At 42.7% G+C, this 72,089-nt stretch overlaps 1 protein-coding gene across 1 annotated transcript; it reads right to left on the minus strand.

Moving 5' to 3' along the window:
- Positions 1 to 8,474: 8,474 nt before the first annotated feature.
- Rbm24 (RNA binding motif protein 24) lies at positions 8,475 to 20,806 on the minus strand. Its single transcript, XM_028867689.2, has 4 exons — positions 19,895 to 20,806; positions 18,676 to 18,799; positions 17,064 to 17,118; positions 8,475 to 10,596 (listed from the first exon to the last, which is right to left on the minus strand). The coding sequence occupies exons 1-4, from the start codon at positions 20,060 to 20,062 to the stop codon at positions 10,233 to 10,235; spliced, it is 711 nt and encodes a 236-aa protein (XP_028723522.1). The 5' UTR covers positions 20,063 to 20,806; the 3' UTR covers positions 8,475 to 10,232.
- Between the last annotated feature and the right edge of the window lie 51,283 nt (positions 20,807 to 72,089).

Consider the following 72,089-nt stretch of genomic DNA (forward strand, 5'->3'; position numbering starts at 1 on the left):
CACCCTAAATGTCATTATAGAACCCTCATCTAATGACTGATAGAAGCAGATGCAGAGATCCATGGCCAGGCCCCAGGTGGAGCTCCGGGAGTCCAATCGGTGTGTGAGAGAGGAGGGATTATATGAGCAAAAGATATCAAGACCATGATTGGAAAAAGCACAGGGACAAATAGCCAAACTAGTGGAAACACATGAACTATGAACCAATAGCTAAGGAGCCCCCATGGAACTGGATCAGGCCCTCTGGATAAGTGAGACAGTCGATTAGCTTGAACTGTTTGGGAGGCCCCCCGGCAGTGGGACCGGGACCTGTCCTTAGTACATGAGCTGGCTTTTTGGAGCCTGGGGCCTATGCTGGGACACTTTGCTCAGCCTAGGTGAAGGGAGGAGGGGACTGGACCTGCCTCGACTGAATCTACCAGACTGAGCTGAATCCCTAGGGGAATCCTTGCCCTGGAGGAGGTCGGAATGGGGGGTGGATTGGGGGGAGGGTCGGGGAGGGGCGCAGGAGGAGGGAGGACAGGGGAATCCATGACTGATATATAAAATTAAATTAATTATAAAATTAAAAAAATAAAAATAAAAAAAACAAATATCAGTGAAAATGTTAAAAAAAAAAAGGTATGCATCACCACGTCCTGCTTTCAAATAGAAAATTTTAAGATCAAACATTCAAGCCAAATACAATCCAAAGATGTACTAATTTGATACTTACCTATAAGAAATGGGAATAGGAAAACATTGACCGGCTTTGTTTCCCACAAGTATGCCATTATGTTCCTATAAAAGCAAAAAGCTTTGCACATGTAGTAAAAACATTGACGTTCGTGTCACAGACAGTGTGCAGCTGAGGGATTTCAGCAATGTCTGCTGGCGGTGTGTGCATAGTATGGGCAGGGAGAAGCAGACAAACCTAGACCAGGTGGTACCACGTGGTACAAGGAGGAGCTCGGCCAGAGACACCCCAGGTCCGTTATGCATTTGAGTTTGAATTAAGTTTTCAGAGTTTGGTGTTTAGAAGTCTTTTACTTTGACAACTTTTTGTAAACTTTACATGAAGTAAGCTAGATGTGGCGGCTAAAATTGTACTCCCAGTGCTGAGGAGGTGGACTCAGGAGAATGGCTGCTTCTAGCTAGCCAGCCAGTCCAGTTTACTTGGTGAGTTCCAGGCCAATGAGAGATTCTGCCATTTTTTTATACCAAACACTCTATATTTCTTCTTCTGGAGCTGCCAGGTCATCGTTTCAGAAAGCTCAGTGGCATAAATTTACTCAAAATGAGGGCTCATGATTTTTGTGGCTTCTCCATCTCCAGCACCTAAGTCAAGAAGTCTGAGTTTTCCAGTCTGGATTAATTTTAAGCAGCCTCTGAAACTGATCTGGTGAAAACACAAACGTGGAACCTCTTCCTAGCAACCCGTTGAGAGACGTTCTAGACATAAACAGGCTAAAAACAGAAGATACAAAGAATGATAGAGTCGGATAAATAACCAGCCAGATTTCTCAGTGCTGTTGTTTAGGAAGATCTGTGTTCCTTGACCAAGATAACTCTGAACAAAGACAGACTGAAGTGATTCACATAACTTCTCTCTGTTGCAAACGTACCATGTTTTCCACATAGGGATGAAAGGGCAAAACCAAGGAAAGGATGACCCTGCCTTGGGTGGGCTCCAAGACACTCCTGATATCTTTTAACAATGTCAGGGGCTGATCACAATGATCCAGCAAATTTAAGCAGCTGATGACATCATACTGCTACCCTGTATTCCTCTGTTGGCCCTAAGGCAACACCTGTTGTCCTCTGGCTTCTGCACAGGCATGCACACATGTATGCACACACATTTGTTGCCACACACCATGCCCAAAATAACAAAGAAAAAATAAATAACAAATTTAAAATAGCAGCTTTCCTCTAAAATGTCTTTAATTAAGGCTCAGAAGGAAACTTGTGTCTAGATGCTATGCTGTAACGATGCCATTGGCTGCTTTCAGGTTAAGGATCTTGCCCCTTGAGGAATGACCACTTCTCTTCCCTACACAACATCCCAGGGGCATCCCTCAACTCACATTGTCCAACCCACATAACTCACACGTCATGTCAGCCCCTTCACTGATTTTTAGGAGATGCTTTTAACCCTAGTTACCTCCTCTTTCTTATTTTACTTTATCTTTAAAGACTGGGTCTCAGGTATCCCAGACAGGCCTGGAACTTGCTATTTAATCAAGGATGACCTTGAATTTCAGACCCTACTTCTTCTATGCCAGCTCACTGTCATTCCTGGCTTATTCAGTACTAAGAATTAAACCCAGGGCCTCACACACTCCAGGATAGCTCTCTACCCACCGAGAGTCCCCAATCCCCATTATTTTCTTTTCATCCTTTCCTCTAATTTCAAAGCACAGGTAAATTAGGGCTGGAGCGATGGCTCAGCAGCTTAGAGCACTGGTTACTCTTGTAGAGACCTGGGTTTGATTCCCAGCACCTACGTGGTATATCACTACTATCAGTAACTGTAGCTAGAGTTTTCCTGCCTTGCCCACAGTCAAGACAAATCTCTGTCATCCGCCAGTCCCACAGCCGCTCAGACCCAACCAAGTAAACACAGAGACTTATATTGCTTACAAACTGTATGGCCGTGGCAGGCTTCTTGCTAACTGTTCTTATAGCTTAAATTAATCCATTTCCATAAATCTATACCTTGCCACATGGCTTGTGACTTACCAGTGTCTTCACATGGTGCTTGTCATGGTGGCGGCTGGCAGTGACTCCCTCCACCTTCCTGTTTTTTCTTTTCTCCTCTGTTAGTCCCGCCTATACTTCCTGCTTAGCCACTGGCCAATCAGTGTTTTATTTATTGACCAATCAGAGCAACAGATGTGGCATACAGACCATCCCACAGCAAGTAACTCCTGTTGCAGGGGAATCTGACTACCTCTTCCGACTTCCCTGGGCACCAGGCATGAATGTTGTGCATATACACCCATGCAGGCAAACATTCATATAAATAAAATAAATCTAAAAAATTGAAATCAAAATTCCCATGAACGAATGCCGAAGGAAAGATGTGTACACACCCTAAGATTCTTCAAGCAGCATTCTGTGTCTCTTCTGCCTCACCTGAGACTTCTGCAGGGACAGAAGATGGCAGAGCCAGGGCACTTAAAAAGTGAACAAGTTTATCTCTGATGGGACTGACTGATGGACAGATGAGTACTATATAGTCAGAACTAAGGTACATGATTCCATTTGGCAGACTATGCTTTTGTATTTAAAAATTCCTTTTGGAAGTCAGTTTCAGATATGTGCCATTCTGTGGACACACTATTTGGGTAATTAAATGAAAAGAAATCAGGATTTGTATCCAGTTCATGCTATAGTTTAATTGGAATTATCTCTTCCATCAGTAAATGACATGTATGCTCCAGTCCACCTAAAGCACATTAGTAGCTTAGTGGGATATGTTGGCTATAAAAAGGCAATGACATTTGTCTTCCAGGAGGCAAGTGAGAGGAGAGAGGAGGGGCATCTCTGAGGATGTTTTTGGTCAAGAGGGGTCAAAGTCTGTGCATTGAACATAGTGACTTTATATTAAATCCTACCATTTTTCTTATCTGAAAATACCAAAGTCTGTATATGCATCAAAGACTGCATATGAATGGTCTTCTTTGTTTCTTCTTGTGACTTCAAAGGAACCTTGAATTTGGGGCTGGTGAGACGGCACAGCAGGTATTGACTTAGATATACAGTGTAGACCTAAGTTCAATCCCTGAGCCACATGTAGGGTAGGAGAGAACCGATTCCACAAAGCTGTCCTCTGATCTCCATATATGAAACATGTTACAGGAGCCTACACACACACACACACACACATGCACACGCACACGCACACGCACACGCACACACACACTAATAATAGCTATTATTATAATTTTTAAACATGGAATTTTCAATAGTTCTATGGAAAAACCTCAACGATTATCAAGAAGATGCAAGTCAGAACCACAGTGACATGTCACCTCCTCTCAGTTAAGAATGGCTATCATCAAAAGAGAGAGAGAGAAAAGGAGACTAGGAATATATTTGAATGATACAGTACTTGTCCAGCATGCCTAAGACCCTGTTTTTTTTTTTTTTTTTTCCCTTGAGACAGGGTTTCTCTGGAACTCACTCTGTAGACCAGGCTGGCCTCAAATTCAGAGATCTGCCTGCCTCTGCCTCTGATTAAAGGTTTATGGTGGCACAGGCCTTTAATCCCAGCACTTGGGAGGCAGAGGCATGTGGATCTCTGAAAAAAGGAAACTCTTAAATACTGTGGTTGGTGGGGGTGTGAATTATCATAGTCACTGTGGTCAACTGGTGGAGGTTCCTCACAAAGTTAAAGTGAGAACTACTGAAGGATCAAGCCATTACTTTCTATGTCAAATAAAACTGAGTGTCAGTCTTACGTTTTTTTTTTATTTTTTATTATAACAGCACTGCACAAGACAGCCAGGATGTGACATCCATTCAAGTCAACTCAATCATCATGTACAGACATGTATATGAATGTGATGCCCATATGTGTTTATCTAAATACTGTCAGCCTCACTGATGAGTGAAGCCCAGCCATATGCAACACCCAGAAGGATGTTAAATAAAGTAATGCAGGCATAAAAGAACAAATAAGATGTGGTCTCATCCACACATGGGATTTCAACTGATGTTACAGAAACAGAGTGAAGAATGTTGGCTATAAAAAATTCTGCCTGTTAGCCAGGGGACAGGATGGAGAGAGGCTGGACAATAAATACAAGAATGAATTTTTGTGTTCTATCGCACAGCGGGGTGATTCAAGTTAACAATAATGTCTATTGCAAAATACCCTAAGCTGTTCAACTGATGCATATTCAAAATAGCCCGAGAGATCTTCTCACCACAACAAATGATAATTATTTTGAGATTGTAGATAGGCTCATTACCCTGATTCGATTATGACTATATATACATGTAACAAAACATCGTATTTACCCCCATAAATATGTACAATTATTATGCCAATTAAAAATACCAGAACCTTTCAAGAGCTTGTCATGCAAGTGACTTCAGCAAAAATCACTACTGAACTAAAATCCCACTCAGAACCAAACCCCAAAATGAATCTCTTTTCTACAAAGTGCTTAAGCAAAAACAAAGTTAGAATCTCCATGGAAACAGTCTGGAACTCTTGAAGGAGAAGCGAGGACAAAAGTAAGCATGAAAAAGCATTTATTTATTTATTTCTTGTTCGTCTTCACCTCTGCCCCTTCCGAGCTTCGGGTTGTCATCTTAATGAGTGCTTTTAAGACTCCAAAGGAATTAAGAACCTTTGACAGGAGCGAGGAAGGGACTAAATATAGAGGCTCTGCGAGAGAAACGTATTCTGTAATCTCTGCTTCTGCTCCCCCTTCCCCTAGCTGGTAAACTCTCTCTTTCACTGTTAACTTTTGAGTTGCTGTTATTGTACAATTTGGCTGTTTGATTACTTGGTTATTATTAGACTGGGATGAGATGGCGATCACATCATGAAACACAATTTTTGTCTTCTTGAGAAGGGTCATTTAGTGAGTTGATTGAAGCCAGTTACTGAATTAGTATTTTCGCATCTCCTCATTAGGGGCTGGCGATGTAGCTCAGTTGGTAGGGCACTTGTCTAACATGCACAGAGCCCCGGGTTCCATCTCCAGTCCTGGACGAAACCAGATGTGGTGGTGCACAGCTGAAAGCTCAACACTCAGGAGGTGGAGGCAGGAGGATCAACAATTTGTGATCATTGTTGGCTCCACAGTGAGTTCATAGCCAATCTGAGCTACAGGAGAGCCTGTCTTGAAAACATAACAAACAAAAAATACAGGCCAACAACAACAACAAAAAACCCCAAACTACATTGTCTCAGGCTAATTTTCACTTGCCCCATACTTCAAAATTTCTAAAATGATTTCTTATCACTTATTCCACTACATTAGTCCATTTTCTCTTGCCAGTAACACAATACCACAGATTTAGTATGTTATAAAGAAATGAGGTTTGTTTTGGCTCATAGTTCTGGTCTAACACAGAGAGGGCCCAAATGGCGATGGCGTTGTTGGGGGCATCCTTAAGGCACTGCAGGGCATCATGTGGTCACAGAAAGGAAGTTCACAAAAGACTTTTAAGCAAAATGGCTTTTTCTAGTAGACCCACTTGGAGAGAAGTCATCAGTCTACCAATCCACGGATCCGTGAATGGATAGCTCTGTGAATGCACAGCCTCATTCTCTGGACAATCACATCTGGACTCACCAACTCTCAACATCTCACAAAGAGAATGGAATCTCAACTTAAGTTGTGGAAGAGGCAAGCCATAGCTTTCATCATTTAATCAGCATGGCATGAGAGGTAGGGGGGGACTATGGTGGGTATCATTCACTCACTGCCCAGTGTATCACTCCACCATTAAGCAGAGACACTCATACTGAGTAGAGGACTCATTCCGTACCTTGGATCTCAGACACAGTGTCCTCTCAAATACCTGTTGTAGATGTTGTATCATGATACCTTTTCCCTCTTTATTAGATATTAATTTTTTCATTTCATTCAGAAATGTATGCATTAGTGTTACAAAGTGCTGATCTTTCTCTCTATTACTATACATCAGGAAATATTCTAAGGAAATGTACAGGCTAGCTAGAATAGGTGGACTTTTGCCTTTCCTAAGTCTGGCTATTTTTAATATGCTTTCCCTGGAACTGTCTGACCTATTTTTAATCAATAAATCAAACATTACTTCAAATTCAGAGATAGATGACTTGTTGAGGACCAAAGTGACCTTTTATAAGTCTGAAAAATTAAAATGGTCACTAGTGCATTAAGCAGCTCAGACATGATTCTCCTGATTGTTGATCATGGCTCAAGGTTCATTTCCACCTCCCACTGGGGATAAACTGCTGTCTACATTGCCTTCAAAATGAAAGGCAATTGAAGTCTAAACCTGCAATGGTTCCAAATAGGAGGATGGTTATAAGGCAGGATGGCCCACTTGTACATCTTTCTGTTGCCTCTAACTACTGGAAACTAATAGGGTTCAAGACACACCATGGATCTGGGAGACATGAGGACCAGAGTTCACAAACTATGCACAGTAAAATGGAAGTAACATCTACTCTTTAAGATAATCAATATAGCCACTCCCTTGACATTTTAACACGTTGCTTATTTGACTTTCTAATGCATACCTTACTAGGTATTACTGCATTTCCATTAAAAAGTAAAACCTCCCCACTGGGGACTTTCCATTTGGTTAGCCATCACTACAGCGCATTGCAGCAATTGCTCTCATGAATTCACGCCCTCCATTTTGGGCTATGCATCGAGGAGCTTTTATATGATACTTTTATGACTATTAAGTTGGCATTTTTGTTCCAATCAGCTGTATAAGAAATCTGAAAATATCACCAAAAATGGAGTTACTAAAAGTAATCTGGTGGTCTAGGCCTGTAGGGAGACTAAGATGGGAAGATCTCAAGTTAAAGCTACTCTAGAGAGTGAGTTCAAGGCTAGCCAGGGCCATTTGGTGAGACCATGTCTGGAAAATTAAAAGCTGGAACTGGGGATGGCCTTCGGTTGGATTCAAACCCCAGGACCGCCTGCATCAACTGTGATGGTGCACGCCTGGGATCACAACACTCAGGAGTTGAAGACAGAAAATCAGAAGTTCAAGGTCATTTTCTGTTACGCGGCAAGTTCGAGGTCAGCCTGGTATACACGGAGTCCTGTCAAAAGTCTGAAAGGGGGATGGGAATGCAGTTCGGTGGTAGAGCACTTGCTTGGGCAATGTGAAGCCCGAGGTTCCATTTTAGCACAACAAACAAACAAGCAAGGGCATTTGGATCCGTTGGCATTTCTAGAAAATTCTGAGGCTAGCCTCAGCCCTTAGTTTATCTGAATCCAGCACTGTAACCAACAGGAGCAGCACCTATTCACAGCATACATAAAGCAACCCACGTCACTGTCCTGATCAAGGTTGGGACTGGTGATACCCCCTACTTCCTTCCCAGCCATCACCAGTTTTCAGTGATACCACTGGCCCTTTAGGATTCAGTTTAGGGGGGTGGTCTATTCGCTACACATGAGGAGGATATTTAGTGAAATTTAATGTAAAGGTCAAAAAGTAGGACCTCCAGGAGATTTTAATGTTCTCAAAAACATGCATGGTTAATCAAACTAATTTTAAAAAGGGGGAGAGGGGCTGGGGGCTGGGAATGTAGCTCAGTTGGTAGAGTGCTTGCCCCAGATTCGAGAAGCACTAGCTATGGAGGTGCCTGCCTGTACTGCCAGCACTCAGGAGGAGAAGATCAAAAGTTCAAGGTTGTCCTTGGCTACATCAAGTGTTCACAGGCAGCCTCTCTCAAAATGCGAAAACTAATTCGAAAGAGAATCACTCCTTTTTCCTGCAGAACTAGAAATAACCAATGCAACAGCAGTTTTTAAAAATTATATTTAATACAAGTGAATAGATTAGAAGATCTGAAATGTTATAAAGCGATATACACAACAAATAAATAATCTGTACAGGAGAGCCACGTCTCCATTGCATACCACTGTCTGATATGGGAATACTAAATCCAGTGACAATGGAGAAAGTCCATAAAAACGCTAACCTGTTGTCCCTTGTATGAAGTTCTTCAAGTATAAAAGTCCAATACAGTGTAAAATAGTATTCAATTTAGTTTAAGAGTAAAAATTGCAAGTATCGCACTTTCAGAAGGAAAATATAAAGCGGTATTTTAAAACTACGTACACTACACCAGGAAAGTGGGGAAGCCATGAGTTCCCGATAGATGAGATCTGCAGGGGTTGAACAATCAAGAGGAGGAAGCACAGAACCAGCAATGGAGCTTGTTTGAAAAAAGAAAATCTCAAGACTAAAATAAACTCAAATGTGTTCAGGTAAGAGTACCCCTCTTGAACAGTGCACATATGAATTTAAAGAAATCCAAGCCAACATCTTGAGTTGAATAGGTTAATATTTAATATGCTACATCTAGACCTACTAAATAACTTATGCCATGAGATGAATACATAATCTTACAGTGTCACGTCTAAAGTTCCTTCCTTTAGAGTGCAGCAGAGTAAAACTTAAAAATAAATATCTTAAATAGGATTATTATTAAGGCACATTATAAAGTACATGATTATCAACCATCAAAGAATTGTAATGTCAAGAACCTTGCTGTCTTAGGTACTGTAGTCACTAATAAATAGTTTTAAATAGGACTCTGAAATAGATACTAAAAAGTGTAGAATTATTTAAAACAGGGGAAGAAAATAAAGGCCCTCCAGACAGTCCCGAAAGGTTGAGCATCCGCAAACTTTGCCTGCCTTTACCCATAACCCCCAGTCCCTACAATAAATAGAAAAGTGGTGGTGGTGGAAGAAGCCTGACCAGCAGATGAAAGTATCCCCAAGTGAAACAGGGTGGGGAGAGGGGTCAGCATGTGACAAGCTCCTCCTACAAGTACAAGTGATGGTCTCTTTCCAGAACTGTGTGTGCCATTGATTGTCTGAGTGGCTGGTACAGTATCAATTGCTCCACGATCCCACGAGTCCACAGGACAGATGAGAAAATAGCTTTGGTACCTGCTTACCACTGTACCCGCCGCCGCCGCCGCCGCCATACTTCTAAACTGATTGTTCGATGCCCATTTTTGAGATAACGCAAACACTACCTCCTGCCTCAACAGCGTTCTGCAGGCCGTGGGGGGCTGCAGCAAAGGACAGCCAGTGCTGCTGCCATCTTGCCTGTCTTTAAAAATCTACTTTTACACATAATTCAAGCTACATATTGCTCACTCCATATTCCCTGGGTCAACTAGATTCACATAGCATTTTTCTAACTTGGAAAAGGCAGTTTGCTTCCCTGATACTATAAAAAGAGCAAAAAATAAAAATCCCGATACAAAAGTGAAGTCCCAGTGATACCCCTGCCATCATGTCCTAGTGTCTATTCTGTGTAACTCAGGCTCTTTGGGATTGACTTCAAAAACTGCTTCTCGCCCTCCCATTCTCCCCTCTTCATCCGCAGCACTACTCGGAGTACAAAAAAAAAGTAATGCATCTGATTCACAATAGCTTTGCTTTCCCCCTTTAAAGCTATTAAGTCAACGTTAACATTCTCTACTAAAAACTGGGAAACTGGGAGGGAAAGAGAAACCCTTTGACTTGGATCAGACGGCTGGTCTACTGCATTCGGTCTGTCTGCAGCTGTTGAGGCTGGTACTGGCCAAAGGCTGCTGCGGCCGCAGCTGCTGCAGCCGCGGCTGCAGCTGTCCCAGGTGCAGCGGCGGTGATCGGCTGCTGGACCGCGTAGCTGTAGCCCCCAGTGGTCACATAGCCTGCAGCCGCTGGGGATGCCGCATAGGGGTACTGGTCATAGGCAGCGGCTGCTGCGGCTGCAGCTGCCGCCGCCGAGTATTGTGCGTAGGCAGCTCCAGTGTAATCAATGTACGGCGTGGTGGAAGCCGCAGCTGCTGTGGGCTGGACGTGGGGAATAACCACTCCAGGCTGCACAAAAGCCTGCGGGTAGACGTAGTGGGCAGGGATCCTGTTAAGAAATGAGAAACAAAGTCAGACGACAGTCATCTCCAGTGGAACTCTTTGCTCAGAGATGGAGACAAACTCAAATTTAGTGGTTGCTATCAACATAGGGTTGCCATAATATCTACTTTTTAGCAGTCCATTTGATGCACCCTCGAGAGAATTCATCAACAAAGACAGAATGGCATTCTCCTTGTTAGAATTTCCGCTTATGACTTCGAACCGTGCAGTATCAGCTATGCCAAGTTTGGAAAGTGAACCATGTGCACGGAACAGAGATTTCACAGGGCTTCCTGAGGGTTTGTCAGGTTCATATAAGAAAGATATGGCTAACAAACAGAAAAATCCGTGCTGTGAATGCAGGGCTCGGAAGGTTGAGATCACATGGTTCTGTGGGAGTGACAGCCTGGCTGTTAATGGGAGAATAGACTCTGGATGTTTATCATGGCAACCCTATTTGAAATCGCTAGGCAGATCAGCACACATTAATCTCTCGGCAACCTCAGTCACCCTGATTAAAAATCATAATTACAAAAGAAGCAGGCGACAAAATAAAATAAAAAAAAACAAAAAAACACCCAAAACCAGGAGTGTAAAAGTTCACAAGTGTGGTAACACAGCAGTCACACTCCTCAAACGACAGTAGTGCAGCTCACTCCGCTCACAGAGGCTGTTGTGGGAAGCTACCAAAATGCTATTCACAGTCCCAGCAGTGATTCCCAAAGAGGTGTGCAGCACACTTGTGCTCACGCTTTTTTTTCCATAAGGACAGAACAGTCAATCAAACCTGTTTGACTATCAGGTAAATGAGGCTCAGCCAGCTTGCTTGTCTCTATGCAAGACAGACAGAAAGGGGTGGGGGATGACGAGGTTGATGGAAAGTTAGGGACAGGAAAATACAACCAAATGTCTCTGAACTTAACAGAGACTTCGAAGATATACATTGTCAGACTGCGCTTATTCTGCACGCCCACTAACTCTTACGTCAGCCTCCACGTCAGAAGAAATTCATTTACTAGCCTATCCGCTTTCCATCTGCCCCGTTGGTTAACATTTTGTATAAGTTCAGTTGTATGGTTATGGGTCACCCTGAAAACAGCCAAGAACATGAAACAAACATCAAGTGTCGTCTTAAATGCCGTATTCGCAGCTCACATACAGGACAGACCCGAGGACCTCACAAAAGTGTTGGTTAAAAAAATAAATCCCAAGAGGTTTGTTTATGAGATCACATGCATTACTGCTGCCGCTCTTGTGATTATCACCGCCCATTTATAAAGTGCTACCTCCAATATCTGGCTTATTTTTGTCTTTCTTTAAATGAATCTCCCTCACAACCCCCCATCTTTCTAAAAATAGAACACAGGCATGCTATCTGGCTGTCAACAAAACCAACTTATTAGTAGCACAAGCACAAATAACCATCTTCAAATTCTAAAGAACTCGACACAAAACATCATGTTCAGGCTTTTCAAAAACACAGACTTTTTTTTTTTTTTTCTTTGTCTCTTCCGAATTCTACTGGAAGCACTCGTTAAGAACATCTATGGAAAAGATGAATTTATCAGAGAGGGTGGTGAACTCTGTCTCCCCGGGATAAAAATACATTCCATTTTACTAGAATTGTAGCTCTTTCCCAGTGCCAGCAGAAACCATGTTACCAAGTGTTTCTGAGGACACTTGGAGATGTTCTTAACTGCATGTCAGAAACCAGGCGCGTGGTCGTGCAGGCATTCAGAACTCTGTGGCAGATCAGGTGACTGGCTCACCCTTGGTGACAGGTGTGACTGTATAAAACACTGTCCCCAGAGCTGATATGTCCACAATGTGCAGACACAGCTTCTCTCCTGCCAGTTTACATGTGGTGACGGACAGCAGAGGCTGCAGAGGGCTATTTTTGATTCTGTCATGCGACAAGGGTTTCCAGCGGATAAAATGTCTTTATAAGGCCAAAGTAAAACATCTATCAGCTACAAAGGCCAGCCCGTCTGAACCTCACTGATAGGCAGACATTAACCCTTGGTGTGCTCCCAATGTTCTGAGTACAGTGCCGGTTGAGAGGTTTGGATCTTCAAATAACAGAGTAGCTCAAAGAAAATTTATTCTACCCAAAAAGGGGGGGGGGGAGTACATGCCATCCATTCTACACCCAGGATGTGTGTGTAGGAAGAATGTGTTAAAACACTGAAAGGATTGCTTAGAGAATTACTGTCTCTATATTTATGTTAATGACTACTTTTGATTGGACAAAGCTGTCTGGTGAGAACATAAGTAATTTTTCTGGAAGATCAGATTCTTCCATTCTTCCTCACAAGGGTGAGGAAGACATCCCAGAGGCAAATGAAGTCCTGGGGCCTTTAAAAGATGATGGAGAATCAGAGCCCCGAGAACCCCAGCGAGACTCATGCCTCAGTCCATGGAGAAGGCAGCAGAGGGCTGAGGGTGTGTTGGGAGTTCTTTTAATAGTCTAAGGAACTCAGTAAAGCAAATTGGGAATGACCCTCCCACAAGAATTCTACCAACCACCAGTTCTTTAATCCACTATAGAATGCTTACATCAAGCAGATCCAAACCCTTGGGTGATTAAAGAAAAAATGGCTACATTTTCCTTCTATCTCCATCTCTTCAGGTCCGCCTCACTTCTCTTTGTGATTTCCTTCCTTCTTTCTTTTTTTTTTTAAAGACAAGGTCCCTCTGTGTAGCACAGGCTGACTTCAAATTTATGATCAATCCTGACTCAACCTCCAGACTTCTGGGATTCCAGGCATATGCCACCCATCCAGGCTGATCTCTGTGACTTTCAAAGCAGTAACACACTCAGTTAACTCTTCCAGTCTATCGCGTAGACTGGTGACCAAGCCTTCCTTTCATCCATTTGCTTATAGGAGTCACTAACTCCTAATCCCATACCAAACCATCTCTTAAATGTCATCATTTTGGGCCTTTTGTGCATCTGTCTCCAAAACACCTTTTCAGTATTTCTTTTTACCTTTGAACCCAGGTCAGTAGGGCATCTTCCTATTTCCTGGACATGCCACAGATCACCAGATCCCACTTTGGCACATACCATCCATTCTACATCCAGGATGCCAACCCTCACTCCAGTCTCTACCTCCCCCATCCACCCTAGGTCTAGACCTCAGTGCACAAGAACCTTTGGAAGTCCATATTCCCTCTTTACCTCACACTGTTCCTATGTGAAAGAGACTGACGTTTTCCAGCCCAGAGTTGCTGTACATGAAATAAAGTTCCCTGTGAGGGGGCCTCCAGTGGTTAATACAGTAGATGCTTAATACTTAATAAAATAGTTCCCCATCCTCACCCTCCTTCCAAGATCTAGCTCATCTTCTTCATGAAGACTTCCTGAGACCCATTGATCTGCTTTTGTCTGAGGCCCTTCCCAGAATGAATTATTTTATTACTAGGTGATGAGAAAGTGACATTATGTCTTTTCTGGCTGTAGCTTAACATCAGTGGACAGAGCTTCCAAGGTGAGGCAGACTATGACCGAACTGGGAATCACTCTAACACACTCACTAGCTCTGTGATGGGAAGAGGGAGTTAATAAACCTGTCTGCACTTGTTATGTTGGTTGCCAAGAAAGAACCGTAACAGTGTCTTTTCCAAAGGCTTATTGTAAGAAATAAATGGCATAATTTATGTACATCTCTTACCAGTTCTATGCACAGAGTACACTGGGTGTCCACCTCTTGCATACACCCAGGCACTGAAAAGGTGCTCCGTGAATGCTTCCGTGCATGGTTAACTTGCTGCAAACTACTCCTTGAGGCTCTACTCACAAACCTGCAGCATCTCTGTTCCCAAGTTGTGATGAGAAAATACCTCTCAAACAGAGACCATTCAGAAGCTGATGCTCATTCAGGCCACAAGCTCCTCCACATCTGCCCTCTGTGCTAAATCAGAAGTTCTTTCAGCCAATGTCTTTAAAGATCTTAGGTAACCCAGGGGCCATTTAAGGACCAAAGAAAACTAATAGTCTCCTCACTAGCCTTTCAAACAAGTCAAAATGTAAGAATTCTCAAGCTTGCTTCCAGGCAGGTCTAAGATAAGAACATGGCATTCATATGGCGTTTAGAATGACCAGGTGTGATTTGCTGGTTACAGACTTGGTCTCAGAGCAGTGCTGAGAACCACTCAAAAAAGAAAGAGAAACCTAACATGGTCTACCTGGAATGCTCTCTGCTTCTAATCTCAAGTTCAACTTGAGTCTCAAGTTCAACCAATTTATGCACACTGTAACAATCACCATTCTTCATAAAGACAGTTAATATCAGAAGAGATTAAAAACAAATGGTTACTATCAAAACACACTTGATTTCAGAGGTCCATGTAATACATATCACCCTGGTGGTTCTTTTCTTTGAATTACTTTCTTTCTCAAGAATCTGGAAGGACTTCCACTGCCAGGCCAGACCTATTCAGCTGCTCCTCAGATACACTGTAGTCTCTCTACATGGACCCTCTCTGCTGACCCTCCCGGATAGTCCATCCTGCCACACCTTTTCGACACACTGGGTGTCCTCATGTGGTTCAAGTCTACTCTCCCTCCTCATGGCTTGTCCCGTTCTCCCAATCCATGGGTTTTCTTGCCATTCTCAATTCCTCTCAAACTTGAATCAATAATTCTTGGCTGCTTTGCCATCTTTTTGCTGCCCAGAACTGAACCCACAACTTGTTTTTACGAGGTGACGTACACTTAACAAAAGCTGTTCATTGATTTGGTTTTACGCTCTTTCACAATGATTCCTGGGAGACCAGGACTAAGCTCACTATTACACCTTCAGATGTATGTTTTCTTCCATTCCCACCTAGACTGATAGTCCACACCAATGAAATATCAGCAGAGGGAGAAGGGAGGGGAGGAAGAAGGAGAGGGAGAGAGAAAGAGGGAGGTGGGAATGCAGGCTGCAACTAACTCATCGCTCGTTGTCCACATCCAAGTTGGCTTGGAAGGGGCTTTGATACATAGCTATACTTCATTATACCTTTTTAAAAAGTTGTAGATGTCTCTAAGAGTGAGTTATTAATAGATCAAGGTAATGAGAGTAAGAAAGTGTCCATCAAAATATAACTTGCTTCTTCCAAGTCAACTTATTACTTGGCTTTAGTTTAGCTTACATTGGGAAATACTTATGGTGGTATCTGTCCGTGAAGACGGATTCTAGCCTTCTAGGTGATGTGTGGAGATGTTTAGGTCCTAAGCCGGATATCAATAAAATTCTTCCAACAGCTTGGATATTCAAAAGAGAATCAGAGCTAACAAGAATATCGATCAGGTGGAAGACAGAGGAAACAGACCCTAATGTCCAGGATAAACTGTCGCCCATAAAAGGTGGCTTCCCACCTGTGTCATGTTTAATGCAAGGGGACTGGGGACCTCAGGAGCTGGTAATAATAACCCAGAGAAAACACCAAGATGAGCAGGCTGTTCACCTGTTAGGTCTGAAAGGTGGGAGTTAGTACTGTGCTTACTCAGAACAAAAACCAAACAAAATGAAAGGGAGAACAGCCCAAACTGGTGAGTGTTAATGAAATCTGAAGAGAGCGCTGAACCTTTATCAGAAGACCTGGAAGTGGACATACATTGCAAAAGAAAGCCCGTCCCCAGAAAACAGAGACTTACAACATGCAAGCAGTGAATCTGTATTCTTACAGAGAGAAATCACACGATTTAGCACTCACTACAAAAATGTTAAATGGAAGTCACAGGCTAATAGCTTAAAAGCAGGAGGGGGGAAAAAAGGCCCTTTGCTTCCCAAGGCAAAGTCAAAAGTCAACACTGCTCACCACCACCACCAAAAACAAACGGCAAAGAGCCCCTTCCCCAAGGAAAGAAAACACTCACTACAGCTCTGTTCAATTAAGTCAAAGCACACAGTTTAGCTATCAACACCACTTCATTACTGTAATAAATAAAATAAAGCACACGGAGGGCTATGGACTATAGTGAAAAAATAAAAACAACACCACCAACATCCATGCATGGTTAATCACCATCTGAGCTTGTGTGTCTGAGTCTACTGGTTACAGAGTTTAATTCCAAACAGAACTAGTCCACCTCTTATGATCGCATCCTTCTCATCAGTTAGCTTAACTGTATACGAGCCCTGTCAGGTTAGAAAGAGATAAATAACATTGAGTCAAGCTGAACGGCAGGAACGGTGATGGGACACATGTCTTGTGCACAAGTCATACCTGGTACTTTTGTTTGGTTTGGTTTGGTTAATCATAAGCCCAACATTTGGCTGGTTTGGAGACTGCATACTTGGTCAGATAACTTGACTCATCTAAAAATATTTATAGTATCAGCATTAAAAAGATATATAAGCATATATAAATATGCATAACCCGGAACATTCTGTGACATGTCGACCTTGTCTGTTCATAACAAAGAGACAGGGAAACAAATGGTGGCCATGTTGAAACTGTAGAGGGTTTGATGAATTGACTTACCCGAAAGGTCTTTGTATAAGAGCCGGGTGAAGCTGTTGAACGCCAAAGGCAAAACCTAACAATAAAACACACGTTTTCCATTTGTATACAATTAGATACTTAACTATTCCTACACAGAAACTGTAATCCCAGTTCCTCATTTAAAAAGAACCACTCCTATAACACTTTAGAGTATACATGGACATGTTGTTCATATATGTTTTATATGTGTATATGCTTTATAAATGTTATAATTCATCCTAAATAAACAGTTGGATAGACTAAGATTGGAAAACTTAAAAAAAGGGTAAAGCTTAGTTAACAGGCATAAAAAAAAGATTTAAAATAATTTAGGCCAGAGAAAACTGCTCATGAGGGAGATCCAAGAACTACAATGAAGTTAAATTCACAAATATTCCTGTAGTTGCAACCCGTGGTGGGGAGAGGCGAAGAAAAAGCCTTTGCAATTAGGAACATTCCGAATGCTTTCAAAAATTTACAGTTTATATTTACATTCTACATTTACAGCATTGAAATTTTCACAAAAACAAATCTCCTCATCATTCTTTTAAGAATAGTACATGCACAGAAGATGTTTCAGAAAGACAGTTCTGAATGTTAGTGGGCACTTCTCTGGGTCTCCCCTTTCTGACAACTGAGCCCCTGAGCGGAGGTGTCAACCTCTTTTTAAACTTCCATAGGAAAGGCTTAATGAAAAGCACATGGTTTAGTCAACAAAGTTGCTTGCCCAAGGAATGGAAGACATTTGCTCTATTGTCAACTGGGTTATTCTCTTTTTTTTTTTTTTTTTTCTTTTTTTTGGTTTTTCGAGACAGGGTTTCTCTGTGTAGCTTTGCGCCTTTCCTGGAACTCACTTGGTAGCCCAGGCTGGCCTCGAACTCACAGAGATCCGCCTGGCTCTGCCTCCCGAGTGCTGGGATTAAAGGCGTGCGCCACCACCGCCCGGCCTCAACTGGGTTATTCTCAATGAACGTCAAGGACAGTAGCAAATAACAGATTGTATTTTCACATAGACAAATACGCTACATACCATTGTCAGTTAACAGCTACAGGGATTTTAATAAATTATTTCTCATCTCCAAGTAAGTATCAGTCAAAAAATAATAATCTGTAACCTGTCAAGGTGAAACTCACTATGTGTAGGTATTTGATTGCTAGTAGTCTGTATGTGAAAACATGTGCTTTCTTAGTCATGCCTGCTCTAAGCACAGTGTGACTGACCTAGACCACACTAAGAAGGGAGGCTTATTAACTGGTGGCGACAAGGCCCACATAGTTTGCCTTTTTAGCTACAAGTGGCTAGTAAAAACTGAAAGCAGACAAACATATATATAATCGTATAAGAAATGTGTGAATTAACTTCTGGGTGCAAGCTATCTAGACCCTAAGTTCTATTTTTGCACATAGATACATTTCAAGTACCCAGCGGCACACTTAGAATGCTCATATATCTTTAATGCCTTGGTGGAATAACCAGCCACGCACGGCTCAAGTTTTGTCAAATACCACTACAGATTTTCAGGAAGCGGGTGTTTTCTGGGCTGGGGATGGCAATGGCTTATTCCCCACAGTGGGTGGGAAGTTGGGAGGGGGAGAGGAGGACACTGCTCACCTGGCTGCATGATTCTTGGTTTTGCTCCCAAGTATGCCAGATTCACGTTGGCCTTCCTACCATCAATGATGGGATTGGGATCCTTGCAGGCCCTTTCGGCGGCAGCCCGGTCAGCCATGGTGACCTTAGCAACATACACAGACATACACACAAAGCCCTCAGTTAACCCCTGAAGGAAAAGTATTAAAGTCACTGAGCTTGCTTTTTCTTTCCTTTTCTTTCTTATCTGGGAGGGGATTGGGACATTAACCCTTCATCCTCTGTTTTAAAAAATAAGCAGAAGGAGAAAGGAGGAAGGAAGAAGCCCTCCTCCCCTACCCAAAGTCCTAAGGATGCTAGTGTGGGGCCTGATAGGGATTTGGAAGCCACAATTCTGAAATCGCCTGTAGATTTACCGCCTTCCCAGTGTCCCCTCTAGGTCCTCATCCCGGCCCCAGAGGCACTGTGGGTTTTAAACAAAGTCCAGCCTCCAACCAGCCGGTTGCTCCCCACAGGCAAACACTCCCGGTCGACAATAGCGACTGTCCTGCTCCGGGGCTGCCAGCTCTTTGAGCAGCTGAATTTGCCCCTTTAAATCTCCAGGAAGCTTAATGCGTTGTTTCAGTTAGGCAAACAGCCAGAGGGTCAGCTTTTCCTTTCCTTTTTAGAATTTACCTTTGCAATTTAAAAGGTAGGGGTGTGACAAGAAGGGGAAACAGCAGCTCCAGACCCCCTCGGTGTCTCTTCTCTAGCCCGGCCTCAACGCCACAAAACACACACACATACACACACACACACACACACACACACACACACACACACACACACACACACACATTTTTTTTTTTTAAACAAAGCAACAGCGCACTTAACCAGCCTCCAAGCCCGGAATGCCACGGTGTGGGGCTCCGTTCTCTCCCTCCCAGCTCTCTACATCCCAGATCTGGCTCTCATTCCCCAGCTCTCTGGCCACCCGAAAGAGCATCGCCTGAGGTCCTCTCGGAACCCCGCGAGGCAGGCGCAGGCCCTCGCTCCCCAAACCTCGTCACACTTAAAGTTTCAGCTCAGCTCCGAGTGGAGGGGGAGGTCCCGCGAGGTCCCACATTGCCCCTCACCCCAAGCTCTGACCCCGGAGGGCCTGGGACCACTCAGTCCCTTCTGGCCTGTCTTCGGTCTCCCTTCCAGGACCTCTCTTAGTTGCCCCCCTACCCACCCCGAGACCTCCTTTGGTATAACTTACAAATCCGTAGCCCCGGGACTTGCCAGTCTGCCGGTCGGTGATGACCACCGCCTCCTCGATGTCTCCGAAGACCTCGAAGTACTTGCGCAGGCTGGCGTCGGTGGTGTGGTAGGGCAGCCCTCCCACGAAGATCTTGGTGTACGTCGTGTCCTTCTGGGTCGTGTGCATCTTCGCGCCCGCCCCGCGGCTCGGGCTCCGGCTGCGGCTGCGGCTGCGCCTGGTCCTCGGGCTCCGCGTCTCCCGCAGCGCGCGGCGGCCGCCGGGGGCCGAGGGCGCGCGCGGGGGCGAGGGCGCGGCGTGGGCGCTGGGCGCGCGACTTCCCAAGTGGCCCGCGGCCCCCGACACTCGCCCGGGTGCTCTGATGTTGTCCCCGCGTCCGGTCACTGTTCAGATCCTCTCGATCGTCCGAGTGACCAGCTGCGCGGCTGTAGACTGCGCGAGCCTTATGCACTCACCCCTCGTGGAAGTAAAAAAAAAAAAAATAACAATAATAATAATAATGATTAAATGCAAAGAGAGGGTGGTGGTCTCCGAGTCCAGAAGAGGTAGATGTTTCTCAAAAAAAAAAAAAAAAAATCGAGTGGCTGGGGTGGTAGGGGGAGAGACTCAGCGGCCACTGTGCCCCGGTGCGCGGAGGTGGCAGCTGGGGGCGCGGCGCTGGGCCCGGCTGGGGCTGGTAATGGTCCCTCCTGCCGGGGAGCTGCCAGACCAGTGCGGACGGAGGACAGCTCTCCACCCCTCTGCTCCCTTCCCCAGCGGCCCGGGGGTCGACGCCCGGCTGGGGAGGGGGCGGGCCGGACGCCTGCGATTGGCCGGGACAGCACCTGGGGCGCCCGGCGCCGCCGCCCCCCAGCTGTTGGGAACAGCTGCTTCTCTCCCCGCGCGCAGCGCGGCGCTGGGTCGCCTGGCTGGGGCTCCGGCGCTGTTGCTGGGGTAGAGTTGGAAACCGCAGGAGGCGGCCTGGCTCTGCTGTTGCCTGCTCCTACTGGTCAAAGTCGCAAAGACCCCTGGCGACTCCGGCAGGGACCCAGAGCACTCTGAGTACGCCTGGAAGGGGAGCTGCTTGGCCCTCCAAAGCCGACCACGAGAGAGCTCTTCGTGCTAGGCCTTGGCACGACAGACTTGAGAGTCCTTCGGGGTTTGAGGCGGTTTGTAGAGAGACCAGTTCCCTCCTAGACACCTGGGACCTGCCTCCTCTAGGGGTCTGGACCGTGAGAAGAGCCCTCAAGTTTTTTTTGGCCCCCAAAAGCTGGTGCTGTGGGGAACCAAGAGGTAGAGCTTCGTGGTGTGGTGTGGAGTGGTGTGTGTGTGTGTGTGTGTGTGTGTGTGTGTGTGTGTGTGTTTGTGTGTGTGTGTGTAAAACAATATTCATAATAAAAAATTAGCAAACATCCTAGCATTTGGGTGTGCTTGAGAAAACCATTTGAATGGCTCACAGCCAGCAAAGGTGTCTGTGTCAATCATGCTGTGCCTTCTGTGTCAGAGGACCAAGGATTAGGCCTGTACCTCCCACAATCACCAAATGTGTGCTTCCTGCCTCACTTAGTTATTCAGGAAGATGGGTACAATGTCTGTTTCATAAGTCGATCCCACCCCCGCCTCCTTTTTTTCCCAACCAAAGAATCTGTTTCTTTCTATTTGAATTACAAAACGTTTAGTGAATTGACCTCAGTTATTTATCGGAATATAATTGTAAAAAGTATGATTTCTTAAACAACAACAACAACAACAAAAAACCCAAACTGTTACATAACCACTGATTTCTACCAGCAAATCTGAAAGCATTTGTAGAACATATTAAATGTAGTATATATTTATTGATTTAAGCCAGCTCCTTGCCACTTCTCTTACTAAACGAGGGTTTTAATTAAAGAAGCTTTGCAATCAGTCATATTTGAGGTTTGGATTGAAACTCTTTTTTTTTTTTCTTTCTTGAGGCAGGGTTTCATACATCCTAGGCTGGCCTTGACTTTCTGTGACTCACAAGGATGACTTTGAACTTCTGATTCTCCTGCTTCCGGGTCCTGAACGCGGGGATTACAGGCACATGTCACTGCTCTGAGTTTATGCTTGGGGAAAGAATGCAGGGCTTCCTGCCTGCCGGGCTACATCTTTTATTTCCTTTTAAACAGGTCAATGTGTTAATCTGATAGAACCCCAAAGACATACCCCAGTTACTTTCCAGGGCACCTTAGCTGTCGACCCAAGACAATGAAGAATGTGGTGTCTGCAAAGGTGAATAAGAACCACTAGCAAATATTCTGGTAGGAAATCTTCACTCCAGCTTGCTGATTTCCACAGGAGGTTGACTGAGATGAGCAGTTCCTTAACTTTGAACCCCCAGTAAGAGACAAGGAAAAGTAAGAACTCCATCTATTGTTAATCCAGCTGAAAAAAATCAAGTAATTTATAATGTAAGTATTTTATATGCAATGTTTTAGATGAAAGCCTGAATGTGGAAATACAAACCCTCCTCACAATGCTTTAGTAAAGCTCTAGTTGAGAAGGGACTCGGTGCTAGCATGATACAAGATAATTTTTTTAAAATAAAAAAGCAGGCCCTGAAACAGAAGAGGCACTCTTTTTAATGTTTAACCTTCATCGTGCGGTGTCACTTAAGAATTACAGTTCTTCACTGAAGCTCAGACAAAGGAGCTCTGGGAAGGGGGGGTATCTATCAAGAAGTCTCGCAGACATGTGACATTGGCTGTTTTGTGTCTTCCTCAGTGGGTAAGAAGCCAGCCCACCCTGTAGGGAACTGTGACACTCTCGGGAAGGAGACAGGCTGGGAGCGCAGCCAGCAGTTTGGATAGTGGTCTCTAGGCAAAGTGGAGAGAGCTGAGAGGAAGTTCTTCCCCTACAATGGGATAGCTGTATCCCAGAGCTTAGCCTTGGGGAGGGAAGCCACTGTTTACTTGGAGGGCTGGGGGGACAACTTCCTGGGTAAAATACTTGCTATGCAAGTGCTAGAACCTCAGTTCGGACCCCAGCATCACCAGGAAAAGCTGGATGTGCTGGCTTATCTTGGTCAACTTCTGGCCTCTGTGTGAGCACCCACGCACGCACGCACGCACGCACGCACGCACGCACGCACGCACACACAAACACAGGCGGGGCGGGGCGGGGCGGGGTGGGGTGGGGCATGCTTGTACACCGTTTTCTAAAAGAAATAATACAGATGACAGCACTCTCTTCAATCCCAGGGGCCTCCGATAATGTGCCTTTAGAAAATATTTAACACTTTAGTCTAAAAATTGCTTCATTTGGAACAAGATGAAACCTGGGCACTCACACACATTTGAAATTCCAGAAATAATCAAGACATCCCTAATCAACTGTTGTGTGTGGTATTGTATTCCCCCAAATATTGTGCATGCTAGTAAACTTATCTGGGGTCAGAGACAGAGCAGCCACAATATTAAACATAAAGGATAGGCAGTGGTAGCACACGCCTTTAATCCTAGCATTCCAGAGGCAGAAATCCATGTGTTCAAGGATACAGCCAGGCATGGTGACTCATCATGCCTTTAATCCCAGAAAACAAGCCTTTAATCCCAAAGAGTGGTGCTAGAAAGCAGAAAGGTATATAAGGCGTGAGGACCAGAAACTAGAAGCATTTGGCTGGTTAAGCTTTCAGGCTTCGATCAGCAGTTCAGCTGAGAGCCATTGGGATGAGGACTCAGAGGCTTCCAGCCTGAGGAAACAGGACCAGCTGAGGAATTGGCAAGGTGAGATAGCTGTGGCTTGTTCTGCATCTGATCTACCAGCATTGACCCCCAATAACTGGAGTCAGGTTTGATTTTATTAATAAGACTCTCTAAGATTGCTGCTACAGGTGTGAGTTGCTGAGAATGAGGCTGAAGGGGAACCGTGATTATTTCCTCAGTCTGTACCAATAGACTGCACCAGCCAGTGTTCTCATTGCCTACCATGGGTTTGGTTTCACATCTGCCCAGAGGTAGGCACAGTTACAAAAGCCAGCTCCACTCAGGGGATTTATGAACCTGTGCCATCAAACCATGTATCCCCCCAGGCTGTCAGATGGATCTGAGTCCAAGCCTCAAGATTATTAAATGCTGAGTGTTTCTGTACAATGACCCACCACAAAATCAGATGTGAAATAACACTATGTGAAGACTCCTCTCTTGTTCCCAGCTGCTTTTGGCAGAGGAGATACAGACAGCCCCATGCCTTGTGCAATAGGATGTGTGCTTCTTTGGAAAGAAAGAGCGGTAAAATACCATAAAAGTTATAAATAAGTTCCAAGCTTGCCATATCCACATTAGTGCACATGGATGGCCTGAATCCTTGGTTACCATTCTTTGGCAAGATTGATATAATTTTATTAGTTACAGTAAATTACCACACATTGTTCAAAATCTTTACCTGTTAAAGGCCAGAACCAAACTCAAAGGTAGGACTTCATTTTATCTATTTTTTTTTTTCCTTTTCCCCTCTACTTCTCCCTTTTTAACTAATCATGGAGTGCAAGTCCATGCTTACACGCGTCTAGAAGAATTTTGAAGGGGAAAAAAGCAGCATTTTGTAAGGTTGAAAAGCGTCTTTTCCTCCTGGACAATAATCTACCCGAGTGTAGAGAGACTCTCTTGGCTGTCCCTGCAGCCATCAAAACCATGGGCAGAACCGTACAGTACTGAAGAGACAGCTACTGAAAGCCAGGTTCTGGGGCATCTGCTCAGTCAGTGTAGGGCTTACCTTGCAAGCAGGAGGACCCTAATTTCACCCCCAGAATCCATGCAAAAAAAGGCTAGGGGTGGAGTAGAGTAAGTTTCCAACCCATCCCAGCATTTGAGAGGTGGAGACCAGTGGGGAGCCAGCCTAGCCTAGTTTGTGAGTTTCAGGCCAGAGAGCCACCCTGAAAAGGAAACTAAACAACAAAAACCACGGTGAGCTAAAAGGTTGGGTCTCAACTCCATGTGCACATGCTCATCCATACCCTGGAACACACACATGTACGTACACACACACACACACACACACACACACACACACACACACACACACACACGAAATATTGACTGAAAATATTATCCTAAAGATATATAACCCATACCCCATGCTGGGTATGAGCCAATATATTCTAGAGAGAACTGACTGCTTTCAGAATGTTTAGGCTGGGTACTTAACATTTCTTGAAAATGAAGTGTGGCCTCAGGTAGGCCTTTGTTTAGCTTGTTTGGGAATATTGGGTCTTTTGAGCCCTGTAAACAATCTGATACAGGCTCACAGGCTTTCTGGCCTTTGGAGCAGCCCTAAGTAGCTATGCCTGTTTCTCGGGGCTGGCTGGTGATCCTTAGGCTCAGAGAACACATGCATACAATGGGTCCAAGTGGTGGTTTTGTGCACAGAACTGGCAATAGGAAGGCCCATCCTTGCAGCTCAGCCCTATCTTGGAGAAATCTATTCATGTTGCATTCCACCTCAGCTAGGCTGAGAAACGGCTTGAAATGGACAAGTGTAACTCTTGAAGTCACAGCACTGATTCCATGTCAAGCATAAAAAGCATCTGAAAGCAGGGTGCATTTATTTAAATGATCACACACGAGTTAAAATGAAAGTGAGAGGTGCAAGAAAGTTCATTGCTAATATCACCTTGCAAGCAATCTCCCTCTGCTGCGACTGTGAGCGCACTTGAGTCTCTGTTTAAATTTGGAAGGCCAGGGAGAGAATCCAAGCATTTAACCCCCCATGTGGCTTGCCTTTTCAACTCAGGGCGCACTTAGGTTTCAAGCCGGTACACAGTGAGCCTCTAGGCTGCCGAGTTATTTTTAGGGCACTGATGGTACTCTCCAAATGTATTGGATGACCGCTCTTGATGACAGAGTTATCCTGGTGATGTTGCTGTGGTCTAGGCAAAGGGCACAGTGGTGGAAATAGCCCTGAATCCTAGGACAGGAGGCATGGGGCCTGATCCAGAAAGCCATTAACCGGCCCCCAGAACATGCTTGGTTTTCTTGATTAGAAAGCACAGGTGGGCACAGCTCAGGGATAGAGTGCTTTCATGTCATGGGCAAGGCACAGGTTTCCTCCTTTGCTAAAAGAAAGGGGACAGTAGAGGGACAGGGAAGGAGCAAGACGTGCTCATCCTAGAATGAAGGCTGCTACCCACCCCCTTACTTAAAAATGGCTGTTGGTTACCCCAGATTTAGGAGACAACCCTATGCTTACACTTGAGTGTCATTTGTTTCCTTTCTGATGTAAACTATTCAAGGTCATTCTGCCAGAGCTGTTTTCTCTAGTAATAATGGAAAGGCATATTTATTATAGAAAATTACAGATTGATAGCAAGATACACACAAGAGAAAATCAAATGCTCCCACAGTTCTTCCTCTCAGAATAACTATTGACATTTCAGAGCAATCGATTCTGAGCTTTTCTTGCATACAAATAACACACAGGACAGTGTACAAACACCAGTTCATTCCACTCTACACTCTATATTACCATCAGCCTTAAAAAAAAACCTTATAAGGTGAATTATTTTTCCTTATCATGAAATGGTTTCTGTAATTCATTTTAAATACTGTTTTATCACATCAGTGCTCCGACATTTATTTAAGCATTTTTACTTTGCTGGGTATTTATGTTATTTTATTGATTGTTACAAAGGACTACAAAATCAATATCCTTATACATAAGCCTTTATATTCATCTTTAGTTGCTACTTAAGGCTGGCTCCACAAGGGACTTTGTCTTGTTCACTGTTTAACTTCAGTGCTCAAATATTTGTCTGGTGAGTGCATTCTTACAAGTTTCTGTATTACATTGAAGGGTATGCCCATATTTAGAGCTTTTGGCACATAATGTCAAGTTATCCTCAATACAATAGGATCAGATTTAATTTTCCTTTCTTATTCTCTCCTTCCTCCCTCCCTCCCTCCCTCCCTTCCTTCCTTCTTTCCTTTTTTCTTCCCTGTCTCCTTGCCTCCCTCCTTTCTTCCCAGACAGGATCTTAGGCATGTGAGGCTACCTACAAATACACGATGTAGCATGACCTTGAACTTCTGATCCTAGGATTGGAAAGTGCAAAAGCAGGTCAGGCTTCAAGCATGTCATGAGCATGAGGTCATACTGTCACCAAACACTGTCTCCTCCCAGCCTGTTTTCGCTATTCTCTGATTGGCTTGTCCTTAAGCTGATCCCCTCAAGGTAGGGTGGGACTTTGGGCACTGTCAGGGCTATTTTGTTTGGATGCAATGGAGCGTGCAGGCTGAGGACAGGTAGGTCAGATGCAAAGATCCTGAGTCTGACCTTCCTTTGGGCTGCACCCCCTGATGCTTCAAGCTCAGTCTTGAACTGCTCTTAGAGGGCAAGGTCAAGTGACTGCTAATTGACTAGATACTGAGCTCCACTGAGTTTCCCATCCTGACAAAAATCCTTGAACCTCCAGAGTGCAGTGAGCTCTGATGACTCAGTCCTGGAACTGAAGGCGCCATACCCCACTAGACCAACAGTTGTGAGATTCCGAGTTCTTGGATGAACAGAGATGGTAGACTAATTTGGAAAACAAATTAACAAAATGATACATTGGAAATTTGCACGGAATTTTTAAAATTTATTTATTTTCTTGGGTAAAAATATATTCTTATCACTTAATTTTTCACCCTAATGTATTTCTGGACCACTTGTTTTTCTTAAAAAAAAAAAATACACCTTTTTTTTTTTTTATGAGGCAAAAAAAAAATTGGAGCTGGGCAATGATTTGCAGAAATCAATGAATGTGTGGTCAACAGAGAGAGTCTGGTCCATCTCAGGTCCCCACTTGAGGTTGGTGACTAAGGTGGCATGAACTTGATGGCGCTGACAAATCTGGCTTATGGTTTGGAGTTACGGCTGCACGGTCATTTAGTGTCACCTGGTCAGGCACTCTGCCTCTGATAGGACAATGTCACGCCAAGCGCAATGTTTCAAAAGCTGTATCATTGCCCATTGCAGCCAGCCCTCCATTATCCTGTGTCCCCAGGGATCTGTGCTCTGATTCTTTTAGGAGGATGCTCCACAATATGTTATTATGGCGGTTTGAAAGAAAATGGCCCCCAAAGGGGGTGGCGCTATTAGGAGGTGTGGCCTTGTTGGAGGAAGTGTGTCACTGTGGGGGCGGGCTTTAAGGTCTCTTTTTCTCAAGCTTCCCTCAGTGTGACAGTCAGTCAACTTCCTGTTGCCTGCAAGATGTAGCTCTCTCAACTCCAGCACCACGTCTGTCTGCCTGCATGCCGCCATGCTCCCCTTCATGGTCAGAATGGACTGGACCTCTGAAACTGTAAGTGAGCCGCCCTCAATGAAATGATTTCTTTGTCAGAGTTGCTGTGGTCCTGGTGTCTATTCACAGCAACAGCAAACCCTAACCGAGACAGTCAGATTACATCTTTCCCCATCACTGGTACTTCTTAATAGCACAAGGTATTTCAAGGTGTCTGGCTCAAGTGACAGCACTCTGCATCGCAGCCTGCATTTGATGTGGTCCTCTTTCTTGATTTCCATCTCCCTGAAATCTTGTAGCCTTTCATCTTGCCTGTTGCACGGACAGGAAATATTCCTGGGCATAGACTATTCGGCTCTAAACATGAAGAGTCCCCACCAGGCACTGTGCTTTTTTCTTAGTGCTAGAAGATGGCAGATGCAAAAGGTTTTCTTTATTTTAGAGAGGCATCTAAACTTTTTGCCGACGTTGTCCATTTCTTGGCAGTTGTGGGGTTTATCTCCATTGATCTATATTCTCTCTAAGGCCATGCATCCTCACCAAGGCCTTTGTTTCTCTTTTTGGTCCGACACTATGAGGGTCTGTTAGATGTATGTTAGACATATCATCTGTGCCCGTGAGGGCATAGACAAAATGTAGATGAGAGTTCTTTTCCAGAAGGTTCCAATGCCCTCTGAAATTTTGGGAGCACAATTTTTTACCCTGTGTGGTCATAGCAACATTATATTCTCCCAGACCCAGCCATTAGGCTCCACTTCCAGCACTCTGAGGCTTCTCTAGCCTGCATCCACAAACTTTCCCAGGTCCCTCCCACAAGCCGGCTCCAGAGTCTTTGAACCACATGGTCATGCTATCCCAGCAGCATCTCCATTCCTATTATCAGTTTTGGGTGTCAGTCAGAACGTTTGTCATTGGGACAGATACCTGAAAGAAATCATTTCTGAGACATTTATTTTGACTCCTGTTTCTGGTCTATGGTTGTTTGGACACATGGCTTCGAGGCTGAGCTGAGGCGGAAAAAAAACAGCAGTCGGGAGCAAGTGGGGAGCGCTGCTCGTCTGTTGACAGCCGTGAAGCAGAGTGAGGGAGAGGAAGGAGCGGAGTACAAGGTCCATCCCTCCCGGGCATGCCTCCGGTGATCTACTTCTCCATGTCGATTCCACCCACTCCTTTTTACCATCTCCCACACTCTCATTACATCATGGAGCTAGCAAAAGAATTGATTGGTTGATAAGGTCACCTGGTAGGATGCAGTCACTTCTCTGAGGCCCATCAGCTGGTAACTGTCTGCCCAGTACCTGAGCTTGTGGCGGACTCTTCCTACTCAGACCGCAGCCGATATTTTACCGTTTCCTGATGTGTCCTGGGCTGGTGTTTCGTCTAATGGTTTCTTGTCCTGTTCTTATTTCCTTCCCTTGCAAAAATCCAAGTCTATCCATACTATTTCACTAGCTCCCCGAGTAGACTGGGGCTATGTTCACTTTTATTCTTGAATTTTCCTGTCTCTGACTTTCAGGTGGACAGATTTTACTGGCCTGTCTTAAGGTTAAGCAATTCTTTCTTTCTCCACCTTTAGTTTTCCATTAAACTGAATCAGTGATTTCAAAACTTCAGTTATATTTTCTGCAATAGAATCTTCATGTTTAAAATGTTCATTTCTTTCCTTAGACTACCTCTGTTCACTCATCAAGACCATATTTTAAAATACTTTGAATGTGTGTGTGTGTGTATGTGTGTGTATGTGTATGTATGTGTGTGTGTATGTGTGTGTGTGTGTGTACATACCTGCATAGTCGCTGCCTGCTAAATCGATATATGGATCATCTCAGAAATTGGTTCTCATCAACTGCTTTAGCTGACTAGAGAGTACAGTTCTCAATTTCTTAGCAGTTCCAGTGTTTTTTTTAACTATTGAAAAGGGCCTTTGGCAATTGGTATTGCATTTTTTTTAATTGCTGTGATGCTTCTTTCATGAATATTGACTTTTGGGTCCAACAGTAGTTAGGCTGCTGCCTTAGACATATGGGGGTTTGTTTTAGACTTTTTTTTTTTTTTGGTTTTATGTGGGGGTCTTTGATCCATTTGGAGTTGAGTCTTTGCAGGGTGATAGACATGATTCTACTTTCATTCTTCTACATGTAGACATCCAGTTTGACCAGCACCATTTGTTGAAGATGCTGTTTTTTTTTTTCTTGAGTATGTATTTCTGGCTTCATCAAAAATCAGGTGTCAGTAAGTGTGAAGATTTATATCTGGGTCTTCAAATCTGATTCCATTGATCAACATGTCCATTCTTGTGCTAATGCCATGCTGTTTTAGTTACTATAGCTTAGTAATGCAACTCGAAATCTATGGTGATGGTGATACCTCTAGCAGTTCTTTATTATTATTCAGGGTTATTTTTTAACTACTCTGTTTTTTTATTTCCATATGAAACTGAAAATTGCCCTTTCAAGATCTCTGAAGAATTTTGTTGGAATTTTATATATATATATATATATATATATATATATATATATATATATATTTTATTTTACAATACTATTCAGTTCTACATATCAGTAGACTCAGTCCAGGGAGGTCCAGTCCCTTCCTCCCAGACTGAGCCAAGTGTCCCTGCATAAGTTCCAGGTTTCAGACAGCCAACTCATGCAATGAGCACAGGACTTGGTCCCACTGCCTAGATGCCTCCCAAACTGATCAAGCCAATCAATTGTCTCACCTATTCAGAGGGCCTGATCCAGCTGGGGGCCCCTCAGCCTTTGGTTCATAGTTCATGTGTTTCCATTCATTAGGCTATTTTTTTTCAATAATTGAGTAAAACTGAAATTTATTATATGCCACAGTGGTCCTAGGGACTTCCATGCTATATATATAGCCTCTATGGTTCTATGGGTTGTGGTCTGATTGTACTTTATTTTATATCTAGAATCCACCTATGAGTGAGTACATACCATAACTGTCTTTCTGGGTTTGGGTTATCTCACTCAGGATGATTTTTTCTAGTTCCATCGATTTGCCTGCAAATTTCATGCTTTCGTTGTTTTTCTCTGCTGAGTAGTACTCCATTGTGTATATGTACCACATTTTTTTCCATCCATTCTTCCGTTGATGGGCATCTAGGTTGTTTCCAGGTTCTGGCTATTACAAATAGTGCTGCTATGAACATAGCTGAGCATGTATCTTTATGGTATGAATCAGCATTCCTTGGGTATATGCCCAAGAGTGGGATGGCTGGGTCTTGAGGTAGTTCGATTCCTAATTTTCTGAGAACCCGCCATACTGATTTCCACAGTGGTTGTACAAGTTTACATTCCCACCAACAGTGGAGGAGTGTTCCCTTTGCTCCACATCCTCTCCAACATTGGTTGTCATTGGTGTTTTTGATCGTAGCCATTCTAACAGGTGTAAGGTGGTATCTCAGAGTCGTTTTGATTTGCATTTCTCTGATGATTAAGGATGTTGAGCATTTCTTTAAATGTCTTTCAGCCATTTGTAGTTCTTGTTTTGTGAATTCTCTGTTTAGCTCTTTAGCCCATTTTTTAATTGGACTGTTCAGTACTTTGATGTCTAGTTTCTTGAGTTCTTTATATATTGTGGAGATCAATCCTCTGTCAGATGTGGGGTTGGTGAAGATCTTTTCCCAATCTGTTGGCTGTCTTTTTGTCTTATTGACTGTGTCTTTTGCCCTGCAAAAGCTTCTCAGTTTTGAGAGGTCCCATTTATTAATTGTTGTGCTCAGGGTCTGTGCTGTTGGTGTTTTATTTAGGAAATGGTCGCCAGTGCCAATGCGTTCAAGAGTGCTTCCTATTTTTTCTATTAAGTTTAGTGCAACTGGATTTATGTTTAGGTCTTTGATCCACTTGGACTTGAGTTTTGTGCATGGTGACAGATATGGATCCATTTGTAATCTTTTACATATTGACATCCAGTTATGCCAGCATCATTTGTTGAAGATACTTTCTTTGTTCCATTGTATAGTTTTGGCTCCTTTGTCAAAAACCAGGTGTTCATATGTGCATGGATTAATGTCAGGGTCTTCAATTCGATTCCATTGGTCCGTATGTCGGTTTTTATACCAGTACCAAGCTGTTTTTATTACTATAGCTCTATAGTAGAGTTTGAAGTCAGGGATGGTGATGCCTCCAAGGGTTGCTTTATCATATAGGATTCTTTTAGCTATCCTGGGTCTTTTGTTTTTCCATATAAAGTTGAGTATTTTTCTTTCCAAGTCTGTGAAGAATTGTGTTGGGATTTTGATGGGGATTGCATTGAATCTGTAGATTGCTTTTGGTAAGATTGCCATTTTTACTATGTTAATCCTACCTATCCATGAGCATGGGAGATCCTTCCATTTTCTGATATCTTCTTCAATTTCCTTCTTTAGAGATTTAAAGTTCTTGTCAAAAAGGTCTTTCACTTGTTTAGTTAGTGTTATCCCAAGGTATTTTATATTATTTGTGGCTATTGTAAAGGGTGATGTTTCTCTGACTTCTTTCTCAGCCCTTTTATCATTTGTGTATAGGAGGGCTACTGATTTTTTTGAGTTGATCTTGTATCCTGCCACTTTACTGAAGGAGTTTATCAGCTGTAGGAGTTCCCTGGTAGAGTTTTTGGGGTCACTTATGTATACTATCATATCGTCTGCAAATAGTGAAAGTTTGACTTCTTCCTTGCCAATTTGTATCCCTTTGATCTCCTTTTGTTGTCTTATTGCTCTAGCTAGAACTTCTAGTACTATATTGAATAAATATGGGGAGAGTGGACAGCCTTGTCTTGTTCCTGAATTTAGTGGTATCGCTTTGAGTTTCTCTCCATTTAATTTGATGTTTGCTGTTGGCTTGCTATAAATTGCTTTTATTATGTTTAGAAATGTTCCTTGTATTCCTAATCTTTCTAAGACCTTTATCATGAAGGGGTGTTGGATTTTGTCAAAGGTTTTTTCAGCATCTAAGGAGATGATCATGTGGTTTTTTTCTTTCAGTTTGTTTATATGGTGTATTACATTGACTGATTTTCGTATGTTGAACCATCCTTGCATCCCTGGGATGAATCCTACTTGGTCGTGATGGATAATTGTTTTGATATATTCTTGGATTCGGTTTGCCAATATTTTGTTGAGTATTTTTGCATCAATGTTCATGAGGGAGATTGGTCTGTAGTTCTCTTTCTTTGTTGCATCTTTGTGTGGTTTGGGTATCAGGGTAATTGTAGCCTCATAAAAAGAGTTTGGTAGTGTTCCTTCTGTTTCTATTGTGTGGAACACTTTGAAGAGGATTGGTATTAGTTCTTCTTTGAAAGTCTGGTAGAATTCTGCACTGAAACCATCTGGTCCTGGGCTTTTTTTGGTTGGGAGACTTTTGATGACTGTTTCTATTTCTTTAGGGGTTATTGGTCTATTTAAATGGTTTATCTGGTCTTGATTTAATTTTGGTGTGTGGTATTTATCCAGAAAATTGTCCATTTCTTCCTGGTTTTCCATTTTTGTGGAGTACAGGTTTTTGAAGTATGTTCTGATGATTCTCTGGATTTCCTCGTTGTCTGTTGTTATGTCTCCTTTTTCATTTCTGATTTTGTGAATTTGGGTGCTCTCTCTTTGCCTTTTGGTTAATTTGGCTAGAGGTTTGTCTATCTTGTTGATTTTTTTGAAGAACCAACTCTTTGTTTCATTGATTTTTTGTATTGTTCTCTTGTTTTCTATTTCGTTGATTTCAGCCCTCAATTTAATTATTTCCTGGCGTCTATTTCTCCTGGGTGAGTTTGTTTCTTTTTGTTCTAGAGCTTTCAGTTGTGCTGTTAATTCATTGGTATGGGATTGCTCCATCTTCTTTATGTGTGCATTTAGAGCTATGAATTTTCCTCTTAGCACTGCTTTCATAGTGTCCCATAAGTTTGGGTATGTTGTACTTTCATTTTCATTGAATTCTAGGAACTCTTTAATTTCTGTCTTTATTTCTTCCTTGACCCATTGATGTTTCAGGTGGGCATTATTCAGTTTCCATGAGTTTGTGGGTTTTCTATAATGTTTGTTGTTATTGAGGTCTAACTTTAAGGCATGGTGGTCTGATAAGATACAGGAGGTTATTCCAATTTTTTTGTATCTGTTGAGATTTGTTTTGTGTCCAAGCATGTGGTCAATTTTTGAGAAGGTTCCATGGGGTGCTGAGAAGAAGGTATATTCTTTTGTGTTAGGATGGAATATTCTGTAGATATCTATTAGGTCCATTTGAGTCATAACATCTGTTAGGTCCTTTATTTCTTTGTTAAGTTTCAGTCTGGTCGATCTATCTTTTGGTGAGAGTGGTGTGTTAAAATCTCCCACTACTAATGTGTGGGGTTTGATGTGCGTTTTAAACTTTAGTAGTGTTTCTTTTATGAATGTGGGTGCTTTTGTATTTGGAGCATAAATGTTTAGAATCGAGACTTCATCTTGGTGGATTTTTCCCGTGATGAATATGTAATGTCCATCCTGGTCTCTTTTGATTGATTTTAGTTTGAAGTCTATTTTATTAGATATTAGGATAGCTACACCAGCTTGTTTCTTAGGTCCATTTGCTTGGAAAACCTTTTCCCAGCCCTTTACTCGGAGGTAGTGTCTGTATTTGGAGTTAAGGTGTGTTTCTTGTATGCAGCAAATGGATGGGTCCTGTTTTCTTATCCATTCTGTTAGCCTGTGTCTTTTTATAGGTGAGTTGAGACCATTGATACTGATGGATATTAATGACCAGTGATTGTTAATTCCTGTTATTTTTTTTGGTTGTGTTGTGTTGTCCTTCTGTGGTGTATGTTGGTGTGGGATTATCTATTGCTTGATTTTTCATGGATGTGTTTAGCTTCTTTGGGTTGAATTTTCCCTTCTAGTGCTTTCTGTAGGGCTGGGTTTGTGGACAGGTATTGATTAAATCTGGTTTTATCCTGGAATATTTTGTTTACTCCGCCTATGGTGATTGAGAGTTTTGCTGGGTATAATAGTCTGGGCTGGCATCCGTGGTCTCTTAGTGTCTGCATGAGGTTTGTCCATGATCTTCTAGCTTTCATGGTCGCTATTGAGTAGTCTGGTGTTATTCTTATGGGTTTGCCTTTATATGTTACTTGGTCTTTTTCCTTTGCGGCTCTTAATATTTTTTCTTTGTTCTGTGTGTTTAGTGTTTTGATTATTATGTGGCGAGGGGACTTTTTTTTTGGATCCAGCCTATTTGGTGTTCTGTAAGCTTCTTGTATCTTCATAGGTATTTCTTTCTTTAGGTTAGGAAAGTTTTCTTCTATGATTTTGTTGAATATATTTTCTGTGCCTTTGAGTTGGTATTCTTCTCCTTCTTCTATCCCTATTATTCTTAGGTTTGGTCTTTTCATGGTGTCCCAAATTTCCTGGACGTTTTGTATTACGACTTTTTTGTCTTTAGTGTTTTCTTTGACTGACGAATCTATTTTCTCTATCGTGTCTTCAGTGTCAGAGATTCTCTGTTCCATCTCTTGTAATCGGTTGGCTATGCTTGTTTCTGTAGTTCCTGTTCGTTTTGTCAGGATTTCTATTTCCAGCATTCCCTCAGCATGTGTTTTCTTTATTGTCTCAAATTCATTTTTCAGATCTTGGAATGTTTCTTTCATCTGTTTAATTGCTTTTTCTTGGCTTGATTTGATTTCTTCCCATTTTTTGTTCATTTTTTCTTCCATTTCTTTAAGGGAGTTTTTTATTTCCTCTTTAATAGAGTTTTTCATTTCCTCTTTAAGGGAGTATTTTATTTCCTCTTTACGGAAAGTTTTTATTTCCTCTTTAAGGTAGTTTTTCCATTTCCTCTTTAAGGAAAGTTTTTATTTCCTCATTGAGGGAATGTTTTATTTCTTCTTTAAGGGCCTCTATCATCTTCTTAACGTCATTTTTAGGGTTGATTTCTTCTGTTTCTTCTGTCATAGTGTGTTTAGGTCTTGCAGGTGTAGAGTCACTAGGTTCTGATGTTGCCATATAGGTCTTTATGTTGTTGCCTGTATTTTTGCACTGGTGTCTACTCATCTCTTCCTCTGTGCAGTGCAGGTGGTATCTGTGTCTGAGAGTGCCTCTCTTGTTCTAATTTTTAGTCTTGGTTTAGTAGGGGTTCTTGGTTAAATTGGTGCTATTGGGCTATTTCTTCAGGGGCAGCTGATTTCAATCGGTGAATTATATACTTATGATTCTGGTGATCTGGTTTGGTGGCTGGGTAGCGCCTTCTTCTGTGTTCCCAAGTCACGTTTTGTTCATTTGTCAACTCCTCAGCTGATCTTGTTTCTTCAGACTTTAAACTGTAGGCATCTGAATCCTCTCCCAGATGGGTTTCAGCTGAGCAGGGTAGTCTCACCAACACCTCCAAGTTGTTGGGTTTCACAGGATCAGCAGCTGGGCCCTGGGTTGTCCTCAGACGGAGTGTTCAGATTCGTTCTGGTTCCGACCCACGTAGATAGCTTCTTCCCCAGGTGTTGGGGTTAGGGGTGTCCCTGTTCCAAGCTGCGTATGCTTGTCTCTGTCCCTGGGCCTGTCTACCTCTGCGGTCCGCCGCCGGGCCTGTAGGTCCCTGTCAGCTGCCGCTGGGTCTGCCTGCCTCTGGGGGCCGCCACCGGGCCTGTATGTCCCTGTCGGCCGCTGCTTCCGGTTGCCGCTGTCGGGCGCTGCTGCCGGGCCTGTCTACCTCGGTGGGCTGCCGCTGGGCCTGTCTACGTCCGTGGGCCGCCGCCGCAGGCCTACCTGCGTCTGCTTGTCCCTGCCGCCGGACCCGTCTACCTCTGTGGGCCACCGCTGGGCCTGAATCTGTTTCAGACTTTTTAAAGGCTGTGCTTTCAAAGTAGCCCCCACATTCTGGTAGCTTGGCAGAAATCAACGTCTAAACACTTGGTCCCCTGAAGATTTTGTCTGAAGATGATTTTTAGCTCTTTTGGGATAAATTCAGAGCAAACCTTAGACTAGAATGTAGCTCTTAATACCAAAGTACAATTTCGGGGTATCTCAGTTGACTCCTAGGATGCTAATGAGGAATTAACGAATTATAGGCAAGGTCATTTCAATGACCCTTAACACTTGTTTGACCTCTTGTAAGTTGTTTTACCAAGACAATGACTCTCTGGTAAGCTTTAGAATGTATGGCCCTGTATAGAGACGGCCTAACCCACAATACTTTACAGGGGAATCCACAGAATGCACATATATCTCACCATCTTTTCCACCTTTCTGGGCTCCCTTACCTTTCCTTGATAGGAACGTACCATCTGCTGTTGTCTTTTTTTTTTTTAAAGCAAACTAAAACCTGAACCAAATGGGTTTATGGATGTAACTCAATTAGTAGAATACTTTCCTAAGGTGACCAAAGCCCTGGGTTCAATCCCCAGCACCCTATAAATGAGATGTGGTAGTTCACACCTGTAGTCCCAGCACCCAGGAGGTTAAAGGTGGAGACATTCAAAGTCAGCTATGGATGCATAGCAACTTGGAGGCCAGCCTGGGCTACATGACACCCTTGACCTGGGGAGTTTAGGGGTTGCAAAGTATGTTCACTAATGTGCCTAAGCATAGCACCTCAATACTGTCTAGTGTTAGAATGGTTTAGGAAGAAATAGCTACAATGACATTGATTAATCTTCCTTTGGAAAAGTTCAAGTTCAAAAGTTTATTAAGAAAATTTGCAGCTCTAGTTTGATATGATAGATTTACAGTCTGTGCTGCTAAGGTTTTTGGGACTTTGACAGCAGCTAGAGCTATCTCAGAAGGGGGAACCTCAGTTGAGAAAATGCCTCCATCAGATTGGCCTGTAGGCATGTCTGTGGGCATTTTTCTTGATTAGTGATTGAGGATGGAGGAGAGCCCAGCCCACTTTTGGGGTACCACTCCTGGGCAGGTAGTACAGGGTGAAGGCTTAATGACCTCAGGTGATCCTAGAAACTCCCGACTCAGTGTGTGGATAAGAACACCTGCCTGACAAAAAAAAACTCTGTGTAGTGATAAAGACATCTGCGGTTTAGGAGCTGGGAAGCTCCTGACATGAAAGTCAACATGTCCTGAGACCCTCTCTTGGTATTTACGATGACCCAGAGACTGCAGGGGAGAGATCTGCAGATTGAGCTTTTCACCCATAAAGTTCCCCTTTCTGTCCTCTAAAACCTTCAAGCCCCCTGTGCCCGGCCTAGTCTCCACTCTCAAAAGAAACTACTGCCCTCCATTGTTCTAATAAAGCACAACCTGCTTCTTCTGAGGTCTGTCTTCCCTTTCATTTCCTCTACCAACCCTGATCTAACATTGGGGTGGATGGGAAAGCAGGCTGAGCAAGCCATGAGAAGCAAGCCAGTAAGCAGCACCCCTCCATTGCCTCTGCATCAGCTCCTGCCTCCAGATTCCTGCATTGAGCTCCTGCCCCGACTTGCCTTCATGAGGGACTGTAAATGGTAAGATACAATAAGACAGTTCCTCCCCAAGTTGCTTTTGGTCCTGGTGTGTATCACAGCAACGGAAAGCAAATTAAGACACAATCCATCATAACAACACATATCTGGAGTGTGCAATCTGAGAATTCTTAGCCATCATCTGAGGTTGCACACAGTATATGTACACAAAGCGATTGCCTCAGCCAGGGTCACAGACGCTTCCAAGATTGCCAGTGCTAACCTGTATCTTTTTATATCCCTGCCCTGCTCTACCTGCTCTGCTTGCTGTAGCTATGGATTAGTTGATTTCTAGACCTAATATAAAAGGATTAATAGTCATGCCTCTTTTACTACCTGATTCTTTTCAGTACAATATTGTTGATGTTCACTTATGGTGCATGAGCAGTTTGTAACATTTTGATTTTGAGTTCCATTCTCTTGTGTTGTTCATAGCACAATTTATTTATTTATTTATTTACTTATTTATTTATTTATTTATTTATTTTGCCATTACCACCTACAGACCTTTTATTTACTTTTAATCTCATTTAAAACAAATCTGAAACCAGACAGTAGGGCCCGTGCACAACTACAGTACTCAAGAATCTGAGGCAGGAGAATTGCCATTAGTGTGAGGTCTGCCTGGGTTACAGATTGAGTTCCAGACCAGCTGGGCTACTGGGTAAGATGCAGTTTCAACAAAACAAAACAAAACAAACACCCCCTCTCAAATCTGTTGCTATTACATTTTATGCACAAAAGTCCGTGTATATCCTTTTGTTAGTTAAAGGTAAATGTACCAAGTGACTGTTAATAGACAGGGATTGTAGAACTAATGTTTGAAGAAACAGTTAAACTTGTGCATAAGTTTTGGTGAGTTGTATTTAGTTTCATCTGCATTATCTTCAAATCTGTTTGAAATTTCCTTTTAGAATGTTTGCCAATTAACTAGCACTTGAAAATTTTCTAGTTAACTGTTTTAAGGGTTTTTTTTCTTCCTTTTAACTTCAACAACAAAAACAAAATTTCTAATTTCCAACCCTTCATCATTTCAGAATTGCAGGTTTCCCGCCCTTTGCCCAGAAATGTTCTACTTTATTAAATAGTCCACATGGGTGTGAAAATTACATCCATCCTACACTTACCACTCTAGCACAGTCTAGGTGTACTAATCCAGGCTTGTTTGTCCCAAACGTCTACAACTTAACGGTAGGGGTGTTCTTTGTTTATCCTTCAAGTTGATAAGAACAAGTTCTTAAAATCTCCACTAGGAATGTGGGTATCTGTTTCATTTTAGCTCTGTCAACTTTTGCTTTATGAGTTTGGAAGGTGTGGGTTTGTTTGTTTTGAGAAAGGGCCTCACTACATATCCTTGGCTGGCCTAGATATCATTGTGTAGACCAGGTTGGCCTCATAGTCACAGAGATCTTCCTGCCTCTGCTCATCGAATGCTATGAAGGTGTGCGGCACCATGCCTGGCTGAAACTGTATTTTTAAGGGTATAAGACATGTGATTCTTCCCTACTGGTTTGATCTTTTTTACTGTTTTGAGATATCTCCATCTCATATCAAATTACTTTGCTTTGAATTCCATCTTATATAATATTAATAGAGCCAGCTTTAAGCCAGCTGCTGCAATTTTTTCTACTCTTATTTTAAACTGAGTTGTCTTTATGTGTACTATAACATCTTATACATTTGCTTCTTTTTATTCAATTTGAAATTATTTGGCATGTGTTTTAGAGTGTCTAATTTTTCCAAGTTCATTGTTGGTACAGTTGGATTGAAGTCCACCAGCTATTTTCTGTCTACTCCTCCTGAGTCCTGGTTTAGTCTTCCTTTTCTACCATTAGCCTCCCTCTATTAATTTCCCCCTTAAATTATATCCATTTACTTGCTATCTTAGTAATTACAAATAACATTCTGAAATTATTCCAATCTACTTTTAGTTTGCAGGAAACTTTAACCTCTCTGCTTGGTTTTATTTTTGCCACTTTATTGTAAAGATGATTTATTTTAAAATATATCTCACAGCACATAAAACTTTATTAGTATTGCTTTAAATTTTCATTAGTCTCTTTTGCCGACCCATACATTTGCCCTTTCAAGGCTTTCTTTGCTCTTCGTTCAGTAATTATTTTTACTGTATCTTGAACAGTGTCCTTAAACATTTCCTTTAAAGCTAGTTAGTCTTCCTTTGGTTCATAAGCTTAGACTATTTTGTCGAAAGTCTTCATATTGTTTTCCTTTATTCAGGTATCTTCCCTGGTACAAATCTGGAATTTTAGAGCACCAGTTCCCAGCCACCCCTCCCTTTGTCTTCCTTTCCCTCCACTGTCCTCATTTTCCTGTGCTGGGGCTCAAACCCAGGACTTTGCCCATGTTGGACGAGTGTTCTACCACTGAGCTACATCCCCAACCCTATTTCTTTTCTTTCGGTGCTATGGAAATGATGCTTCAACAGTCTGGGCCAGTCAGCTGATAGTCTCTCAGCTCTTCCTTGAGGTAAAGGTGTGTATTTTTGAAACTGCTTTAAGGTCCATTTTTGTACACTTCGTTATCTGTGCTTCACCCTGCAGGACACAGTGCAGATCTAGTTACGTTCTTCCTGTGTGTTTGGTTGAAATTCAGGAACTTGAATATTTTATCACATTAACAAAAGAATATCAGTATTGTTTCTACATTTGTCTCTGTTCTGAGTCTCATGTCTTTAAATATTTCCAAGACTTTGTTCTCTCTTTTCCACTGAGAAGAAACATTACACTTCCGACCGAGTGGCGTCTACAGCTGCATCCTTTGGTCATGACGTTGACCTCGCACTTCTCCGTCCAAGTCATTTCTTTTCTTATCCCATGCTGTCATTGGTTATTTCCATCATCCTATCTTTGTGCTCACTAAGATTGTCATCTGCTCTGCTTTGAGAGACCCACCCAGTGACTTCTAAATTCTGAATTCTGAATTCTAGGTTTAGAATGCTCATTTACTACTCCTAAAAATTATTCTCTCCTGAAATGATCCTCATTTTATTGATCTTGCCTACATTTTCATTACCATAATATTTACAATTATTCTGAAGTTCTTGTATGTTACCCCTTTATGCAGATCTTTTCTCTGTGTGTGTTTGTTATTTCTCATCTGCCTTCACTTTTTTCCTTGCTTCTTCTTATGTCTAGAAATCTCCTGCTGTACTCAGCTAAAATTCTGCATTATGTTGTTTCCCCCTAATGTCTGTTGAATTTGTATTCGTAGGCATTTAAATGATTGACATATCACCTCAATTATGTCCCAACTTGGATTAAAGATTTCCCTTTTTTAGGATAAATGGTTTCATCCATATCCACTCTCTGAGAAAGTGGCTTTCACCCTTAGTGCATATGGAGTTCTAGGAGCCTCAACTGGGTGGGTGGAGGTTTGTCTTCACTTGGACTGTGTTGTTGCTCCTTTTTTTTTTTTTTTTTTTTTTTTAGAATTTCTCAGCATTTTGCAAAATCTTAAATCTTTACTTACCAATGAGTCTTTCAGTGTGTGTGTGTGTGTGTGTGTGTGTGTGTGTGTGTGTGTGTGTTAACTAATTTGTAAGGCCTCATTTACCTTTAGATGTAAAGATTGGCTTGTAGATTTTTTCTGTGCTGGACTTCTTAGTTTCCCTGTACCTAGGCTTTAATGAGAAGTTCCAGCCAACTTCACAGCATACTCATTTCTGTGAAAAACTGGCTTCCTTTGCCTGGATTCGCTTTCTGTGTGTTGAGCTTGGAAAAGGATTTCAGAAACAAATTAAGTCAATGCAAGACTCGGCTGACCTGCTTCCACTCTGGAGAGCTGTATTTATGAATTGCTTGTTGGCCAGTGCCTTCCAACAACTGCTTTCTATATTTTGTCCTTATGTCAAGGTAAGTGTGAGGCCTGTTACTTACTTTACCATGGCTGGAACCAGACTTTTAAAAATGAATCAACACAGAATGGATATTTTTGGTAAAAATGCCTTTACTGAAAAAAAAGTGGGGCTGGAGAGATGGCTCAGTGGTTAAAGAGCACTGACTGCTCTTCAGAGGTCCTGAGTTCAATTCTTAATTCCCAGTACCCAAATGGCAGCTCACAACTGTCTATAACTCCAATTCCAGGGGACCTGGCACCATGGCAAAGCACCAATGTACATAAAATAAAAAGTAAATAGTGTATTTGTTTTTCATTTTTTCTTATGTGTATATGTTTGTGTACTTGAGTGTATACATAGGCACCATGTGTGTGCAGGTGCCCGAAGAGGCTGAAGAGGGCACCAGAGACCTTGGACCTGGCCTGAGAGGCAGTTGTGAGCTGCCAGATGTGGGTGCTGGGAACCAGACTGGATCCTCTGCAAGAGCGGCAAGTGCTCGTGACCACTGGGCCTCCTCTCCTGCCCCTGGGCTTCTTCATTTTTAAGATCAGCACACAGAAAGGTCTTGAAGAATGGTATGTAGCAATTACTGTGCTTATTTAATTGGATTTTAAATGAACTCATATTATAAAAATGCAGGGAATTAAATGAGTTAAGGTCAACATTAAGAGACAAAACTTTGAGAGAAGTCTTTTAAGAGATCCAATGGCTTGAAACAGAAATCTTCATGCCCTTGGAATTCTTTCCTCCCTTCTTTGTAGACATGTAGTTCTGATCCTTTCTAACAGTTCTGGGGTTCCAAGCACAGAAGAGACGTGCTTGTGAGTATAAGTACAAGTATTGCCTAGATGTACAATGTGCATTGGTAAGGAAAATGGCGGAAATACTCACAAGGCTGCATGCCTTCTTCTTATCTACACTATGACTGGGCTGAGATGGAGCATGAAGATGAAGGCAGATCAGTTTCCAGATGTGCATCTACACAATGCCTTGCCCCTAACTCTGTGATGTTTCCACTGCTGTGTGAGTATTTCTTTTTCCTTCCCCAGCAGCTTTCCTGTGTAATCACAGATGGAGAGGCATCCGGGAAATCTGGAACCTAGCGGGAGAAATAGAAGGGACAGGACAGCTACAGTTGATGGAATACAGAAGTGTCAAATACAGAAAGTGGGCAGTCTATCTATGTGCTTAAAGTACTCCATTTAGAAAGCAATTCAGCAGGCTGTGCCAAGGAGACAAATGCCAATAAATTAGCTAACAAGCACGCTGAAGAATGAAATTACAGTTAGGATTTCTGTTGTATTCTTGCTCCAATTCTGACAGGGTCTTGTGCAAATCCAGAGATCTTTCTGGACTAAGTTCAAACTCACCTAAATAGTTAAAATAACACTTTAAGGATTATATACAAACATATATCATGTAACATAAAAAAATCATGTCTATCTCTTGACTTACAAAGTATGATTCATGTAATTAATTACTTCTACAGGGAGACAAGCTAACATTTTGTAAAATATTCTGTTTTGGTTTTTCTTTCTGTTTTTATCTGTTCTATACTGCATTGAAATCCTTTTCCCCATCCTTTGTCCAAGATCAATAAAACAAATGACAGCTCATGCTGGCAAGGATGTAGACTAAAGGGAACACTCATCCATTGCTGGGGGTGGGGTAGCAAACTTGTACAGCTGCTATGGAAATTACTATGGCATTTACTCAGGAAGATGGGATAGATCTTCCTGAAGGTCTAATTATTCTATTCTTGGGCATATACCTAATGGACTCTACATCCTACAATAGACACACTTGCTCAACTATGTTCATTGCTGCTCTATTCATAATAGCCAGAAATTGAAAACAGCCCAAATATCCATCAATGGAAGAATGAATAAAGAAAATGTAGTACATTTTTGCAATGGAGTATCATTCAGCTGTTTAAAAAAATGTAAAATCATGAAATGTGAAGGTAAATTGATGGAGTTAAAAAAATCATCTTGAGTGAGATAACCCAGGCCCAGAAAGATAAATATGATACGTGTTCACTTATATGTGGATGTTGATTGTTCAGTCTTTGATAGAAGGCTACAAATCCATGTAATCACAGAAGTTAGATATATAGTAAGGGAATAGGGAGGAAAGATGGATCTCCATAAGAAGGGGAAACAGAATAGATAGCTATGGAGGGGTGGTGAGGGCAATAGAATGGGAGGATCAAACTTGGAAGGGGAGGGAAGAGGTTAGTTAGTAAAGGAGAGAATACAGGAAGGGACAGATAAAACTAAGGGCCATTTGAAGGGTCATATGAAAACCCACTATAGTAGAAGTTTCTTAAGATATATACACATATGAAAGAAATCTAAATGCAATCACCAAATAACAGGGGGATAAAGCTCCAACTAGACATCTCTCATTACCAAATGAAACCTCCAGGTCCAGGAATGGGTTACAGCTAATTGAGTTGTTGACAAAAGGGGCCCCATGGACACCCCCAAACAAACTAGGCTATTGCTAAGGCTACTGGCTGCCCTCCACAACTGATGGTAAAACCCCATTGCTGAAGAAAATGCCGACACAAATCATTCAATGTGGAGAAGTCCAGCTGGTACCTACCTAGAGCCTTTCCCCCTACTGACCAGTGTTCCTAGCACTGGAAGACACTCTGCCTGCTACCAGAGGGGAACCGGAAATACCAGCCCGGCTACAAAACCTTTGATTCACAGTGGTGACCTGACTGCAAGAGGCACTGGTGCAGTAGTGGCAAAAACCTTGAGGGAGCAACCAAACAACATCTGAATGGATGTAAGGCCTGTTCCAGGAGATGGAACCCAACTAACATCTGAATGGATGTAAGGCCTGTTCCAGGAGATGGAACCCAACTAACATCTGAATGGATGTAAGGCCTGTTCCAGGAGATGGAACCCAACCAACCAACATTTGAATGGATGTAAGGCCTGTTCCAGGAGATGGAACCCAACTAACATCTGAATGGATGTAAGGCCTGTTCCAGGAGATGGAACCCAACCAACCAACATCTGAATGGATGTAAAGCCTGTTCCAGGAGATAGAACCCAACCAACCAACATCTGAATGGATGTAAGGCCTGTTCCAGGAGATGGGACCCAACCAACCAACATCTGAATGGATATAAGGCCTGTTCCAGGAGATAGGACCCAACTAACATCTGAATGGATGTAAGGCCTGTTCCAGGAGATGGAACCCAACCAACCAACATTTGAATGGATGTAAGGCCTGTTCCAGGAGATGGAACCCAACTAACATCTGAATGGATGTAAGGCCTGTTCCAGGAGATGGAACCCAACCAACCAACATCTGAATGGATGTAAGGCCTGTTCCAGGAGATGGAACCCAACCAACCAATGTCTGAATGGATGTAAGGCCTATTCCAGGAGATAGAACCCAACCAACCAACATCTGAATGGATGTAAGGCCTATTCCAGGAGATGGGACCCAACCAACCAACATCTGAATGGATGTAAGGCCTGTTCCAGGAGATGGGACCCAACCAACCAACATCTGAATCAATTTAAGGCCTGTTCCAGGAGATGGGACCCAACCAACCAACGTCTGAATGGATTTAAGGCCTGTTCTAGGAGATGGAACCCAACCAACCAATGTCTGAATGGATTTAAGGCCTATTCCAGGAGAAGGAACTCATAAGCAACACTGCTCAGGTAGCTAAGAACTTCAACCTAGAGAGACCAGAGACCTAGGGGAAATACAAATACTATGGTTCTGCTAAAGAAATGTAGTAATAAAATGAATCCTAATGACATTCTGCTATACTCATAGATCAGCGCCTTGCTCAGCCATCATCAGAGAAGCATCCTTCTGTGGTAGCTGGGGACAAAAACAGTGATCCAAATGGATTTAAATGGAGAGAGAGAGAGAGAGAGAGAGAGAGAGAGAGAGAGAGAGAGAGAGAGAGAGAGAGATATGCTTGGAATATTCAGTCCTCAGTGAGATGTCTCCATCAAATCCCTCCCCTCAGAGCTCAGAGAACTCTGGGGAAGAGGAGACAGAAATATTGTGAGAGCCAGAGGGGATGGAGGACATCAAGGAAACGAAGCCCAAACACAAGCAGACTGATGCAATATGAACTCAGAGACTGTGGCTGCATATACAGAGCCTGCTCAGGGCCTGCTCAAGGCCTGCACTGGTCTAAGCCAGATTGGGTCTCAGTTTTGAGGGGGAAGTGGACACATGCCTCCATCCCTAACCCAGAAGCTATCTCCAACTGCTAACCGTTGGATAAGAAGAATTGATTTTCTTCAGTGGAGTCTCACTGGGTATATAAACCACATTTAAGGACAGGCCCTATGCCCAGCAGTATATGGCCAACACAAAACCAACTCAATTGTGTTTTTGAAGATTCCTGTCTCATAATATTCTGCCTGGGCATTCTTTTTCTTTTCCTTCTTTCTTTCTTCCCTTACAGGTCTTTTGCTTAGGTAAATTCTGGTGTTGTGTTTTTTTTGGATTTCTGCATCTATATATATTTCCTGTGTTTTTTTTCTTTGGCTCTTTTTCTCCTGGTAGTTTGTTTGCTTGGTCCTATTCTGGTTTGTATGCTTTTATTTTATCTTATTACTGATTTTTAGATGCCTGTTTGTATTCTAATGAGAGAGAGAAAGAGGTAGGTAAGGAGGGGATCTGGGAAGAGTCGGGGAAGGGGAAATCCTAGTCAAATTATATTATAGCTAAAAATCTATTTTCAAAAAGAAAAAAGTCCTTAGCCCTGTAAATCTGGAAAGACAGCATTCTCTGTTTCCACTGCCAATTAATATCGGCATGGAATCTTAAAGAAGCGTTCTTCTAACTTAAAAAGGGCAACCCAAGTGATGGATCAGTTCATTTATTCCTTTCCTCATTGATGTGACCAAGCATTCGACAAAAAGCAACATGGGGGTGACATTTGGCTTGGTGAGGCAGACAGCAAGTAGAGCTGGACTACAAAACCTCCAGCCTCGCCCCCAGTGACCCACGTCTTCCAGGTCCATCCTGCTTCCTAGTGGTTCTGTACCCTTGTAAGTCAGGGCCCACCGGAGCCAAGAGTCCAAAGAAAGGAGCCTAGGCAGAACATTTCACACTCAAACTACAAGAGGAACAAAAGGAATTTATAGTAAGTAACGAACTCACATTTGGATGTTTTTCTAATTTAGGGAGAATATTTAAGTAGTATTTTACAGTGTGTGTGTGTGTGTGTGTGTGTGTGTGTGTGTGTGTGTGTGTGAGAGAGAGAGAGAGAGAGAGAGAGAGAGAGAGAGAGAGAGAGAGAGAGAGAGAGAGAGAGAGAGAGAGCGAGCTTGTGAGTGTGTGTGGAGGTCAGAGGACAACCCTTGAGAGTTGTTTTCTTTTCCCATGAGGATTTTGAACTCAGGTCATCAGGGTTGGTGGCAAAGGCCAAGCCACCTTATCATACCCCAATAGACTTCTTAACCTATTTTTTCTTCCAATTTTAACTTTCCTTTTCTATGTGTTCTTACGAGTGAGATGTTATCATTAATTTACACACACACACACACACACACACACACACACACACACACACACACACACCAAACAAGCCATTTTACATGGGGAATTCATTTTATTTATTTATTTATTTATTTATTTATTTATTTATTTATTTATGACCAGAGCTCTCTTGTGTTTTGTGGGTGATATGGTCATCCAAAATAATGTCAGCCTAGGAGCAGACATTCTATATGCTTGGCCATTACATATTTATCTTTTCTTGAAAATGCATTGCTAAATCACATTCGAGTGTGATTTTTATATGTGCTGTATATTGTACTTGGTGTCTAGACATTATCTTAGCTAAACTGGTAAGTTTGAGAGGGATAAATATTTATGATTAGTGTCTTTCACAGGCTTGCAGAAGTTTTAAAAAGTAGGAAATTCAAGTCTACCTCTTCATTTTCCTATAACCATTCTGGATTCCTAACAATAATTCTTTTTAATTATCCTCCGTTCTCTCCTGAGACAACCTTCATCCCAGATTGGATGAGCTTTAAATGATAGACTGTATGCCTTGCCTCATGTCATATTTGTTTAAGACTTTTTTGGAAAGTGATAGGTGGTTTTGGTGCATGCAGACTGCTTTAACTGGATGGCCACATTTGTGATATATTTTAATAGCAAAACTCTGTCATTCCATGACAACCAGAAGGAAACGGGTAGACCATGAAGATCTCATAGGGACCACGTGAAAAAAACAAATGTTTAACTCTATGCAGCAGCCAAAATGTAGGAAGAAAGGGCTGCTCCCCTCACAGGGAAGTTAGCGAGTCACTCAGCGTATTCATTTGCATTTGTCAAAACCAAAGGACAGGCCCCACATAAGAGGGTTCTATTTGGAGCACTGGTCTAACACAACATAAAATGTGTTCTGCATTAAAAAAGAATATGCAAAACCTCCTACATGCGGTTGGTCTTTCTTGGCCCGGAAGACTCAAAGGGTCTAGAAATCCAATTTAAGAACATTCTAGAAGAGGAAAAACTCTTTGAGAATGGTGGAATCAGGAGTATAAAATGTGGTCTCCCTTAAATGTATTAAAAACACTGGGAAAAAATTATGAAAAGTAACCTTTGCAGAATTCTGAACATTAATCAAAGGCCTATAGCAATTAGGAAGTTCTTACTGAAGTGTGGATTTTATCTTACCTTATATCAGTCATCCCTCTAACTACAGAGTAGCCATGGAGACCCAAGAGCCTCACAACTACAACAGGTGTGAGAAGAAGCTGCCTAGCAGTCACTGGAGGGGACAAAATGGTATTGGATCACCCCCAATAACACCATTTGCAGAGCATTGTCCTCGTTTGACCTGTCTGGCATCTCCCTGAAGACTTCCACAGGCGAGCCTGTTTTTATTTGACCTCAGGCAAAACTCACTCAGCAAAGACAACTTTTTCTCCTGGGGCACTTGTCAAAAATTCTCAGTGGCAATGTTTAATGTGGTAGCTGTCTGAAGTGACCTTTATCTGTTCAGACTGCTATAACCAAAGGGCTGTAGATAGGTGGTTCACAAAGAACAGAAGTTCATTTCCCCAGTTCTGGAGGCTAGAAGTCCAACATCAAGACTACACAGGTTCAGTGTCTGATAAGGGTCTGCTTCCTGGGCCAACACTCTCCCATTGTATTCTCATCTATTTGAAGCTACGAGACAGATCTCTCGGGCTCCTTTGGAAGAACACCCATCTCATTCATAAAGGTTCTGACTTCATGATCTACTCTCCTCTCAAAGGCCTTATCTCTTAACACAATTGTTATTTTGCATGTAACTCTTGGAAGAGTACCTTTCAGCTCATGGAAGACAGTAACAACGACTAAAATACACTAATGGAAAAAGTTGAAGCCAGGCGGTGGTGGCACACACCTTTAATCCCAGCCCTTGGGAGGCAGAAGCAGGTGGATCTCTGTGAGTTCGAGGCCAGCTTGGTCTGCAGAGTGAGTTCCAGGACGGCCAGGACTGTTACACAGAGAAACTCTGTCTTAAAATAACCAGAAAGAAAGAAAGAAAGAAAGAAAGAAAGAAAGAAAGAAAGAAAGAAAGAAAGAAAGAAGGAAAGAAGGAAAGAAGGAAAGAAAGAAAGAAAGGAAGGAAGGAAGGAAGGAAGGAAGGAAGAAGGAAGGAAGGAAGAAAGGAAGGAAAGAGAAGAAAAGAGAGAAAGAAAAAGAAATAAAGAGCGAGCTAGAAACAGAGATGTTTCTGTGAAGCTTTGAAAAGGGTTGCCATATTCCTGGGACCCTACATGGCCAGGCAAATGTAAAAGTCTGTGTATATACCCAGAAAGGACCCAAGGAAATACTAGTCTCCTTTGAATGAATTTGACTTTTTGTACAGCAGGAAGTAAAGGCTAAGGGGGTTTTAAATTGCCAGGACATTGAATAGGTCTCTCAACATGCACAAATGCTGGGAAACTTATTTATTGGTTCATAGCATTTAAGGACTATGAAGACCAACTATTATTAAACGGTGTGATGATAAATTTTGATTATCAACCTCAGTAGAGTGGAAAATTCTTGCAGATTATAGCACACATCTGTGTGTTTCCAGCCGTGGTGGTTTGAATAAGAACAGCCCCCACAGGCTCATGCAGTTGAATGCTTATTCATCAGGGAGTGGCACTATTTGAAAGGATCAGAAGGATTAGAAGGTGTGGCCTTCAGGTTTCGAAAGCCCATGCTAAGCCCAGAGTCCCTCTGCCTACAGGTCAGGATGCAGCTCTCAGTTACTGCTCCAGCGCTTGCATGCATGCTACCATGCTCCCCACCATGATGGCAATGAACTAACCCTCCGAAACTGTAAGCCAGCCCCAATTAAATGCTTTCCTTTGTAACAGTTGCCTTGGTCATGGTGTCTCTTCACAGCAACAGAAGAGTGACTAAGACACCAGGGACAAGCAGATCATGAGGACCCTGACCTAATGGATATTTAATTCACTGATGGATTTAAAATGTGACTAGAGCATTGGGAGGTGGTGTAACAGTGGAAGGTGGGGCCTGACTAGAAGAAGCTGGTGAGGGGGTGGTTTTATCCTAGGCTTTCTAGCTTGCCCTGGCAACTTGCTTTTATAGCTCCATCCTGCTTACTTCCTGCCATGATGTGAGCAGATCTGCTCTGCTATCTGGCTACCATGAGGGGAACAATCTCTCCTGTCTATTCCCAGCAGTGTGAGCACAGCCTTACCATAGGCCAGAAACACAGAGCCAAATGACTGTGAGCCAAACCCTCTGAAACGGTGGGCCCTGATACATCTTTCCTCCTGTAAGTTGTTTCTGGCAGGCATTTCATCACAGAGAAGGGATGGTAAGTGATGCAGGTGGCGATGAATGAACTGGTCAGACACTTCAGCGGTTGCCTGTCTCCAAGAATGTATCTGTTTTACCGTATACATTTAGTTCAGCAAGATACTAAGTAAACAGCAGCGGCAGCACAGCCATACCAAAGAACTAAGTGATCCTAGGGAGAGCTGAACTGATTTCCTAGACCGCCATGCTGTATTAAGGTATAATAAGACTTCTGAGTTGTGCCAGAGAACAGCAGAGCTCATGCAGAAGGGGAAAGAGGCAGCAGAAGGAACTCTTGAGGAAGCTCACAGGCTGAGCTAAGAAGACACAGACTGTAAACCAGCACGTTTCCAAAGAACACACATCCAAACAAAACAAAGCAAATAAAACAAATGTGGTAATGACACCTCACAGAGCAGATTACCAGGAAGGAGATAGACTGTTCATTTGGTTTTGGACAGGGTCTCAGTCTGGAGCCCTGCTCGGCCGGAAACTCACAGAGATCTACCATGGCTGCCTCCTGAGTGCTGGGATTAAATGCATGTGCCAGTCACATCCGGCTAAGAGATAGAAAATTTAAAAGAAAAATTATGGAGATAAAGTGTGTAATAACTTAAATGAAACTTCACTGGAGGGATCTTGAGCAGTCTGGAGTTCACAGAAGAATTACTGAAGTTGGGAGGAGTTTCTTTGAGATTTAATCAGCCCGTGAGACACAGCAAATGCACCCGGACCCACATGATAGGAGTTTGAGAGAAAGAAATCAGAGAATGTAGTACAAGAAATGATTCCTGAAAATCCCAGATTTTAGGAAGACTGTATGTGCACCAGCAGCCCAGTTGGTTCTAAGGATGACCTCAATGGAACCCACAATTACACATGTGTAAAATTACCAAACTCTCACAAGCCAAAGGCAACTGTTCACACTTCACAAATATAACACAAAGATCAGTACTTGTGTATGCAAAGTAAGTAATCCAAAATGAAAACTAAAAAAGAAAGAAAGAAAGAAGCAATTTCGCTTATGATGATATAAAAGACTCACAAAATTTGCATAATGAATGTAAGGCTTGGGTATTGAAAACTGACAAACGTCATTGAGGAAATTCAAGAAAGACCTACATAAAAGCAAAGACATCTTAGATCTATAAGTCATAAGACTTAATGTTAAAATAGTAGCAACTTCTGAAAGGATCAATTTGAAATTCTCAGCTCAAGAGCTATTTATTTATTGTTTTGGAGAAACTGGCAAGTTAATCCCTAAATTCATATGGGATGGCAGGAGGTCTAGGAGAACTAAAAATGGTTTTGAAAAAGAAAACAGAGTAACAAGGTTCATATTCCCTGACTTCACAATTTCCTACAGCCCGGTGGGAATGACATCAGAAAGATGGCTGAAGAGATCTTCAGCACATGCTCCGTGATACATGCCCTCTGCAGTTGTCCTTCGACACAAGGACCATTGTGGGGACTCCGGAACATGGAAGCAACATAAGCATTAATCAATAGTGACTAACAAAGAAAAGTTACCAGAGAGAGAGAGAGAGAGAGAGAGAGAGAGAGAGAGATCGAGCAAGAAAACACAAAATATTATTCAGCATTAAAAGTAAGGAAATCCTGCTATTTCTGATGGCGTCAATGAAACTGGAGTACATTATGGTGCAAATGGAATCAACTAACTGGAAGACAAATGGTATACAATCCCACTTGCATGCGCTGTCTAAAAATACTGAACTCACAGAAGCAGGAACAGAATGGCAGTTGCTAGGGACCAGGAATTGTGGGAAATGCAGAGATTTGGGTCAAACAGTAAAAAAATTTCACCTCTGAAGGTTGCAAACATTTTAGAAGCAGATTTTTTTTTTTTTTTTTTTTTTTTTTTGGTTTTTCGAGACAGGGTTTCTCTGTGTAGCTTTGCGCCTTTCCTGGAGCTCACTTGGTAGCCCAGGCTGGCCTCGAACTCACAGAGATCCGCCTGGCTCTGCCTCCCGAGTGCTGAGATTAAAGGCGTGCGCCACCAACGCCCGGCTAGAAGCAGATTGATGTAAGTCAATAATAGGAGGTTGTATAAATCAAAGTTGCTAAGAGACAAGATCTTAAGTGTCTTACTATAAATGTATGCAAAAACCGTGAGACGTGATAGATAAGGTAATTATCTTGACTTGGCAGTCAGTTCATAATGTATATGTATAACAAAACACTACACTGTATATTTCTTAAATATATACTTTCTTGGTAATTATATCTCAGTAAAACTGAAATAAAAAAAATATACTAAAAAGCCATGTAACGATGGCAGCAGGGGCAGGCGTAAAGCTAGACATGGGGAAGAACTTACAATCAAAAGGAAAACATATGCATTTACAGGCAACTGAGTTTTTACAAGCCTGCAAAGAAAACTAAGTAAGAAGGGATAGTGTTTGTACCAAATGTGCTTCGACCTCTGGCTGGCGGCTTGTCTTCACTGTCAGCTTGATGGGATTTAGAGTCACCTAGGAGACACCCAGTTTCCAGAGGGCTTTAACGGAGGGAGAAGACCCATCCTTAATGTGGGCGGCGCCTTCCAACAGGCAGCTGGGAATAGGGAGGTCTGAGGAAAAGGAAGCATATGCCTGCCTGCCGCTGTTCCTTCTCCAGTGAATGCGTCTGCCACTGATGATTCTGTCCCCCACTGACATCTGACCATAGCTTCCTCCGCTTTCTGTTGTTGACCAAATGCTAGTGGTTCTTCAGGAATCTTCTGGGCCTTTACTACCACATTGCACCCAGCTTCATGGATTGACTGGCTAGTGGGTTCTTACCCTCCCCAGCATATATCCATTGTTGAATTCCCTGTACCATCTAAGCCAACCTAAAACAAACAAACAAACAAACAAAAACAAACCCCTCATTTTATAACATATAGACATTCTCTTTGTCTTGTTCCTCTAGAGAGAATCCTGAGTAGGGCAGTACCTACATGCAAGCAAATCCACTTGTATCCCTACCTTATGCCATATGAAAAACTCATTCCAAATGGATGGCAATCCTAAATATTAGAAGCAACTGTATAAAATTCTTAACAGAAAACACAGGCTTAAACCACCATCTTGGATTAGGCAGTGGCTTCTCAGATATAACACATGTAATAAGTACTAAAAGAAGAAAAAGAACAAGACACATTGACAAAATGGGTAGCCCCACAGAAACAACAAATAGATTAATAGTTTGAATAGCTATTATAAATAATTCTCAGCCAGGGGTGGGAATGTGGGCCCACCTCTTCCCCCAGGTTGGAGTTTTATCTGGCTTGAGCTTCCACCTCTTTCCGCACTCTCTCCTTCTGTTCTCTTCCCTCTGCACGGTATCTCTATTTCTCTCTCTCTCTCTCTCTCTCTCTCTCTCTCTCTCTCTCTCTCTCTCTCTCTCTCTCTCTCCCTCTCTTTCTCTCTCTCCCCCTCCCTCTCCCTCTCTCTCTCCCAATAAAGCTCTAAAAAGGTTAAAAAAAGGAAGAAAGCCATGTATTATGTAAGTCATGTTTCCCTCTGCTAAAAGGGATGTGCAGGGCTGGAGAGATGGCTCAGGGGTCATTAGTACTTGCTGCTCTTACAAAGGACCCTAGTTCAGTTCCCAGCAACCACATGGTGGCTCACAATCCTCCATAACCCGGTTTCTGGGGATCTGATACCTTTTTCTCACCTTACATGTACACATACAGACAGAACATGTGCACATGAAACCAAAGTAAGTGACTCTAAAATATAAAGTTTAGGAGAGAACGTAGGAGAGTGTGGTATCTTTGTGAACTGTTTGGAAGGGTCTACCAGGGAGGTTCAGCATTTTATTGCGATCTAAACTGTAACTAATTATAAATAAGGTGATTCATAAAAGTGTGTGTGTTCACAGAAATGTGCTATCCCTATGAGTGGCATTTTGATAGAATATATCCTCTTATTTGAATGATGATGCTTTGACTGTAGGTGGCTTTTGACTTTCATTTCTTGGTGATTGCCTGTATCCAAGTGGACCTTTTTTTAGACCTTTTTAAGTGGTAAACATTTAATTAAAGATAAGCAGATTTATTTTTCTACAACCAATTAAAATTATTCATAGCCAAATTTAATGACCAATGTAGATTAAAGTGGTCAAGTTGAATAATTATGTTTGTGTTAAAAATATAGCATAATAGATTTTTTTTAAAACATGATTTATAACTTAACTGTTTAGACTTTAATAGATTGGTCCTAGCTAATAAACCCTGGTGTACCAGGAATGTAGCTCTCCCTAAACAGACAGCATAGCATGGGTGCTAAACTCACAGATGGTGCTACCAGGCCACCCAGGTCTTTGCGCATCTCTGCCTGTGACTGGATGTATTGAAACATTTGCTGATACTTCTTTAATAGTACTCAGTTAAAAGGGGGTGGGGTGGGGTGGTTCAGTGAGGGAAGTGTTTCCTACGCAAGCCTGAGGACCTGAGTTTGGATCCCTAGCATCCATGTAAAAACTGAGCCAAAGGTTTGCATCTGTATTATCAGCACCAGGATGCTGAGAAAGGTGGATCCTGTGAGGTCAGTGGAACAGCCAGGCTCGCTGAGACAATGAGCTCCAGATTCAGTGAGAGAATCTGTCTCAAAAATTCAGGTGGGGAGTGATATAGGAAGACATCCAATGTCAATCTCGGCTACATATGCGCACACACACACACACACACACACACACACACACAGACAGAGACAGAAGAGAGAGACAGAGAGAGACACAGAGACACAGAGAGATAGAGACAGAGAGAACATGCTCCAAGTAATATGCAAAACAGAAGTGTCAAAGTGTTGTAAGTGTGGATGTCATCTTTAAATTGACTCTCAGGATTCACTAGCAAATGTGGCTTCCGGCAGGTTTGCAGCAAAACTTGCCTTTCCTTCTATTACACTTTCCTGCAGAATCATGGGTGTTTAGACATGGAATGGATTTTTAAAAATCTTATTTTAAAAGTGAGATATTTGACATTGAATCATTCTTTAGCACTTTGGGTCACATAAATAGTGAGGGATCAGAAGTAATTAGGAAGGGCAGCCAGAGGTCAGGTGTATAGGTTGCGAGGGTCTCGTCTTTCTGGAAACACCTTCAAGAACACATTAGGTGACAGTAGTTAACTCAGATTTCTGGCTTTCCACCCTAATGTGATTTTTCTTCCAATACATTTTTCAGTTTTGATCTGGTTGTGGAATGTTGCACTCTTCTCAATCTCATGGCGATCCTCCTGCCTCAGCTTCCCTAGTGCTGAATTTACAGGCTTACCATACCTCACCTGTATTATCCATTATACTAATGTACAATGCTTAAAATTTTGGTGTAGTATGTTTTATGCTGTTGAGTTGTGGCTGGTGTAACTAGGTTTGTTCTTTAGATTGCTTCTGGTTTTGATGATGTGTTTTCATAAAACTACTTGTGAAGGAGTTTTTTAGTTTAGGACAGCCTCTGCGCTTGTCTGTGAGGGATTATCTAGGTCAGGTTAATTGACTCTGTGGTGGCAAGGTGAGAAGCCAGGAGGGCATTAGACCCTGACCATTGTCCTCTAAGTGGGAGATGGCACAACCCCTACTATGGTGGTGACGGCAGACACGTGTGACGAGGAAAATGGAAGGTAGAAGAAAGGATTTGATTCCAAAGGTTTTATCCAAGAAGGCAATTTTCGAATAATTCTAATGGCTCCTGTCTAAGAACCTGGCAAATCTGTGATTGGAAGGGAATTAAAGATTAACTTGCCACTGCTAATTTGAAACAGTTTCTGAGACAGCCTAGATGCAGGCAATAGATAGAAGTGTCCTCTGTACCTTTCTCATTGGAGTTCCCTGTATCCTCACGTTGGACCATAGGGAGATAGAAAGGCACAAAGCTGTCGTCTATGCTCTTATGATTTTAACAGAAGCTCCCGGAAAAAAGCCATTGGATTGTTACTTTTCTTTCACAAATATCCAAGGAGCAGCAGCTTAACAAAGAAAGGATTTCTTTTGGTTTTCAGCTTTAGGGGACACAATCCATCATGGCCAGGAAGTATAGATAGCATCAGGTGTGTGTGTCGCAGCTAGTCAGTCATACTGAGTCCACGGTCAAGAAGTAGAGAGCAGACAGGAAGTGAGGCAGGGCTATAGAGCAGCAAGGCCTGACTGTAGCAGGAATCTTAAAAGTTCTTATTAATAAAATCAAACCTGAGGCGAGTTATTGGGGTCCATGCTGGTAGATCAGAGAGACAGAACAAGCCACAGCTATCTCACCTTGCCGGATCCTCATCTGGTCTTGTCTCCTCAGACTGGAGGCCTGAGACCTCATCCGGAATGGGTCTCAGCTGAATTACTGCTCAAAAGCCTGAAAGCTTAACCAGCCAAAATGCTTCTAGTTCCTGGTCCTCACGCCTTATATATCTTTCTGCTTTCTACCACCACTCCCTGGGATTAAAGGCTGGCTTTCTGGGATTAAAGGCGTGTGTCACCATGCTTGGCTATTTCCAATGTGGCCTTGAACTCACAGAGATCCAGAGGGATTTCTATCTCTGGAATGCTAGGATTAAAGGTGTGAGTGCCACCATTTTCTAGCCTTTGTATTTAGTGGCTGACTGTTCTCTGACCCCAGATAAATTTATTAGAGTACACAATATTTTGGGGAACACAATACCACCACACCTGACCCCTAGGGATTCACTTCCTCCAGCAAGACTCCACCTCCCGAAGATTCTATAGCTTTTCCAAACAGCCCCAGGATCTGGGGACCAAGTACTCAAATGCATCAACCTCTGGGGGCATCTTACAGTCCAAACACAGCAGTAGTATACTAGCTGTGGCAAACTTCAGCCGACCAGCTCTCCGGCTCCTTTAAGGAGCCCTGTACTGAAAGGACGACTGCCATTACCCCGAAGCATCATTTAAATAATGTATTAGCATACATCTATGGGCACAAATTAGAGTGGGACCTACTGCTTCTTTGGAGAAACTGAAGACAACAGAAGACTATCACGTATGCTGAATAGATTTTTACAGCGACTTTTCTTCTTCTTCTTTTTTTTTAAGTCCACCTGTTAGGATAAAAAGAAGCACCGACAGCTTGCCAGCTAACCAATTGTTACCAAGCTTTGAAGGCTTCAGCCTCCACGGAATTGTATCCTTTTTATTTATTGATAAACACCATATGCCTGTCATGTCAGAGATCAGAAAACGCCAAGCGGTCACTCAGTACACCCCACTACAAAGCTACCCCATGAGGCTCCCCTTTTCTCATTCCTGCTGCACTGCACTCCTGAGGACCTTGTACTCTCGAGGTCACCCCAGGTGTGCCCCTGAAAGGCCACTTCTTTGATAACTGTGCCCCTGGTGCTGACGCTAACCTGCAACTGCTTCCTGTTGGTTTATTGTGAGATGTGATGCGCCATGACTCTGAACTTTTTTGTTGTTGTTGTTGTTCAGAGGAGAAAACAATAAAAATTACAATGAGTTCAGAAATACATCAACTGGCCTTGAAATGTTTTACCCTAATTTCTGTGTGCTTAGACTAAATTTAAGGTTGATTTGCATCTTCCGAGGCTACATAAGTTAAGGAGGTGGAAGTCCTATTTAGTGTCACAGATGGCAGGGTGAGACTATTTTGGGACTGAAAAGAAAATATATGGCAGCATTTCTACTTTATTATTTTTTTAAGGAAAGAAGTTTATAAAAAGTAAAGGCATGAGGATGCATGAGACAGTGACCATAAGAGAAATAACCACAATAACAATGAGAGCAGACACCATCAGACATCTGTTCCTATGGTGACCCTGCCCTTGGGTATCACATCTCAGTCCTCCTAGCATCTTATACTCGGGGCAATGTTAGGATTCTCACTTTCCTTTTATAATTGCTGCAACTGAGGAGAAGTACCCTGCGCTCCATCTCACACAAGCGGCAGAACTGAGATCTGAATCCAGTCTAACCCCAGAATTTTAGCTTTTACATGATACCAAACAATGTATGCCAGAAGCCATAAAACACAGTGCCCAGCCTGGGAGAAAGGGTGCTGACTGAGTGCAGGACCAGAGAAAACACTCAAAAATGGAGTGAGAAGAACAAAGTAAAGAAGCACGGCTTCCAGGGGACATTAGCTCCAGATGCGCACCCTGAGATCCGGGTGGACATTTAATTCTTCCGTGGGAACATGATCCATGAACTTGGATCTACTGGAAGGGAAGCCTGGAATGAGGTTGCTTACTAAAGCTGGGAGTGTTGTAGGCTTGGCTTGTGTGTGCCAGACACTGGAAAAGACAATTTTGCCGAATATTCCAGAACACAATAGGGCAAGTACCCCTTCTTTTTGCATCAATGTTACTTGGTAACATTGTTAATGCTACCAAATGTAAATGTTGTGAAGCTCATTCTAGACATGGGGTAGGGAAGAAAAACCTAAGGGAGAAGAATTTCTAGACCTGTGCCCCACCCAGAAAGCAAAGTCCATACGTTTATTGCCTACAGCACTAGTAAACCCCAAGCTTATTAATAAGCATAAAATTTTGCCTTATAGGCAGAGAAAGCACCAAAAAGGCAGCATGGAGATAATTTCACTCCCGAGATATTACGAATGCCCCTGGGGGTGGGAGGTGAAACCAAGAAGGCACCACTATTACAATAGCTCCAGAGCTCATGATGAATGGACACGTGAGAATTAGTCATCAGATAAAACAAGTAGTACCTGGACACCAGGCACAGAGGTCATTGGGAAATCACTCTACACGGATTTAAAATTATTAAGGAGAGTGTCAATGAGGGGATGTTTGCCTAGCAGGGGGTGAGGTCCAGGGTTTGACCCTCAGCACCCACAAAAAAAGAAGTAAGTTTATTAAAGAAACAATAACAACAACAGTAACAAAAACAAGGTCTGTATTGGAAGACAGGAAGTTGTAATTTAAGAAATGAGCTTTAAAAATAAATGAATATGAAAAAAATAATTTAAAAGTAGGAATTTTTATACAGATGAAAGGGGAATAGTGTGCCAGAAGATAGAGCTGAGAAACCCACCCAGAGAGAATAAGAAGAGAGGTGGGAATCATACTCAGATAAGTACATGAAAAATGAGGGAAAAGCTATGGAAGACTGGATAAGAAGGCCCAGAATATATCCAACAACAGTTCCAGGTAAAATCCATTTCAGTAGAAGAAATATTTAAGGACATAATGGGTGAACATTTCCCAAATTAAAGAACACTGTAAGTATATACCAACTTGTGAGCAGAACAAAAAATGAATCCACTAAATATACAAAAGGATGCAGACACATGTTATGAAGCTAGAGATTTTTAAGAACAGCAAAACGATGATGTGTAACAGAACATTATAACAGAAATTTTCCCCCTTAATTTCTGCTGAGATTTGTTCTTTAGTAGTGCTTTTTCATCATAAAGAGAGGCATTGGGGCTGGAGAGATGGCTCAACTGTTAACCACTAGGCTCACAACCAAAAAGGTAAGAGAGGCACTGAACTATCTCAGGAGGCTGTGGACAACAGTGTTGAAATTCGTGAGACAGCTCCAATCAGCTTCTAGAATATGAAAGTTTGCATTTAGATTGTTTCTTAGGAAGGTTATGGGCATTTTCTATAAGCTCACATTTGTGTGTGTGTGTGTGTGTGTGTGTGTGTGTCTTGCAGGAAGAGGAGAGTCTTCCTATTGTAAGTTCAGGAAGAGACATTCTGGGAAGGTAACTGGGAGATGCTGACTTTGTGCCCTGGAATTCAGGGCAGTTTTCCATGTCAGGCTTCCACCTAATCACTTGGAGGGGCTGGGAAAGGGAAGAACACAGAGTGGTATTTGAAATGCATCTCCATTTGGCTTGGAAAATACATATTTTTTCCCAGGGGCTGAAGAGACACTGAACATTTTGAACTGGAGCCATCTTGGAAGGGAACTTCCCCATGGAAGAGATCTGCCTATGTGAGGGGAACCCAGCAGTGAAAGGTTTGTATAATGAATTGTTCCAGGCAGCAGGTGTGGGCAGGTTGCTGGAGTTAACCTGTGGATTCCCTCTGTCGAAACTACCATGAGGAGTATCACTGGAGCACTGGAAAATCCAAATTGTTCCCAAGTAAAATAAGTAGCAGTTTGCACTAAAATTCCTAGAAAGCCATGGCCAGACCAGAATCTATCAGCAAAGTAAGAAATTTCTTCCAGGCTGTGGTGGTTTGAAAGAAAATGGCCCCTAAAGGGAGTGGCACTATTAGGAGGTGTGGCTTTGTTGGAGTAGGTGTGGCCTTGTTGGAGGAAGTGTCACTGTGGAGGTGGGCTTTGAGGTCTCCTATATGTTCAAGCCACACCCAGTGTATAAGACCATTTCCTGTTGCCTTCAAGTCAAGATGCAGAACTCTCACCTCTTTCTCCAGCCATGTCTGCCTGCACACCACCACGTCGCACCATGATGATAATGGACTAAACCTCTGAAAATGTAAGCCACCCCATTAAATGTTTTTCCTTTATAAGAGTTGCCGTGGTCATGGTGTCTCTTCACAGCAATAGAAACCCTAAGACACAAGCTTTCTTTATTTCTCTGAAAATCAGTACCAGTGCCTTTCCCATTCCAAGGATCTAGGAAGTAACTCAGTGGAGAAGCAGGGTAGGAGAAAAGTAAGAGGATAGCAGTGATATCTCACCCGCATTTCCCTTCTTCAAGCTTCTAGAGTGAAGGAGACCATGGCCGGAGGATTCATTTCAATAAGTTTCCTTAGGTTTATAAGTGCAAGGAAGAACATTTTGTTTACTGAAGTGAGACTTTCTAATTCACTAATTAAAAAGAGTCAATACCAGTTCCAACCTCATACTGGAAGTCCTCCTCAGTAGAGTACCAAAAGGAAATAAGAACAGGAAAATTTGAATCTGGGCATGCTACACACCCGTAATCCCAGCACACAGTGGAAGGAAGCAGAAGTATCAGAGAAGTTCAAGGTTATCCTCAGTTACATAGTTTGAGGTCAGCCTGGCCTATATGAAACCCTGTCTCAAAATAAGTATGCAGATTAGGAAGAAATTTATCTTTTCCCATAGATGTCATCATTGTCTATTTGTAAAGATTTATTTTTATTTTATGTATATCAGTGTTTTGCCCACATGTATGTATGTACATCACATGAGTGTAGTGCTCTTGGGGGTCAGAAGAGGGTGTGGATCTCCTGGAACTCGAGTTACAGGTGGTTGTAGGTTATCCAGTGTGGGTGCTGGGAACCATATCTAGGTTCTCTGCAAGAGCAGCAAGTGCTCTTAACCATTGAATCATCTTTCCAACTCCATGATTTTCTATTCCAAAATATGAAATAATTGACCTGGAATCTCCCAGAACTAATAAAAAAAATATGTCAAGGTTGTAGGATATACATAAGCTTTCCTGTATAAAATTAAAATGTACAATTTGAAATAAAAAGCACAGCACTATTTATACTAGTTTTCCCTAAAATGGAACACACAGGTATATATCTAATGATAAATAAGGGAAGCTACAACTCTGACGAGGGGCATCTAAGAACTAAGTCCAGAGAGAGAGAGAGAGAGAGAGAGAGAGAGAGAGAGAGAGAGAGAGAGAGATTCTCTATTCATGGGCAAGAAGACTGTTTTTTCAAGATGGCAATTCTCCCAAACTTCATCTATAGAGTCAATGAGATCTCAGGGAGAATTCCAGTGACTTGTTTGGATAAGCTGATTCTGGAAGGTATATGGACAAGCAGAGGGTCCATGGTGAAACAACACAAGACCAGTGAACAAAGCTGGAAGACCAGCGCTATCTGACCTTCGGATTTACTATGAGACTGAAAGGGTTAAGATACTGTGGTGTTGGTGAAGGGTGAGGCAGACAGGTCAACAGAACAGAATAAACACCCTAGCAGCAGGCCATCCCATATAGGGAAATTCAGACTGCAACAGGAAGGGCCGGAACGCAGAGACTCACATACCAAATGCTGGGGTGGGTGTGGAACAAGAGAAAGCCTCCTTCATTTACCGATGACGGGAGCATAGAGCAGTATGACCGCTTCCGGACAAAATGAAATACACCCTTGCCACAAAACCCAGTAATTTTGCTCCTTGGTATTTATTCAGAAAATCTAAAAATGTATGTCCATACAAAAACCTGTATGTGGATGTTTATAAACATCCTAATTCACAGTCTCCAAAGCGTGGACGCAAACTGAACTGTCCTTCAGTAGATGACTAGCTAAGCCATGATACATGACCCAGGTATGCCGCTCCTGGGCATATACTCAAAGGATTCTTTGTCCTGTTACAGAGATACTTGCTCGTCTTTGTTTATTGCTGCTCTGTTCACAATACCCAGGAAATGGAACCGACCTAGATGTTTATCAATAGATGAATAGATAATGAAAGTGTGATACAAGCAGTGACAATTTATTCAGCCGCAGAGGAAAATGGGAGCATGCAATTTGCAGGAAAATACACAGAACTAGAAAATATCTTAGTGAGACAGCCCAAGCCCATAAAGACAAATCCTACGTGATTTCTCTCTTCTGGGGCTCTCAGCCTCTACTGTTCATGTGTGTATCCACGTGGGAGGGAGTGTAGATGGCAGTGGACCAGAAAGAGACCCGTGAGGGGGAAAACTGCTCTCAGCAGAAAATTACCCTATAATTAAATCTCAATAAATGTTATCTCTGCTATATTTAAAACCTAAAAACTCACAATTAATTGGATTAGCATCTGACCATTTTTGAGGTATTTTGAATTCCTGGTTATTTCTGTTAAGAATTGCGGTTTCAATTCCCTTCCAGATATATTGCCTCTATCAATCAGCAATGTTACTGAAAATAATGTGCTCTTCTGTTTTTGCACACTTGTACACTTTTAATTGTTACCACTGAGTTTCTTCTTGATGGTGGCGTTAATGACTCTCATCTTTCATTAACTCTCATTATGTGTATTTCAATTTTCTAATAAAAATTATAGATGAAAAAGCTATGATCTACACAAAGAAATATCCTTGAGCACTATGAAGAAACTAATCTGAAAAAGACATACACTGTGAGGTCCCCACCATGTGCCATTCTTGAGAAGGAAAAGGCTTTCTAAGGAAGCACTCAGGCTAGGTGGTTCTCGGGAGTAGGCAGGAGGGCAGGATAAATAGGTAGAAAACAGGACAGTGAAATACTACATGTGATGCTACATGTTTTCCTAACCTATAAAGCATATAACATCAGGTGTGAACCTAAAAGTGTCCTTAAAAAGTAAAGTCTAGGGGCCAGAGATGCAGCTCGGTAAAGTGCTCGCCTGGCATGCTCGAAGCCTTGGATTTCGTATCTGCTACTACCTACTCAGACTGTAGTGATGCATCCCTATAATCCTACCACTGGGGAGGGGGTGGGGGTGGAAGGGAAAACAGAAGTTCAAGGGCATCTTTAGCCAACTGTAAGGCCTGCTTGGAATCTGGGAGTCCCCGACAAAGCAAAGCAAAACAAAACAAGAAAAGTTATTTTTAAGGGCACCAGGTACTTTATTAGTTGAGAATGGCACAAAAGCTCTCACTCATTCACTCACTAGATTTCAGGCAAGAAATGGTAAAACAAACAAACAAACAAACAAACAACCCAACCAGCTCTTCAGAGTAACTTTGGAGGACCCAGAGCTTTCTGCGCATACATTACTCTGCTCTTTTAATTCATGTTGTCAGCCCCCATGACATAGCTTTGGAGTTAGTCTCCATAGAGATACGATAATTAAACCAATAGATATTTTATCAGCAAATCAGAAGTTAAAGGAAAGGCAAATCATGCATTTCTTTTTTTTTTTTTTTTTTTTTCATTTTTCCAAGGCAGGGTTTCTCTGTGATACTTTGGCTATCCTGGAACTCACTCTGTAGACCGACCAGGCTGGCCTCGAACTCACAGAGCTCCACCTGCCTCTAAGTGCTAGGATTCAAGGTGTGCACCACCACAGCCTGCCCAACTAAACCCAAATGAAATCTTTCCTACATAAATTCCTTGGAGACTAAAGCTGGAATGAAGGTATGCTCAGGGCCTCACGTGAAAACAAGACAGTATGCTTACTCACAGAACTTAAATGACTACTTAAGGATGTGTTTAAGTGAGAGGAAAGCTGTATGTACATGGGAAGGAGAGTCAAGAAGAAACAGGAGCAAACTGATAACATGGTGGTGATTTTAACTGAGCACTGGGGATTTGTTAGAGGTGAGATGAAGACAACATTCTCTCTGATAGTGTACAATATAAGAAGGACAATGGAAGGAGTTGCATGTCACTAATTTACTAAATTACTTACAGCCCCGTTGTTTAATGATGGCGTCAGCTGGTTTTGTATACTGAGGATATCACAGAGTGTGTCCTCACACCATCCTAGGCTGTCTCATCAGGTACTGGATGCTGCCTTGTGAAGCCATCAAAAGACTTGAGCTGAGTGTGATGGTACCTGACTATGATCCCAGCCTTGGCATGCAGAGACAGAGAGAGTTGCAAATTCAAGGCCAGCCTGGCCTACATAGTAACTCTGTTTCAAAAAACAAGACTAGTGACTGGAGAGATGTCTCAGCGGTTACGATCACATATTACACTTGCTGCTCTTTGAGAGGATCTGGGTTTAGTTCCTGGCACCCACTTGGCGGGTGACAACTGACTAGACCTCCTGTTCTAGAGGATCTGACACTTACTTCTGGCCTCCTCAGGACTGCATGCATGTGATGCACAGATAACACGCAGGCAAAACATCCATACACATAGGAAAACAAAATCTTTTTTAAAGATAAAATCTGGGAGACTCTGTTTCAGCAAAGCAAAGCAATGTAAAACAAACATGTGCCTGTTTTTCAAGGCATCAGCTACTTGATTAGTCGAGACTGACTCAGAAGCTCTCCTATTCTCAAACAATCCCAGGCTCAACCTTGGCCAATGTACAAGATTGTCCTTTCAGCCCTTTCCCAATACTCAGGCATATCTGGGGCCCATTTTAATTATCTGTTCCCAAGGATGAAAGCCAATTTTCCCTTACAAGCTGATAATAATACTATCCGCATAGTCCTCTTTCACATGTAAGCAGGCATGGTTTCTCCTTATTGGAAGCATTAAGTAATAAAATCCAACAGGAACGTGTGCAACCCAAGTAATCAAATTGGAGACAATGCTGATAGAATTTTTTCCAATACATTAAACTAGCCAACATTTCATGGGAAGACAATGGACTTTGGCTTGTTAACAGGTGCAGGTTTTTTTTTTTTTTTTTTTTTTTTTTAATTCTCTCGGCTCTGAAACTGAGATGGCAAGGAGACACCGACATTAATAAAACAAGATGGTATTTGGACACTTGGAACCAAACAAAAGAAATTGGACCTGGGGTGTGTTACTTATTCATGGCATCTTGTTGTCAAGCTACCTGCCCTTTGAGGAGACCTGAGATGCTCTCTATATTGGTGGGGAAAATTCTCATGGTTCAGCTCAATGGTGAGAGAAGGTTGAGGGGAATCATTTGCTCCAAAGCTTCCTTACCAGGGAGTGTTTGCTCTTTTGCTTTCTTGAAGGCATTTTGAAATCCAGTTAATGGTAAGCAGGAGACTCGGGCTCAGGAATTTCATAAAGTGACAAAGCCAAGGCGCTCTGATCAAATTCAGAGTGAAGGAAGGCTACAGGGCTTTTATCAACTCTTCGAAAGAGACTCTCAAGGAGCTGGCAGAGAGTAGACCGATGCCTTATGTTTGTAAAAAGTCATCCAAGGAAGGTATCTGTGAACAGTTTGGGACAGAACCTCCCTGCCAGGGAACTTAAAGCACAGGGTGACCTAAATGTCTTTGTTCGTCTCCTGTTTCCACTGTTGTCCCCAACAACCACAGCTGTTCTCATGTTACCTTGGTCCATGTCACTTAATGAAGAATACCTTGATCTTCGGTGGCCCGGCATATTTCACCATCTCCAGTGAACTGTACTAGGGTTTTTATGCATATGTGTACATACAGCATGCAGCATAAGTCTTGTTACTGGGTCTACAGCTCCGAGTTTAGACACAAACTCATTCTTGCAGCATTTGGGCACATTCTGTATGAAAAGCATTTCTCCAGCACATACAACTTTTGTCTCTGTGTAAAATTAATTCTGCCAGGCAGTATGTTCTCATCTTAAGATTAGGAAAAAAAAAATGGTGGTTTTTTTTTTTTTTTTTTTTTTTTTTTTGGTTTTTTGAGACAGGGTTTCTCTGTGTAGCTTTGCGCCTTTTCCTGGAACTCACTTGGTAGCCTAGGCTGGCCTCGAACTCACAGAGATCCGCCTGCCTCTGCCTCCCGAGTGCTGGGATTAAAGGCGTGTGCCACCACCGCCCGGCAAAATGGTGGGTTTTAAGAAGACGAGGAATAAAAAAGCAGGCCAGTCTGCCATGAGGGCAATGCCAAGCTGCCATGCTTTTCTCTAGGACAGTGATTCTCAACCTTCCTAATGCTGCAACCCTTTAATACAGTTCCTCATATTATGGTGACCCCCTACCATGAAATTATTTTGTTGCTACTTCATAACTATAATTTTGCTACTGTGATGAACCATAATGTAAATATTCAATATGCAAGATAGCTGATATATGCAACCCCTGTGAAAGGGCCTTTCTGTAGTAGGTAATCGCTCAGCCAATGACCTTGGGCTACCTAACCTGAGAGAGGCGGTGCTCCTTGTCTGCCTACATGACCTCTTATAAGGGAGGAGAGACGGGGGTCACACTCTCTAAAAGGATCGTGACCCATAGCTTGAGAACTCCTGCTCTAGGACCTACCCATTGGGGCCAAGTATTAAGAAGGCATCTGAAGATCACTGAGACCCACGAGTAAGAGGGTTCACTTTAGAGATGACCGTAGGGTGGGTTGGGATCACTGTCGGCTTCTTAGGGAGGAGGGCCTGAGTGTTAGTTTTCTCACTGTTGTACTAAAACACCTGACAAAAACAACTTAGTCAGTTGACAAGATTAACTATGCTGGCCAGTAAGACCAGAACAATTTGAACCCAAGATTAATTTTGAAGCTAGCCTGGGCTACATGAAGACTTGTCTCAGAAAACCAAAACAGGGGTGGTAGAGGGCTCACTGAAAACCCAGGAAGGCCTCAGCCCAATCTCCAGTGCTGCACAAAAACAAAACAATAGAAAAACGGTGTGTGGTGTGAATGCTTATAATCTCAGAATTCTAGAGGTAGAGGCATGAAGATCAGGAATTCCATGTCATCTGTGCTACATAGAACGTTGAAGGCTAGCCTGGGCTATATGAAACCCCATTATAAAAGACGCAGATGAACAAACACCCTCTCCTTTCCCTGATCTGTTCCATTCACCACTTTGGTAGCATCAAGTGCTGGATTCTCCTTGCCTGTCCTTATGGCTTCAGGCACACTCTCATAGCTTCTTTCTCTTCCCTGTGATGCTACCATACTGGCCAGTCAATCTGTTACTGAGAGCTAGCACAAGCTTTCACATCTTTCATTCATGTGCCCCAACGTAGAATAGACTGCTGGAGGTGGAGAGACCAGCCAGAGGCAAAAACTAAACCAAAACATGGGCCAGGCCTCGCTCCATGGTCATCATCTGCTCCCGGGCCTGTTCTAGTGTTCTCATCATTCTCAGTAAACTTTCCTGCTTCCCAAGGCAGCAATACCATTTGTTGCCTCGAATCTCAAGTGCACTGCGCTTGCCACTTGGGGTGGAAGACAGACTCCTGCTTCCCTGAGAGAAAAGGAAGCCCACTACATGGTGGCAATGGGTTTCTGTGTGTTTCCTTCCATCCTCTCTATAACCACCTTTCCTTTCCACCATTCAGAAACTTGTAACTCTGCCTGCCTGTACCCCGCCCCCCATCCCCAAGATTCCTCTCTCTATAACTCTCAACTCTAAATGGTCTCTATTGTTTTGGTACTTTAATCTGGGAAACAATTTTAATAGTGACTCGACCAAGGGTGATGTGTGGAGCCATTGCCTGTATGGCCTCAATCAAAGGTCGCCCACCTGCCAAGCCTTTACAACATTGGCTATGTTTAACCAGGGTGTGATGGTTTGAAAGAAAATGGCCCCCAAAGGGAGTGGCACTATTAGGAGGTGTGGCCTTGTTGGAGTAGGAGTGGCCTTGTTAAAGTAGGTGTGGTCTTGTTGGAGGAAGTGTGTCACTGTGGAGGCAGGCTTTGAGGTCTCATATATGCTCAAGCCATGCCCAGTGAGACATACCACTTCCTGTTGCCTACAAGATGTAGGACTCTCAGCTACTTCTCCGGCACCGTGTCTGCCTGAATGCCTCCATGTCCCACTATGATGATCATGGACTGAACCTCTGAACTATAAGTGAGCCACCCCAGTTAAATGTTTTCCTCTGTAAGATTTCTCATGGTCATGCTGTTTCTTCACAGCAGTAGAACAGTGACAAGACACTGGGAGAGGAGATTAATAATTTCCCAATTGTTTTTTTCTCTTCTGTGTTTTCAGTATCTTTATTTAATTCTTCATTCTATTATGCTCAGATTTCTCCCAATTTTTAAAAAAATTTATATCTCTGAACTTCTTCACTTCATGGTTATTGCTGGCTTTCCTCCTCTTTCCCACCTCCTGCCTTTCCTCCATTTTTCTTAGCTTACTGAGGCCTGCCTTCAACTCCATCAGGACAGTGGAAGCCCTGCCCGTGGTTATAGCTGAATGACTTCTATGATCTTCCCTCTCTGTAGAGATGGGGGAGTATGTATATTCTGATTGACAGGTTGTTTGACTGGCAGGTTGTATTGGATATTGTGGTTAGCACTGAGAGATCCCTTCCAGGACCGAGGTCCTTGTTCCCAGCTGTGTGAGTGTCCTTGCTGTGGGTGCGCACAGAGTTGTTCCCTCATCTTTGCTGGAAGAGAAGGGAGCCATCTCACCCGGGGCTCTCTCCTCTCCAGAGTCAGGCTGCGTCTGCTCATTTGCTGGTATGAGTACAGACAAAGCCTCTTGCCCTCTTTGAAGATTCATCCAAACTTCAAAGCTTTTTGCAAGATTCACTGTTCCAGGTTCATTCCAAGTTCAACACTTCTTTAACCAAATCTACTTTTCTTCTCTTTCCCAATGTGTGCTTCTTTGAGCACTTTACAAAAACCTTCCAGGAAGCAACTATCCATGTCTGTTGTTTGATATTTTGTTTGTGTTCTGACAAATAAAGTTTGCCTGGAGATCAGAGGGCGGAGCTAGCCACTAGTTAATCATAGAGGCCAGGCCGTGATGGCACACATCTTTAATCCCAGCACTTGGGAGGAGGAAGCAGGAAGACCAGGAGTTCAAGGCCACCCTGGGCTAAGCAAGATTGAACCGATCTAAAAGAGAAACAGAGCTGGGTGGTGGTAGTGCACACATTTAATCCCAGCACGAGGGAGGTGGAAACAAGACCTTGACCCCTCCATTCAGTCTGAGATTTCAGAGGTAAGAAGTCTCTGGTGGCTGCTGCTCTGCTTCTCTGATCTTTCAGCTTTCACCCTAATATCTGATTCCGGGTTTGTATTGATTAAGACTAAATAGATTCACGCTTTGTTGTCTGCAGGGAGCTTGAAGCTAAGTGTTTCCCCAGAGAGAGACTAACACAGAGTGAATAAACTGAGTCTCCAAATCTCAGATCTAAAATGCTCCCAAAGCAGAACTATGGAGCACAAACATGACACTGCTCATAGTTTCATGTAGATGTTTAAATTCTGTGTGAGATCACCATAAATGGGCTTGTGTTGAGACTTGGTTCCTGCTGCTAACACACTTTGTTATACGTGTGGAAGTATATTCCAAGTATCAGTTGGAAACCTGGAACGCTGTCAGTCCCAAGCATTTTGAGGAAGTGATAGTCAGTCGACCCGGAACAGAACCCAGATGTCTTCATGCTTCATCCTACTTCTACCTCTTAGGTTCCTCCCTGACACACGCGGTTCCAGGAGGGTTAGTCTCAGCCCCAACACAAGCTGGACTAGGCTTTCAGAGCAACAGATGAAGTTGAATCCCAGTTTGTAGGTCCCCCGCCCCTAGTTTGTTCATTTTCTTGAATAGCTTTTACTTATGGCATACGGGATCAGACCCACTTCATCTGGCCTTCAGCCCAAATTCTGGGCGATCGGTTTTGAGTCTTGTTTCTCTCTCTTTCGGGAAGGCTATGCTGTCGTTTTCTGTGTTTGTCCTACTCTGTGCTCCTGAGCTCGTCAGATCTCCAAGACTCACTCCACAAAGTTGTAGCTTGTCCCAAGTCACCATGATCTAGCTTCTGAGCATCACAGCATACAGTGGAGCATTTGTTCCAGTTACTTAGGTCTGGACTTTCAGAATTAATGCATATAATAGTGAAAAAAACATTGTATTCATTAATTACATTGAAAGCATACTTCTGCTAGATTTAAATTGTTTTGATGTACCCAACTACACATGCTTGTTAACAGATAGTTATTCTGACAGCCATTACCTGACTCCAATATATCCCAATCTACATGTCCTCTCTATCCCTTTTCTATCCCTTGTTCAATACAGAGTAACAAACTCTTTACAAGATTGAAATGATCAGTGATTCTGTGTTTACCTGTCCCTGGGTTGCCTGGATGTTTCTGCCTGTCTGGGCTGGGTTTGCTTGGTCTTGGATGGATTTTCTCAATCAGCTTCATTCAACTTGAAATTTGGTCAGGGGCTAGCTATTCCAGAATGGCCTGAGCTCTGCTGCATCTAGCCTTTCTCCAGCAAGCAGCTAGTGTGGGCCTGTTCCTAACCACAGCGGGACTCTTGGAGAAAGCAAGACTAATTCTACAAGAGCAAGCCCTGATTCAGAAAATGTCTTCTTGCATCAGATTGCTCAAAGTGCAAAGTCAGAATGAAATGGAACCATGAGTTATAGACCAAAGGGCTTAGCTACGGAAAGATCTTTAACTGAGGCCATTCATACCATGACTCTCCACATCACCCTCAG

This window comes from Peromyscus leucopus, chromosome 5, assembly GCF_004664715.2.
Source record: "Peromyscus leucopus breed LL Stock chromosome 5, UCI_PerLeu_2.1, whole genome shotgun sequence".
NCBI lineage: Eukaryota > Metazoa > Chordata > Mammalia > Rodentia > Cricetidae > Peromyscus > Peromyscus leucopus.

Coding starts and splice junctions, on each gene's coding strand:
- Rbm24 (XM_028867689.2), bottom strand. CDS start 20,062: ATGCACACGACCCAGAAGGACACGACGTACACCAAGATCTTCGTGGGA. Junction 18,800..19,894: donor AGTCCCGGGGCTACGGATTT/GTAAGTTATACC, acceptor TATGTTGCTAAG/GTCACCATGGCTGACCGGGC. Junction 10,597..17,063: donor CTTATACAAAGACCTTTCGG/GTAAGTCAATTC, acceptor ATTTCTTAACAG/GATCCCTGCCCACTACGTCT.